Raw genomic sequence first — 58927 nt, forward strand, 5'->3', positions numbered from 1 at the left:
ATTTTTGCTCTTCTTTTTCCCTCTGTATGCTTCAATCTAAATATTTTCATCAGTCTTCTAGTTCACTAATTCTCTCTTTTGTTGTATCTAATTTTCTATTAAATTTCTGTTATCATATTACTTACTTCTATAATTCCTATTGGCATCTTTCTATAGATTTAATTCTTTGATGGTTTTCTTCATCTTGTCATTTATTTTCTTCCTCTTTTTCTCTATTTTCTTTTTTTTAAGATTTTATTTATTTGACAGAGAGAGACACAGCGAGAGAGGGAACACAAGCAGGGGGAGTGGAAGAGGGAGAAGCAGGCCTCCTGCGGAGCAGGGAGCCCGATGCGGGGCTCGATCCCAGGACCCTGAGATCATGACCTGAGCCAAAGGCAGATGCTTAATGACTGAGCCACCCAGGTGCCCTTCTTTTTCTCTATTTTCTTAAGCATATAAGTAATAGCTTTTTTTTCCAGCCCTTGGTGATAGTTCCAATATTTGGATTACCTTTGGTCTATTTATATTGTATTTTCTTTCCTCTTGGTCTTTGGTCATGTGCCCTGTATTTTGGCATGCCAGGTAATTTTCAATTAAATGCCAGATGCTGTGTATGAAAAAACTAACGGATCTAGATGATACTGTCTTCTCAAAAGAATTCACACCTTTTTTGCAGGGTGGATATAATAGCAGCTGATTATCTTAATCCAGTTAGAGACTTAGCTGACCCAAGGATAGGTTTGACACGTTGAGCTATCCAATTTGACTTTGCCAATCTCTGATTTGTTTAAAGCAAAGCAAAGCTGGTTGCCTCAGCTTTCTAATGCCTTGTATATTATAACTGTCTCGTCTAGCTGTTCTCAGTGAAAATGTTAGCTTGCCACAAGTGAAGCTGTATACCTCTTTTTCTTTTACCTCTTTAGTAAAAATTTTCAAAAAAATTAATTTTAGTAGTGATAACCAACACACTCATTTGATTACATTTTAGTAGAAAAGAGTATAATTTTTATCATAGCTCAAAATATTTTTATTGTGTACAGTACTTGCTAGCCATCTTAATGTACCATAGGTACCCAAAAAGTACCCAACTGAACTATTTTTCTTCCTCTCTTCCATGTTTAAGGAGACTAGAGATGTAAAAAATTAAATTCAAATAATGATTCTAAACTGGATTTTTGTTATAAAGGACATTACTGGGACAATCAACATAATTTTAATGGCATCTAATGATTAGATGGTAATCATGTATAAATATTAATGTCCTGATTTTGATGGTTGTATTTTGATTATTTAGGACAATGTCCTTTTTGGTAGGTAAAACATTCTCAAGTATTATAGGATGATGGGCATGATATTGGCAACTTACTATACTTGCAACTTTTCTGTAAATTGGAGATTATTTCAAAGTAAGAATTAGTAATAAAACTCAATTCAAGTGCCACCTTATTTAGGAATAAATCCAATCCTCACTGACTTCAAAAGTACCTCTTCTTGGTGTTTCCATATGGCCCATGCATTTGTTTCCTCATTTCACTTCATAGAATCATAATTATATTTTTGTCTCTTATTATGCCAGTAGATTATGATCTCTTTAAAACCAGGAACTGTGTGGGCGCCTGGGTGGCTCAGTCAGTTAAGCGACTGCCTTCAGCTCAGGTCATGATCCCAGGGTCCTGGGATCAAGTCCCACATCAGGCTCCCTGCTCTGCGGGGAGCCTGCTTCTCCCTCTCCCACTCACCCTGCTTGTGTTCCCTCTCTCGCTGTGTCTCTCTCTGTCAAATAAATAAATAAAATCTTTTTAAAAAATAAAATAAAAAAATAAAACCAGTAACTGTGTTATATTTATGTTACCAGCATCAAGCCCAAGAACTGGTATAGGATAAGCCCTCTAATATTAATTGAATTATTATATATAATGATGATTGTCACCTTGTTTGAGGATTTTCTAATTTTTCCACTTTTCCACTTCTTCCCTTTCAGATACCCCCACTCCCAAGCCAATGCCTTCAATTCCAGCTAAGTGTCAATGATTTCAGCCAGATTGAGCTTTCTATTGCATCCTCCTTCATTGAACATCCTTAGTATACACTCCCAAACTTGCTCCCCAGGCTCTGCCAACATACACTGATGAGGTGCTGGAACTTTGTGTTCAGGCTGTCTCCTCCTAGAATAGGCCTTCACTTCTGCATCTGGACTACTTGGGATCTAGCTTACCATGAGATGGGTTGGTTCTGAGGAAAATCATCATCAGATTGTGAGGCAGCTAGCCTAACTGCAGTTGTTTAGCTCTAGAAAGCCTTTTTGTTTGGGAAGTCTCGTTCCCTTAGTCATAGTGTGGCCAACCTGTCAAAAGATATTTGGGCATCCAATGTTCTCACTCAGCATCTGCCCAAATGTCCTTATTCCATATCTCAAGGTCTCACTTCTTCCACACAGTGCCCTTCCCATAGTGTAAGGGACGTGGTGTGGTTGCAGATTTAATTGGCACTGAACACTCAGGCCCTTGGCTTGGTGCTGAGCCATAGCTGCCCAGCAACTCCAGAGGATGAGGAACTCTTCCCAAACTGTGAAGGCTTTGGGGTTTTCTGTGGATCTTTTCAGCTGGATAGTTTTTCTCTCAATGTCAATTTTTTCACTGTGTATACTTCCTGGAGCCATCAGAAAAAGCCAGCTTACTCTTCAATTTTTATAATTATTATTTTTTAAAGATTTTTATTTATTTATTTGTCAGAGAGAGAGAGAGCACAAGCAGGGGGAGCGGCATGCAGAGCCGGCAGAGGGAGAAGCAGGCCCCCCACTGAACAAGGAGCCTGATGTGGGACTCGATCCCAGGCAAGACCTGAGCTGAAGGCAGACACTTAACCAACTGAGCCACCCCACCATCCCTATAATTATTATTGTTACCAGAGAAATGAAATGCCACAGTCACATGATTTCCCAAAGCCCTGCTCTCCACCTTCACTTTGTGCTTTGCCACTCCTGAGGGTAATGATGCTGCCATGTGCATATGTAAAACTATTAACTGATAGCTTGAAAGGGCACCCACCCAAATCATGATGATTTTTGCTGCCAGGTAAAGGGGAGAGAAATTGCATGGGAAAGAGAAGAAAGGGGAATTCAAATTTTGCTAAGGCATTTTCTTTCTTTTATTTTAAAAGGAAGCTAGAAGCAAATATGAAAAAAAGTGTTAGTACTTACAAATCCTAGTTGGCAAAGTTTTATAATATTATTTTTAAACTTTTTGTATTTTTCAAAATTTATCCCTCCCCACTCCCCATACAAAACTAAGAAAGTAAGTCATAAAACTGTTACATCAAAAGTACACATACACACACACGGCAAAAATCACATCAGTAAATACTCGAAATCATTACATTATATAAAATCCAAAAGTCACAAAAAGCAAAAGCTGTCTTTTACTCATCTGTGTTCCCCTGATGCTCACTTGTCCTTCCCTAGAGCCAAACACTATTACCAATTTTTTAGTATGCTTCAAAAGATATTTAATGCATTTAAAAGCACATACCTATATCAATTCTATAAGCAAAAGATAGGCATTTTTGCACATGTTGCTTTGTTCTATATACAATGTAGAAATGGTCTCCCATCAATACATATAGAGATCTCTTGTTCTGTATGGCTTCATAGTGTTGCAATGTGTTGATATGCCCTAAGTTAATCAGTGGATATCTACTATTTTGCAGTCTTCTGCTATTAGAAATAAAGTGAACTTCAATTAACTGTACAGAAGTAATTTCATACATGTTTGAGCATTTACATAGAATAAATTCCTAAAAGAGGAATTGCTCGGTAAAGGGATATGTGCATTTATTTATTTTTTAAAAAAATATCTATTTATTTGAGAGGGAGAGTGAGAGAGCAAGAGCTGGGGGAGGGGCAGAGGGAGAGGGAGAGGGAGAACGAGGGAGAGGGAGAGAAGCAAACTCCCCACCGAGTGTGGAGCCCAATGCAGGGGCTTGATCCTGTGACCCCGATGCCATAGCCTGAGCCGAAATCAAGAGTCCAACACGGAACTGATTGAGCCACCCAGGTGCCTCAGGGAAATGTGCATTTAAAATTTTCACAGTTGGGATGCCTGGGTGGCTCAGTCAGTTAAGTGTCTGCCTTTGGCTCAGGTCCTGATCCCAGGGTCCTGGGATGGAGTCCCACATCAGGCTCCTTGCTCAGCGGGGAGCCTGCTTCTCCCTCTCCCTCTGCTGCTCCCTCCACTTGTGCTCTCTCTGTCAATTAAGTAAATAAAATCTTTAAAAAAAATTTTGTTCACAGCTTCTGCCAGATTGTTCTTGACAGAACTTTATGGCAATGTATGATAGTGTTTTCCCCCTGCCAAACAGTAAAACCATTAGGTTTGAAATTAATGATTTTTTTTCAGTCTAATAACTGAAAAAGACTAATGTCTTATATTTTTTAACTGATACTTCTATATCATGACTAAAGTTTCTGTATGTTCAGGAAATATTTTAAATTCCTTTACTATGTTCTTCCACATTTGGGTCTTTTGCCAATTTTCTTTTTAGGAGCTTAGAATTTTTCTCTTTGATTTGTAGAAACTTTTTTTTAAAAATAAGGAGCTAACTATTTGTCTTTGAATTTTGTTGCAAATATTTCCCCAGTGTGTTGTTTCTTGAACTTGTTGTGGTGTTTTTGCTACAAAGATAATTTTGTTTAAAATAGTCAATATTTTCAGGGTGCCTCAGTCACTCAGTCAGTTAAGCATCTGACTCTTGGATTCGGCTCAGGTCATGATCTCACAGTTGTGGGATTGAGCCCCACATTGGGTTCTGTGCTCAGTGCAGAGTCTGCTTCAGATTCTCTCTCTGCTCTCTCCCACTCACTCTCTCAAATAAATAAATAAATAAATGAATAAAATCTTTAAAAAAATAATAATAAAATAGTCAATATTAAAAAAATAGTTTTCTTTCATGCTTTCTGATTGAGAGCTCTATTTAGGCCTTCCCTATACTAAGATTATAAAAATAAATGTCCCACTTTTTCTTCATGTACTTCTGTGGTTTCCTTATTTTTACACATAAGTATTAGGTCCATCTGGAATTTATTTGGTGTCAAGTGTGATGCATGACACAAGCTTAAATATTTTCAGATAGGTCCCCGAGTCATTTAACATCATTTATTGAATAATCCACTTTTCTCCAACTAATCTGAACACAAGCTTTAAAATATGCTACATTCACACACATAGTTGGATTTATTTTTGGACATTCTAGTCTGTTCCATTGACCTGCCACACAGCAGAACCACATCGTTTTAATCAATACCTTTAAAATACAGTTTAATATTTGGTAATGTTAATTACCCTCAGATTTCTTCCTTTTTAGATTTTTCCTGGATATTCTTGCTTTTTATCTTTCAATGACTAAACTCATTTCGATGCTTCAAGGAAAGATCTGTTGGTATTTTTATTGGAATAACATTAAATTTATAGATTACTTAGTGAAAATGTGTAATTTATGATTTGGGGTCTTCTTATCCAAAAACAGTCTGCTTGGGGCACGTGGGTGGCTCAGTTTCTAAGCGTCTGCCTTCAGCTCAGGTTGTGATCCCAGGGTCCTGGGATAGAGCCCCACATTGGGCTCCCTACTCTATAGGAGGCCTGCTTCTCCCTCTCCCATTCCCCCTGCTTGTGTTCCCTCTCTTGCTGTGTCTCTCTCTGTCAAACAAATAAATAAAATCTTAAACAACAACAACAACAACAACAACAACAACAGTCTGCTTTTTATCGGTTCCAATTCTCTTTGGGTTCTTCAGTTTCATTTCATAGCTTTATTCACACAGAGTGTGTACATTTCTTCTTACAGTTATTCTTAATTTATCTTTTTTTAAAATTACTACAGGACTTTTTTCTTTCATGATAAATTCTAAGTGGATGCAGTTTGCATATATGAAGGCTATTGAATAGAAAATAATATACATAGATTAACTTTACGTTTTACTGATTTATTTGTTCACCCTTCTTTCTTAAAACTACAACTTCCTTCTCAGTTCATTTTTCTCATGCTGGGTACATTATTCAGTGAGTCTTTCAGATATAGGTCATGACTCAAAAAAAAATCCCAAGGTGTTGCAAGCCTGAAGATGTATTTATTTTGCTGTCAATTTTGAATGATAGTTTGGGGAGAGAAGTCTAGGTTCAAAGTTGTTTTTCCACAACAGTTTGAACCTACTGCCCATATTCTTGCATCCAGTCTTGCTAATGAAATAGTTACTGTCAAATCCATTCTTCTTTTTGTAAATTATCTAAACTTTTTTCTCTTTAGGATTAAAAATATCTTTAATGTTCTGAATCTTGATGGTAGTATGGTACATGTTGGACTCGTCTATTCTGCCCATTATTCTGGAACCTATTTTAGTCTAGGGAGATATGGCAGTGGTGCTTTTGCCCCCTGAGGGACACTTGGCAATATCTAGAGGCATTTTTGTTTGTTGTAGCTGGGAGTAGGGGGTTGCTGCTAAACATCTTATAATACCCCAGAAAGCCCCCCACCCCCAACAAAGATTTATCCAGCTCAATCTGCCAATAGTGCCAACAGTAAGAAAGCCTGAGGTATGGGTATTTTAGTTTGAGGCCTAGATGTGGCCACAAGGAGGTCAAATGGAATTGGCCTCAGTCTCACATTAAGTTTCTGGCTGTGAATCCTGACTTTGCAGTAGAGTTGTTGTCCTGGGCTTGTGGTGGGGCCAACCTCTGTCTATTACTATAGTTTACCCACTCTTCCCTCCTTCTGCAAATGCCTCATAGTTTTTGGTCCACAGAGAAGTGCTTTTGTTATTTTAGAGCATGACTATATAATAATGCTTTAAGATATCTTTTCCATTATTTCTATGAATTCTGTTTTGAGAGAGAGAGAGATTTCAACATGTGACCTTTGAGGTCTTTATACAAAGGTACAAAGTCAATAAAATTAATTCTAGCAATACTGAAAGAAAAAAAGAAGCAACACATCACCCATAATCCCAGCAATCAGAAACATTCAAGGTTAAAAATATACCAGAAAGCAGGTTTTTTTAATATATCACATAATCTATAAGAACAGCTAGACAAAAGTAATTATATTAAGTGGAAAGATATTATACATACTATTTAAAAATTATTTTCACATTTTACTTGAAATGAATGGAAGAAAAGGCAACTAATAAAATTGAAGAGCTGAACTACATAATATATTTCTTAACCTAAGAACTTTTAGCTACTAAAAGATCCAACATTAAAACAATTAAATTGAAAAAAGCAATTAAAATGCTTGGAATCATTTTTAAAGTTACATTAAAATCTGTATTAGTATTAATCAATTCCTTGCCATGAAAGATGACGTTAGCATTTAGAATTCTTCACTCTCCTTCCTGACTCCCTAACTTTTGTTGATTACCATAATGGGCATCTGTTGTTTCAACCTACAGAACATCCTCTCACCCTATACTAGTAACCAATATTCTTTCCATGTTACATCGACTTTTGGAGATTTTCAACCAAGGGGTCTTTGCTATGGTAGCTAAGAGTGGAGTGGAGTATCCACACTAGGCAAATACAAGTCTTTCACTGTAATTTGATCTTCATAAGCCAAAGTAAAGAAAATGACTGGAGCCAATTCCTACCAGCCATCTAGATCCTTGGATCTTCCCAGGTACTAATCTTCTCTAAGGCCTATTTGGTCAGCTTGTCTTTGATTCTGTGAGTGGTCCTCCCTCATGATTCCAATAAATTCTTTTTGTTTTTGTTTAAATTGTCCAGAGCCTGCTTTTGTTCACTGAAACAAAAAAAAAATCTATGTGATATAAAAATGTTTTTACTTTGTCAAGGTTTATAACAGTATTTTCTGTAATCATAATTCCTATTTATCTTAGTTATACACAGGTGAATGGACTTAAAGTCCAATTACCATTATCCTTTATTTTCACATATTGCCTGATTTAGCTAGATTTCCTCACTGAGTAATTTTTACTCAAGAATACTTAATGACAAACAATGAATCATGGAACACTACATCAAAAACTAATGATGTACTGTATGGTGACTAACATAACATAAAAAAAAGCACGATTAATGAGTTATGTATTTATAGAATTCTTTCCTATACAAAAATATCCATGAACTTCCTTTGAATTAGAATGATATTTTAGCTAGATTTAATATTTTTAGGTCAAAAATTTTCCCCCAAGAACTTTATACATATTGCTTCATTGTCTTAGTGGAGTAACAGGGATCATATTTATCCTCACTTTGCAACTGCAAAATCAGACAAAACATATGAAATGACAGGGTTCAGTGAAGAACTGATCCCTGAGATATGGGAAATTAATGAGGTGATCTCTATTACTGCCTCTGTTTACTGCCTATAGAGTTTCTAGGCTGCAGTTCAGAAAGGGGAAAATTTAGGTACAGTTTGGCAATCTCTGTGAAGTGAATAGACAGAGTTGGGACTTTAGGGAGGCCAAGGAAACTAGACTTTGTAGGGCAGAATACCAATGAAGACAGAGCTTCACAAAGAGAAAATTCTAAAACCTGCAAAGCATCCCCTTTGAGTATTCAGCTGAGTACTTATCAACTTGTGTCTGTGAGGAAATGTTTGAGGATGAAGAAAGACCCACCCAAAAGTATTAGAGGGAACAATCCTTGGAGCTCACATAGATCAGAAATAGTCCCTATTCCCACCAACCAGAGTGAAAAACATCAAAATTCACAAGGCATTAGGTAAGAGAGTACTCAGAAGAGTTTTGCCTCAGTAGGTGTAAAAAGTTAACCCTAGATTAAATGTTGCTCTGGTTCTGTAAAACAAAGCTTAAAAACAGGATCCAAAAAGATCAAACTAATTCCAAGTAACTTAACCATATCTCAGACCAAAGCTCAAAAGTACTTGTAAGAATACAAAAACATTCAGCATCCAATAAGGTAAAACTCACAATGTCTGGCATTGAATAAAAAATTACCATGTATGCAAAGAAGCTAGAAAATACCAACCATAGAGAGGAAAAAAATCCATTTGAAACTAACTCAGAATTAACACAGCCAATATAATTAATAGACTATAAGGTTGAAATAGACATTATAATTGTATTCCATATGTTCAAGAAATGGAAGAAAGATTGAACATATTAAGTAGAAACAAGAAAAATATTAAAAAAGGATCTGAATTAAGCTTCTAGAAAAGGATTAGAAGATGAAACAATGTCTAAGATGAAAAATACACTGAACGGTATTCATGGCATATTAAACATTGTACAAAGAAGAAAAAAATAGTGAACTTGAAGACAGCAACAGAAACCAGCTGATATAAAACACAGAGAAAAAATTTAAGGCACAGAGCATCAGTGAGTTGTGGAACATAGTCAAGTGGCCTGATATACATATAATTGAAGTATCTGAGGAGAAGAAGGGGTATAGAAAATATATTGCAGGAAATAATTGATGATGGATCTTTTTAAATAAAATAAGTTCACCCCAATAAAAGATAAATCATGTAAAAAGAGAGAGAGAAAGAACTGAGAGAAGAACTGAAAAATTTTCAGTTAGTGAAAACTGTCAACCCACAGACCCAAGGAGTTTTCAACAAATCTCAAGCACAAGAAATTTTTTTAATTACCTAAGGTCATTATAATTAAATCACCTAAACCAATAATAAAATCTTAAAAGCAGTCAGAAAATGATACATTGTGTACAGAGCAATAAAGATGAGGATGACAGCAGATTTATTGTTGGAAATTATGCAAGATAAAAGACAATGAAGGAATATATTTAAATAACTGAAAAACAAAACTATCAATCTAGGCCTCTACCCAACAAAGCTATCTTTCAAAAACAGAGGTGAAATGCTTTTTTCTGTACATACAAAATCTGAACGAATTCATCAGCAGCAGATCTACACTATAAAAAATGAAGAAATTTCTTTGAGTAGGAGAATGATGCAAGATAGAAATCTGGATTCACACAAAGGAAGGATAACCATCAGAAATGGTAAGTATAAAGAATTTTTTTTCCCTAAGTGCTCAACATCGCTCAGCATCAGGGAAATCCAAATCAAAACCTCAATGAGATACCACCTCACACCCGTCAGAATGGCTAAAATTAACAAGTCAGGAAACGACAGATGTTGGCGGGGATGTGGAGAAAGGGGAACCCTCCTACACTGTTGGTGGGAATGCAAGCTGGTGCAACCCCTCTGGAAAACAGTATGGAGGTCCCTCAAACAGTTGAAAATAGAGCTACCATATGACCCAGCAATTGCACTACTGGGTATTTACCCCAAAGATACAAATGTAGGGATCCAAAGGGGTACGTGCACCCCGATGTTTATAGCACCAATGTCCACAATAGCCAAACTGAGGAAAGAGCCAAGATGTCCATCGACAGATGAATGGATAAAGAAGAAGTGGTATATATACACAATGGAATATTATGCAGCCATCAAAAGGAATGAGATCTTGCCATTTGCAACGACGTGGATGGAACTGGAGGGTGTTATGCTGAGTGAAATAAGTCAATCAGAGAAAGACATGTATCATAGGACCTCACTGATATGAGGAATTCTTAATCTCAGGAAACAAACTGAGGGTTGCTGGAGTGGTGGGGGGTGGGAGGGATGGCGTGGCTGGGTGATAGACATTGGGGAGGGTATGTGCTATGGTGAGCACTGTGAATTGTGCAAGCCTGTTGAATCACAGATCTGTACCTCTGAAACAAATAATGCAACATATGTTAAGAAAAAAGAAAAAGAAGAAGATAGCAGGAGGGGAAGAATGAAGGGGAGTAAGTCGGAGGGGGAGACGAACCATGAGAGAGGATGGACTCTGAAAAACAAACTGAGGGTTCTAGAGGGGAGGAGGGTGGGGGGATGGGTTAGCCTGGTGATGGGTATTAAAGAGGGCACGTTCTGCGTGGAGCACTGGGTGTTATGCACAAACAATGAATCATGGAACACTACATCAAAAACTAATGATGTAATATATGGTGATTAACATAACAATAAAAAATTAAAAAAAAAGAATTTTTTTCCCTATTATTTAAAACTCTTTAAAATACAAGTGGCTGTTTAAAGCAAAAATAATATCAACGTGTTGTGGTATGTATAACATATATAGAAGTACAGTGTGTGGCAATAAAGCACAAAGCCTGGGAAGGAGAAATGGAAGTAGAGTGTTATAAAGTTCATGAAATGGTATAATATCACTTGAAGGAAGACTGTGATGAGTTAAAGATATATACTGTAAACCCTTAACGTGCCACTAAAATAACAAAACAAAGAGTTATAATTAATAAGCCAATAAAGGAGACAAGATGTAATTGTTTAAAAATACACAATTAAGCAGGAAAGACTATCCAGTGGGAAAAAGAGTCTCTTTGACACATGCTGTTGAGAAAACTGTCAGCTACATGGAAAAGAACAAAACTGGACCACTTTTTTTACACCATACACAAAAATAAACTCAAAATGGAATCAAAGACCTAAATGTCAGACCTGAAACCATAAAAATCCTAGAAAAGAGCAAAGGTAGTAATGTCTCTGATATCAGCTATACCAATATTTTTCTAGATAGGTCTCCTGAGGCAAGAGAAATAAAAGCAAAAATACACTATTGGGACTACATCAAAATAAAAAGCTTCTGCATGGCAAAGGAAACAATCAACAAGACTAAAAGCCTTCCTACTAAACAGGACAAGATATTTGCAAATGACATATCTGATAAAGGGTTAGTATCCAAAATATATAAAGAACTTATACAATTCAACACCTAAAAAACAAATAATCCAATTTTATTTTTTAAAATATTTTATGTATTTATTTGACAGAGAGAGAGAGAGAGAGTGAGCACACAAGCAGGGGGAGCAGCAGAGGGAGAGGGAGAAACAAACTCTCTGCTGAGGGATGGGGACTTGATCCCAGAACCCTAGGATCATGACCTGAGCTGAAGGCAGACATTTAACCAACTAAGCCACCCAGGCGCCCCTAAATAATCCAATTTAAAGACAGTGATCAAAATTACTAACATCATTAAAAGAATAAAATGAAAAAGAATAATGTAATATGGTTTATAAGAAATTACAGTTTGTACCTTCTGATCTTACATTTTGAACTATTGTACAACCGTTTCTGGCCCATAAAAGGGCAGACACATGACCCCCCTCCGCCCTTCCTACTCTCCCAGTGCCTCTTACTCAGGCATGTCTGTGCATTGCTGTATTAAAAATAGTGAAAATATCTGAGTCCACCTGGCACACATGGCTCAAAGATCTTCTCATGACGTCTTCCCTCACTAAGCACTTCCCCAACCATGTTGAATAACCAGCTTCTCCCTCTATCTACTTACCTACCTATGTGTAAACACACACACACACACACAGAGTCTCTGCAGCTCAGGCACCTCTAATCACTACTCTGATGTCCCTCATAACTAACCGAAATTCTTGTACTTGTATTTGTGTACTTAGGTATGATTTACCTCTGCCCCAAAGAAGGAATCTTGTCTATCTTATTTTCTACCCTATCATTAACCCATTCCCCCACCCCAGCACCTAGAAGAATATACGCCTCAGAGTGAGTGCTCGTTAAATATTTGATGATTAAATGTTTAGGTCACCTGGTTTCATGGTTAACTAGAGATGAGAGCTACCTAATTGTTTCTTAGACTGGGATCTTCCTGTCAAATGGAAACCTTCAGAATATAGAGATGTTTCTTCGCCCTGGAAGCCAGACAGAGCAGAAGATTGTGGAAAACAGCTGGCTCGGCTGCTGTTGGATTGAACCCAAAAACGATGTTTCTTTCCAGGCCTGAAAATCGTCGGACACTGTCCAACACAATGTGATTGGCCATGATATCTGATGCATCCTTGATCTGTACTAACAGGTCAGATTCCTCACTGAGCTGAGATATTTTTCTTTTCCTCATTGCTCTTAGGAGCTTATCTCTATATTTTTCCACTTCACTTGCTTTGCTGAAAAGCACAGCAATGTCCTTGGGAGAATAACCATTCCTAAAGAGAGACTGACATTTCTCTGCTACTTGGACAACCATCTCTTCCAAGTCCAAGTACTCCATAATCTCAAAGTTGCCTGGAATACCCTGAGCCCATTTAGCTTTACGAACCATATCCAGGGACCCCAGGGGGATGTTAGGTGGAGGATTTTCTTTGACCTCCTGCATTACTTCTTGCAGGTAGTTAGCTATTGGATCTGCATTGCGGACCACTCTGGTGAGCTCTTCTCTTGGATACTGGGCTTCGAGAGCAGGGAGGCCACTGTGGCTCAAGTGGCTGGTCTGAAAGTAGTCCAGAAAGATCCAGAGAATTCCTGGGCAATCGTTTTCTCTCTCAGTGATGTTTTTTGCCTTCTCATACCAGTCCCCGTCTTCAATACGGAAATTCTGAGCTTCATCAATAATGATGTGCTGAATCTTTTGAAAGTCATTTTTCATGAAGGTTTTCCGGGTCACTGCCTGGCAGATGTTTTTCTTGCTGAAAATGTAAGAAACATAGTCAGGTTTCCCCACTCAAACAAAGGAAGCCAATTCTACCCCCCCCCTTTTTAAAGAGGGGTAAGGGGCAGAGAGAGAGTGAGAATCTTAAGCAGGCTCCACACCCAGTGCAGAAGCCAATGTAGGGCTCGATCTCACAACCCTGAGATCATAACCTGTGCCAAAATCAAGAGTCAGAGGCTTAACCAACTGAGCCACCCAGGCACCCATCAATTCTACTCTTAAACTCTTCTAGACATAGTAAATACAATATGAATTTTAGCAAGTGAATTTAAAGCCAAACCAGTCAAAGTTACTCCAAAAAAAGAAAATGGATATAGTTAGGCTGCATACCTCACAAACTTCCTCAGGGGCTGATTTTCACAGATGTAAAGAATGTCACTTGGTTGACAGTGAAAAACATTCCTGATCTTCTCCATTATCCTAAGAGCCAGGATGGTCTTCCCTGATCCAGGTAAGCCATGAATAAACAGTTCTCTGGTCATGCGAATGTTCTTTGACAGCAACTCATACTGTTTATCTGTGAGTATGTTCAAAACCTCAGAGCCCAGCTCTTCACTTAAGAAAGATCGGAATCCAAGCAAGACTATCACAAGGGACTGTAACAGAGCTTCCACGTGCTGGGTGGTTCTAAGGTTATAGGACTCGGGGTAAATTGGCAAATCTGAACAATGAAGAGTCTCTGCTGTTCTATCAGGATTCAGCAGGAAGACCAAGGGAGTGATGCACAATTTCCCAGTGTAGCCACCTGTGTTCACCAGCTTCTGCTTTAAGGTACGGGCGACTGTCATAGAATAGCCCATCCTGCTTGCATTGCACTCACTGAGGATGGTGTAGAGGAGTGGGATGTTGTTCTGGGAAAGCAGAAGAGCATCACAGATTACTCCCTGCTTCTCTGGCAGACCCAAGTCCACAGCCCAGCTTCGAGAAAAAATCAGTATTCCTTGAGAGAAACGGCTCATTTCCTTATTTATTAAGTCTCTGAGTCCTTTATGTTTTGAGAACAGTTCCTTGTAGAGGTTTTCTGGAGTATACACCACTCTGTCTGATAATACTAAACAGGGAAAGAATTGGAATAAATTAGAGAATCCCAAGACAAGCTAGTAATCATCATTATATGTAATAGATTCACTCCATATTTGGGCCCAACCATGTATCAGTACTAGCATGCATTAATAATGAAAAGATCAAGCAATTCCCAGTCTGCTGGAGCTGATAATTGACTGGCATAACAGAGAGAAACAATAATTATACAAAGTGGTAAATACAATGGGAAAGAAATGCACAGAGCATTATGCAATTACAAACGAGAGGTACACCTTGAGAAAAAAAAAATATGAAAGTCTTTATGAAAAAGGAGACACCTGAGCTGCTTCTTAAGGGATGGCTGTGAGTTAGCTTTCCGAAGGATGGGAGAATAGAGAAACAGGCAAAAGGGGACTCATGAGTAAAGCACAGAGACAAGAAACAGCAAGGTCCATGCAAGAACCTCCAAGAAGTTTGTGTTGTGAAAAGCACAAAGGAGGAAATGAGGATGGGGAACAAGGCATTATAGTGCCATCTTAACACCTGGCAACACTGACTAGTGTTAACAATACTGTGTTATAGGTGGGAGGAGCAAGATGGTGGAGGAGCTGGTCTCAGGAATTCAGCTGGATAGGGATCAAACCATTCTGAACACCTACAAACTCAACAGACTGAAGAAAAGAATAACAGCAACTCTATGAACAGAAAAGCGACCACTTTCTGGAAGGTAGGACGTGCAGAGAAGTGAATCCGAGGCGATATTCGGGAGGATAGACGGCGGGGGAGGGGGCCTCCGTCGGCCGCTTCTGGCAAGTGCTAGAGCCGCGGAGCACAAAATCGGAACTTTTAGAAGTCGGCTCCGCTGAGGGACGTCGCTCCAGTGGCTAAGCGGGGGGTGGAACCCTCGCAGGACAGTGTGGTCTCAGGCCCCTCGGGGTCACAGAAAGACCGGGGGTGCCTGAGTGCGGCAGAGCTCCCAGGTATCGGAGTGGGAAAGCCGGCTGCAGAGACCGAGCCGAGGTGCGGGCTCTCAGCTCGGGGTTGCCATAAACCGTGATCCGCGGCCCAGTCGCGCCACTGCTCCTCCAGGAGGGACCCAACAAGCGGCAGAGCTGGGGAGACTCCCCTCTCGCCCTGGGAGGAGCGGCGCGGGAGAGCACCGCAGGGATCTGCTGGGTTTGGAGACTCCACACGGGGTCGGGAGCCAGAGATAGAAACGCTCGGTCACAGGCCGGGTGAGCACGGAGTGCGGCCGGAGACCAGGGAGACGGGAGTGACTGCTTTTCTCTGGGGGCACACCGAGGAGCGGGGCCCCGAGTTCTCAGCTCCTCTGGGCGGAGACTGGGAGGCCACCATTTTCACCCTGGTCCTCCAAAGCCGTCCGGAGAGCTTGCAGGGAACAAAAGCTCCTGAGAGCAAAGCCGAGCAGATTACTTAGCCTGGACCAGCAAGGGCGGGGCAATTCCGCCTCCAGCAAAGACATTTGGGAACCACGGCAACAGGACCCTCCCCCAGAAGATCAGCATGAACAGTCAGCCAAGACCAAGTTTACCAATCAATGAGAACGGCAGAACTCCAGCGCTAGGGGAATATTGCACATAGAATGCATGGCTTTTTTTTTTTTTACCATGAGTCATTAGTCTTCTTTCTTTTCTTTCTTTCTTTCTTTCTTCCTGTCTTTCTTCTTTCCTTCCTTCCCTCCTTCCTTCCTTCTTTCTCTCTCTCTCTCTTTTTTTTTTTTTAAGATTTCTTTATTTATTTGACAGAGAGAGACAGCGACAGAGGGAATACAAGAAGAGGGGAGTGGGAGAGGGAGAAGCAGGCTTCCCACCGAGCAGGGAGACCAATGCAGGGCTCGATCCCAGGGCCCTGGGATCATGACCTGAGCCGAAGGCAGCCTCCCAACCAAGTGAGCCACCCAGGTGCCCCTCTTTAGTCTTTCAAAGTTAATTTTTTAATTTCTCTTTCTTTTTTTCTTTTTCTATTTTTTTAGTTGAATTTTTCTTCTTTCCTTTTTCAGCCAACATCTTATCAATTCCTTTTTAAAAATCTTTTTTAATTTTCATTTTTAGTCATATTCTATCCCTTCATTGTATTTAACCTTATTTTTTGAAAATATATAAGTTTTTCATTCTTTAAAATTTTAGGAGGTAATTTATTCCAACAGACCAAAATACATCCAAAATCTAGTCTGTGGCTCTGTTCTATTCACCAGCTTGATCATATTCTCTTTTTTTTTTTCCCTTTCTTTCCCCCCCAGTTACAGGTCCCTTTTGATTTGTTTAGTGTATATTTTTCTGGGGTTGTTGTTAACGTTTTAGCATTTTGATCTCTCATTCATCTATTCTCATCTGGACAAAATGACAAGATGGAAAAACTCACCTCAAAAAAAGAACAAGAGGTGGTACGGACTGCCAGGGACCTAATTAATACAGACATTAGTAAGATGTCAGAACTAGAGTTCAGAATGACGATTATAAAGATACTAGCTGGGTTTGAAAAAAGCATAGGAGATACTAGAGAACCCCTTTCTGGAGAAATAAAAGAACTAAAATCTTACCAAGTCGAAATCAAAAAGGGTATTAATGAGGTGCAGTAAAAAATGGAGGCTCTAACTGCTAGGTTAAATGACACAGAAGAGAGAATTAGTGATATAGAAGACCAAATGATGGAGAATAAAGAAGCTGAGAAAAAGAGAGATAAACAACTGCTAGATCACGAGGGGAGAATTTGAGATAAGTGATACCATAAGCGAAACAACGTTAGAATACTGGGATCCCAGAAGAAGAAGAAAGAGAGAGAGGGGCAGAAGGTATATTGGAACAAATTATAGCAGAGAACTTCCCTAATTTGGGGAAGGAAACAGGAATCAAAATCCAGGAGGCACAGAGAACTCCCCTCAAAATCAGTAAATATAGGTCAACAACCTGACATCTAATAGTAAAACTTACGACTCTCAGAGACAAAGAGAAAATCCTGAAAGCAGCTCGGGAGAAGAGATATGTAACCTATAATGGTAGAAACATTAGATTGGCAGCAGACCTATCCACAGAGACCTGGCAGGCCAGAAAGGACTGGCATGATATATTCAGAGCACTAAACGAGAAAAATATGCAGCCAAGAATACTATATCCAGCTAGACTGTCACTGAAAATAGAAGGAGAGATAAAAAGCTTCCAGGACAAACAAAAACTTAAAGAATTTGCAAACACCAAACCAACCTTACAAGAAATATTGAAAGGGGTCCTCTAAGCAAGGAGAGAGCCTAAAAGTAACACAGACCAGAAAGGAACACAGACAATATAGAGTAACAGTCACCTTACAGGCAATACAATGGCACTAAATTCATATCTTTCAATAGTTATCCTAAGTGTAAATGGGCTAAATGCCCCAATCTAAAGACACAGGGTATCAGATTGGATAAAAAAACAAGACCCATCAATATGCTGTCTGCAAGAGACTCATTTTAGACCCAAAGACCCCTCCAGATTTAAAGTGAGGGAGTGGAAAACCATTTCCCATGCTAATGGACACCAAAAGAAAGCTGGAGTGCAATCCTTAGACAAATTAGATGTTAAACCAAAGACTGTAATAAGAGAGGAGGAAGGACACCAAATCACCCTTAAAGGGTCTATCCAACAAGAAGATCTAACAATTTTAAATATCTATTCCCCCTAACATGGGAGCAGCCAGTTCTATAAGCCAATTAATAACAAAATCAAAGAAACACATCAACAATAATACAATAATAGTAGGGGACTTTAACACCACCCTCACTGAAATGGACAGATCATCTAAGCAAAAGATGAACAAAGAAATAAGAGATTTGAATGACACACTGAACCAGATGGACTTCACAGATATATTCAGAATATTCCATCCCAAAGCAACAGAATAGACATTCTTCTCTAGTGCACATGGAATAGTCTCCAGAATACATCACATCCTAGGTCACAAATCAGGTCTCAACTGGTACCAAAAGATTGGGATCATTCCCTGCATATTTTTGGACCAAAATGCTTTGAAACTAGAACTCAATCACAAGAGGAAAGTCAGAAAGAACTCAAATACATGGAGGCTAAAAAGCATCCTACAAAAGAATGAATGGGTCAACCAGGAAATGAAAGAAGAATTTTTAAAAATTCTTGGAAAGAAATGAAAATGAAAATACAACTGTTCAAAATCTTTGGGATGCAGCAAAGGCAGTCCTGAGAGGAAAGTATACAGCAATACAAGCCTTTCTCAAGAAACAAGGAAGTTCTCAAATACACAACCTAACTCTACACCTAAAGGAGCTGGAGAAAGAACAGCAAATAAAGCCTAAACCCAGCAAGAGAAGAAAAATAATAAAGATCAGAGCAGAAATCAATGAAATAGAAACCAAAAGAACAGTAAATCAGATCAACAAAACTAGGAGCTGGTTCTTTGAAAGAATTAGTAAGATTGATAAACCCCTGGCCAGACTTATCAAAAAGAAAAGAGAAAGGACCCAAATAAGTAAAATCATGAATGAAAGAGGAGAGCTCAAAACCAACACCAAAGAAATGCAAACAACAATAAGAACATATTATGAGCAACTCCATGTCAGCAAATTAGATAACCTGGAAGAAATGAATGCATTCCTAGAGATGTATAAACTACCAAAACTGAACCAGGAAGAAATAGAAAACCTGAAAAGACCCATAACCAGTTAGGAAATTAAAGCAGTAATCAAAAATCTCCCAAGAAACAAGAGCCCAGGGCCAGACGGCTTCCCAGGGGAATTCTACCAAACATTTAAAGAAGAATTAATACCTGTTCTTCTGAAACTGTTCCAAAAATGGAAATGGAAGGAAAACTTCCAAACTCGTTTTATGACTCCACCATTACCTTGATCCCCAAACCAGACAAAGACCCCATCAAAAAGGAGAATTACAGACCAATATCCCTGATGAACATGGATGCAATAATTCTCACCAAAATACTAGCCAATAGGATCCAGCAGTACATTAAAAGGATTATTCACCACAATCAAATGGGATTTATTCCTGGGTTGCAAGGTTGGTTCAACATCTGCAAATCAATCAATGTGATACAATACATTAATAAAAGAAAGAACAAGAACCATACGATCCTCTCAATAGATGCAGAAAAAGCACTTGACAAAGTACAGCATCCTTTCTTGGTTAAAACTTTTCACAGTGTAGGGATAGAGGGTACATACCTCAATATCATAAAAGCCATGTATGAAAAACCCACAGCGAGTATCATACTCAATGGGGGAAAACAGATTTTTTTCCCCCTAAGATCAGGAACATGGCAGGGATGTCCACTATCACCACTGCTATTCAACATAGTACTAGAAGTCCTAGCCTCAGCAATCAGACAACAAAAAGAAATCAAAGGCATCCAAATAGGCAAAGAGGTAAAACTCTCACTTTTTGCAGATGATATGATACTTTATGTGGAAAACCCAAAAGACTCCACCCCAAAACTGCTAGAAATCATACAGGAATTCAGTAAAGGGGCAGGATATAAAATCAATGCACAGAAATCAGTTGCATTTCTATACACCAAAAAGAAGACAGAAGAAAGAGAAATTAAGGAGTCGATCCCATTTACAATTGCACCCAAAACCATAAGACACCTAGAATAAATCTAACCAAAGAGGCAAAGAATCTGTACTCAGAAAATTATAGAATACTCATGAAAGAAATTGAGGAAGACACAAAGAAATGGAAAAATGTTCCATGCTCATTGATCAGAAGAACAAATATTGTGAAAATGTCTATTCTACCCAGGACGATCTACACATTCAATTGCAATCCCTATCAAAATACCATCCACTTTTTTCAAAGAAATGGAACAAGTAATCCTAAAATTTGTATGGAACCAGAAAAGACCCCGAATAGCTAGAGGAATGTTGAAAAAGAAAAGCAAGGCTGGTGGCATCAGAATTCCGGACTTCAAGCACTATTACAAAGCTGTCATCATCAAGACAGTATGGTACTGGCACAAAAACAGACACATAGATCAATGGAACAGAATAGAGAGCCCAGAAATGGACCCTCAACTCTATGGTCAATTAATCTTTGACAAAGCAGGAAAGAATGTCCAATGGAAAAGACAGTCTCTTCAACAAATGGTGTTGGGAAAATTGGACAGCCACGTGCAGAATGAAACTGGACCATTTCCTTACACCACACACAAAAATAGACTCAAAATGGATGAAAGACCTAAATGTGAGACGAGAGTCCATCGAAATCCTTGAGGAGAACACAGGCAGCAACCTCTTCGACCTCAGCCGCAGCAACTTCTTCCTAGAAGCATCGCCAAAGGCAAGGGAAGCCAGGGCAAAAATGAACTACTGGGACTTCATCAAGATAAAAAGCTTTTTCACAGCAAAGGAACAGTCAACAAAACCAAAAGACAACTGACAAAAAGGGAGAAGATATTTGCAAATGACATATCAGATAAGGGCTAGTATCCAAAATCTATGAAGAACTTATCAAACTCAACACCCAAAGAACAAATAATCCAATCAAGAAATAGGCAGAAGACACGAACAGACATATCTGCAAAGAAGACATCCAAATGGCCAAAAGACACATGAAAAAATGTTCCACATCATTCAGCATCAGGGAAATCCAAATCAAAACCTCAATGAGATACCACCTCCCACCAGTCAGAATGGCTAAAACTAAGAAGTCAGGAAACGACAGGATGCAGAGAAAGGGGAACCCTCCTACGCTGTTGGTGGGAATGCAAGCTGGTGCAACCCCTCTGGAAAACAGTATGGAGGTTCCTCAAAAAGTTAAAAATAGAGCTACCCTATGACCCAGCAATTACACTACTGGGTATTTACCACAAAGTTACAAATGTAGTGATCTGAAGGGGTACGTGCACCCCGATGTTTATAGCAGCAATGTCCACAATAGCCAAACTATGGAAAGAGCCAAGATGTTCATCGACAGATGAATGGATAAAGAAGATGTGGTATATATATAATGGAATATTATGCAGCCATTAAAAAAATGAAATCTTGCCATTTGCAACGATGTGGATGGAACTAGAGGGTATTATGCTAAGCGAAATAAGTCAAACAGAGAACACAAGTATCATATGATCTCAACGATATGAGGAATTTGAGAAACAAGACAGAGGACCGACCATAGGGGAAGGGAGGAAAAAAATGAAACAAGATGAAACCAGAGAGACACATAAACCATAATAGACTCTTAATCTCAGGAAACAAACAGGGTTGTTGGAGTGGTGGGGGTGGGAGGGATGGGGTGGCTGGGTGATGGACATTGGGGAGGGTATGTACAATGGTGAGCGCTGTGATTTGTGTAAGACTGATGAATCACAGACCTGTACCCTGAAACAAATAATACATTATAGGTTAATAAAAAAAATAATAAAAAAATACTGTGTTATATATCCGTAGGTTGCTAAGAGAGAACGTAAATGTTCTCACCACACACACACACATACTCGGTAATTATGTGAAGTGATGTTTATGTTAATTAACCTAATTGTGGTCGTCATTTTGCAATATATACATGTATGAAAAAAATCATGCTGGGGGTGCCTGGCTGGCTCAATTGGTGGAGCACGCAATTCTTGATTTTGTGGTTATGAGTTTGAAACCCCCACTGGTTGTAGAGATTACTTAGAAAAATAAAACCTTTTTAACCAACTGAGCCACCCAGGCGCCCCGAAAAATAAAACCTTTTTAAAAAAATAAAACATCATGCTGTACACCTTATACATGATGTTAAATGTCAATTATATCTCCATAAATCTGGGAAAAAAGCCTAGCAAAGGTTATAAACTATATGATGTGTCCTACACGACATTGTGTGAAAGGCAAAATGATAAGGATGGAAAATAGATCAATGGCTGCTGAGGGCTAGGGATTGGAGAGTTTGACCACAGAGTGGCAGTGTGAAGGGGTCTTTTTTGGGTGATGGAATTATTCTGTATCTTAACTCTGGTGGTGGTTACATGAATCTATATATTTCAAGACCCTTAGAACTGTATAAGAAAAAAGTCCCTTTTATACATGTAAATTTTAAAATTAATTTTTAAAAGTGTTCTTTAAAAAAAAGTTTTGGCTTTTTTATATGTAGAAAAAAGTTTCTTAAACTTTTTCACATCACAATCCCAAATTTGGAATCTAAGCAGATCTATGAACCTTTGCCCCAGAAAAAAAAAAATCAAATAAACACAAAATTTGAGTTTTGAATCCAGGGTAGGGGGAAGAGACAAGGATGAACACAGATTTCTGTGCTTGGCTGGATGCAGGATGGACTCTCCGATTCATAGAGATAATGTGGAAGAAATGGCAGAAAAAGAATACTTAATACAGAATAATATGCAGAATATACAGGAGAAATAGAAGATTGTCAGAGTGGAAGATTGATTTTGGAAATGCTCAGTTTGGGATACCTGTGGTACATTGAGTATTTAGCAAGTAATTGGGCATACCAGTACAGTTTGTCTGGGATCAGACAAATACTAAAGTTTTTTTTTTTTATTAAAGTGGAATAAACTGGGAGTGCCTGGGTGGCTCAGTTGGTTAAGCATCTGACTCTTGATCTCAGCTCAGGTCTTGATCTCAGGATCATGAGTTCAAGTCCCACATTGGGCTCCATGCTGGGTGTGGAGCCTACTTAAAAAAAAAGTGAACTAAACTAAGGGCTTCTCCTCTTACTATTTTAATTTAACATCATTTTGGAATTGTTGGCCAGTGAATTAAACCAAGTAAAGAAATAACATGTATAAATATAGGAAAAGTTATTTCAAAATTATCTTTATTTTTGCATTAACAAGATTATTAAGTAAAATGTCTGGAAATGGTAAACTGTATATTTTTAAACTAAGAGCTTTCTCACATGCCAGCAATTCACAATCAGAAATTATTATCATACAAAGATCTGTCTAGTAATCAATTAAAAAATTTTTAATTCTAGTGTAGTTAACACACAGTGTTATATTTGTTTCAGGTGTACAATATAGTGATTCAACAATTCTCTATTAGGTGCTCATTATGATAAATGTACTCTTTTTTTTTTTTAAAGATTTTATTTATTTATTTGACAGACAGAGACACAGGAAGAGAGGGAACACAAGCAGAGGGAATGGGAGAGGGAGAAGCAGGCTTCCCGCTGAACAGGGAGCCCGATGCGGGGCTCGATCCCAGGACCCCGGGACCAAGACCCGAGCCGAAGGCAGCTGCCCAACTGACTGAGCCACCCAGACGCCCCATGATAAATGTACTCTTAATCCCCATCACCTATTTCAACCATTTCCCCCCCACCTCCCCTCTGGTAACCACCAGTTTGTTCTCTATCGTTAAGAGTCTGTTTTTTGGTTTGTCTCTTTTTTTTCTTCGTTTTGTTTCTTAAGTTCCACATAGGAGTGACATAGGTATTTGTCTTTTTATGACTGACTTATCATTCTAGGAATAAAATTTAACATATATAGTAACAATACAGATAAAACTTTGAAACAATTGAGAGATGTATCATATTTTGCTGATTATAAATGTACTTTAACATCTCTGAAATCAAGATACATCTTCTAATTTAATTGGTTAATATTTTCTCTTTTAGTGGTAAATAAAATAATAGTGCAATATTGTTTTCTTAAGTTTGATGAAATATAGTAAAAGAAGACTTTAATTCAAGTGGCCAAACATCCCATGTTCAACTATAAGAAAATTCACTGTTGTAAAATGACAATTCTTCCCCCAAATCATTTATCAATTTCATGTAGATACCATCAAAATAACTTCAACCTGTCCTTCTCTTTTTGGTGGAACAAAATGATTCTAAGCTTCTTCTAGAAGAGAAGTGCCATGGTAATACAATTTGGGGAAAGCATATTCTTGTATATGTTTTGAATTACAATTTGGCAATGCTCACCTAAATTTACAAGCGATTGTTACTACTTGGAATTTATCTTTAAGGAATACCTCAAGGCATTTTTAGAAAAATGTATATTGTAGCATTGTTTAAAATAGAAAAAATTAGATATATAAAATTCTATAAAAGAAAGGACTGGTTAAAGAAGTTGTAGCAGGGGTGTTTGCAAAGTTCTATATATATATTTTTTTTACCTAGGTGGTGGTTACACAGGATTCACTGCATAATAACTGTTTTTTAAAAGTGTTATTTATTTAAGTAATCTCTACATCCACTGTGAGGCTCAAACTCACAACCCTGAGATCAAGAGTCACACACTCCCCCAACTGAGCCAACCAGGTGCTCCTCACTGCCTAGTTATTTATTAAGTTATATCTTTGTTCTATGTACTTTCTGTATGTATAATGTATTTCACAATAAAAGTAGCTAAAATTAATAACATCCATGTTTAGGAATACTATGAAACACTATACAATCAATAAAAGAATTGGGTAAATCTATGAGTAAGGTACTTACATATCACTCAGATTCAGCCTTGTGCTTGCATATATTTGTAGTACATTCATTTTCACCACTGAATAATATTCCACTATGTGAATATACTACAATATATTTATCCATTGTTATGACAATAGATAATTTGGTTGTTTCCTGTTTGGGGCTATTACAAATAGTAATCTATGAGAAGTCACAGGGATCTCTCCAATTATATACATCTGATGCACACGTACACATTTTGCACTAGAAACTAGAAAGAATTACTACCTGGTAAAGTATGCAAATGACCAACTATACAAGGTAATGTCAAATTTGTTTTCCAAAGGGATTAAGCCCACTGAATTCATAGCAGCAATGTACAGCAGATTCTGATACTCACAACCTCTCCAACATCTGGTATTTCAATTAAATGGTGTAAGATGGTATCTACTTGTGGTTTTGTGCATTTCGTTCATTGCTGATGGCTTGAACATCTCTTCATAAGTTCATTGGACATATGCATTTCCTTTTCTGAGAAATATATCTTTATCACTATTGTTCATCTGTCTACTGGATGGTTTGTCCTCTTAAAAAATTGTGTAAGTTCGTTATATATTCTTGATACCAATCTTTTGTCAGCTACGTGGATTTGCAATCTTCTCCTAGTTGAATCTTTTCACTCTCTTTAAGATATCTTTTGAGGAACAGAAGTTCTTAACTTTAATGTAGTGAAACTTATCAATCTTTTCGTTTAAGGTTAATACTTTTACATCTAGTTTAGGAAATCCTTTCCTATCTCAATGACACAAAATTACTCATGGATATCTCTTCCTCTCTTTCTAAAAGTTCAAAAGGCTTGTTCCTGACATTTAAGTCCTTAAACCTTCTGGAATTGATTTATATAAATAGCATATATATATATAATATAAATAGAAGTCTAGTTTTATTCTCTTTTGCATATGAAGGAACAACCAACACATTCCAAAGCAACCAGAGATTAATTACCTGGAAAGTAACGTTTTTGCTGTTCTTTCAGACATTCAAAATTCTTATGAGTGCACACAGTCCTGCTACGTGGTGTGCTGGATGACAAACTCAGTGCAAGGACCATCTCAGAAAATCTGGAAAGATCTTAGGAAACAAGAAGCAAGAGTTCAATATGCAAAAAGGCAGACGCCAACTTATAGCTGAGCTGTGTTGCAAAGCCTTTCACTTCATCTTGGAACTCAAAGCTTTGGCCTGCAGATCCTTGTGTCTACATCCTAAGTCAGCTTAGGAAAGCCTACTTATATCTTGGGGGAGTGGGGGGATGTACCAGTATGGAGCACTAGTTTTCATTTTTCATTTTAATTGTATTCTATTGAAACAAACTTTATATTTTTAGAATGTTTATGTTTTTAAATGTAGTTTTAGAAGGTAGAAAGGTCAATAGATACAGATTTCTGAGAAGACTCTGAAATGGACTTTGTTTTTCTGGACTTCTGGAGAAGTTATCACTAATTTATTTTGTCCAATTTCATCCTGGGCTTTCATTTTCCAAGGGGGATGCACATCACCAACACTTGCTTTGGTTTATCAGTCATGGTTAGCATCACATGTGCTCTGAAAAGGAAAGGTCAGAAAGGAAGGGGCCAGCCATGGATAGGTCGTATTTGAGTTCAGAATGGAAGTGGGGCAATGAGAAAGGGAGAATGTTTAATTCAGGCAGGGGAAAAGTGGCAGTATACTCAGGCAAATGGAAAGGCAGGGAAAAGTGGCAGTAAGTTAAAGAGGACACATATGTATGTGTGGAAGAGAATTTCCTAAATAATTAAATGAATTCATATTCAGAAAGGAAAAGAAGAGACCTGAATAAGAACACAAGAAAGGGTATGAAAATAAAAATTACTAGGTCAGACAGCCCCCTGCACCAACCTCTAGTAGGTCTACTAGCCCAAGGCAACATCTTTTTGTTGAATGCTGGGTATTCAAAATGGGCAGAGGGAATGAAGTGCAGTGACCTACCAACTGTAGCAATTGGAAAGAATAAATCAAGCATCTGCAATTCAGAGAGTACCTCTCTTTCCCTAGATTCTAAAATAATATCCCCCTTCCTCCCTCCCCACCTCTCCCCCTTGCCCCCAGCGAACATTGCAATCATTGTGGATTCTTCTCCCTGACCTGGATCAGCCTCCATCATCCAAGCTATCCATTCCTTTGTGACCAGCTGTTTCACACGATTGTCCTTCACCTGCCAGGAACTTGGCACTTTGGCAAACACTGCACAGCAAAATCGTTCCACCTTGATTGCACAGACATATCCATGGAGGGCCCCTTTATTGTGCACTTCAAGGAATTTGACAGCATATTTTATCTCATGCCTCTGTGTACAGAAATGATGGACAGGTAGTTTCCTAATACAGCAATCAATAAAATGAGGCAAGGCGACAAGATCTACTTTCTCCTTTTCACATCCAATGACTTGCTTGGTCTCATCACACACACCAAAAAATATATACCCTCCTTCGGTGTTTGCAAATGCAGACACACAACTGGGGAGACTCTCGTTAAAGCACTGGGACACCTCTGTTGAGAACATTTTAAATTCAACGTGGAGGGACGTAGTAAAGTTGAGCTCTTCTAGGAACTGAAGGTGAGTTCTAGCAAATAAAGCAGCAGCTGAGGCCCTTATGTTACCATCATCTTGTACACCAGCTCGAACTTTCTGGGGACTTAACGAACTGGAATCATTAGTATTCACAAGAGTCTGAGTTCTCCCTTTGAGGAACGCCAGTGCTTCCTGAGAATTCATGACATCAGTCGATGCTCTGTATCTGTGGTACAGATTGGAGGACAAGGTTGCCAGTCGTACACCAGAGGCCTCGGCATTCCATGACTTCACAAAAATAAAAAAGAGGTCCCCCTGCTGCATCTCATCTAAATAGCCTTTAAAAATTGAAGGCATTTTCAGTCCTACGCCATGGATTTTGTAATTGTAGTCTTTGTTCTCAATCTCAGCCTTGACCACTCCGCCACCAGAATTCAGCAGAGCACAGATTGCATTCACGATGATTTTACTCTGTTTCTTCTGCAGTTGAGGCTTCATGTCGTTCCTTTGTTTATTCCCAAGGATGACCTTTCCTACATTTAAGACACATTCGGCAAAGTTTGTTTCCAAATCCACCTTGACACTCATCTTCTCGGCACTTGTCCCGTTCCTATCCTGAAAGGTTCTCCTAAAAAAACAGGAAGACAGAACATTAGAATAGGACAAGACGAGGGAAAGTGAGAAAACCGACAGTTTGAGGCCACTTTTCTGAAGCTGGTCACTTCCTTTCTGCCCACAGAGTTTGAAGCCAGGCTCATACATGAAGTAAGTGTGGAGGACAGGGGGAGGAGCTAAGTCTGCCGGAAGCCCACTACCACCAGAGAAATGATCAAGAGGCTATTTTTATGCTATGATTTTAGTAACTGTTTGTACCAAGATCTCTGAGGGCAGTGTCTCCCAGTTCACCTGCAGAAAACAAGAAATTGTAGATACATGAGGACTGAAGCTGGAATGCAAATGGAAGGCTTTCACTGTCAGAGGTGTCTCTGGGGTGTCTTGATGTTTATTGCTTTTCTTGGTGCTCTTTCTCCTCCCATTGAGACCTGGGCAATTCTTAGATTATTTTATAGCCCAATCTGAAGAAGGAGCAAATCTGATTGAGTTGGTAATTTGTCATTGTTGCTATGGAACAGACCCTTTAGGTTTCCCTGGTCCAAGCAGTTCTCATCTCATGCAAAAATATATGTAAATTAAATATAAGTATATATACAATTTGTTTGAAACTAACAGACAAATTATTGACTGTTTGGATCAACCAAGCTGGCGGGTACAGGTGGGCTTTTGACATTTCCTAAACTGAGTGACAGTGTGCAGACACACCATCTTTGCCAACCACACCTCAGGACAGAAGAGCAAGTGTGAGTGATGCACATCCCCACAGCTGCCAATATTTGATTCATCCGTGGCAACTGAGGAAAGAGAAGGAGCAACTAGACCAACTCACACATCATTACACAATCCTCTATCAAGGGTACTTTGCTGTGAACGAAGCTGTCATGCTATCTGACACCGCCCCCCCCCCAACTTCCTTCCTCAAAAGCTCGATGCAGGGAACAAAAGATCCAACCCAAGAGAGAAGCAAACACAATCCCCTGGACAAGTGTGAAGGGAGACCCCAGAGTGACAGCTGTGGGGCAGGCCTAGAAGATCACCAGCCAGAATGGGAGCAAGATGGCAGCAGACTTCAGTAGGTGGCACGTGAGACTGTACAGCTGATGGACTGCTTAATGAGTTAGTCAGCTGAAGAGGTAGAGAGTTTGGGGGTGGATGAGTAATAGGAACTTAGGAAAATATGTAAACACAAAGATAAGACAATAACTCTAAGTTTAAAATGAAAAATAGTATAAAGGAGAAAACATAGCCATAAGCCATGATATGGCATAGCTGTGAACAAAATGACAATCATAATGTTATCAACTCTCAATATTGTTCTGATCAGAAATGGTATCATCATACTGGCAGGATGTGGGGAGAGAAAGGGTAGTGAAGTGTGAAAGGGTAGTGAAGTGGGAGGGAGCGAGATCAGCTCTGGAAAAAGACAGTATCTAAAAGGGGACAGGGGAGATGTGTGAGCATGAGCATGTTGTTTAGAAATATACTTAACATTGCTTGAAAGAAAAAGCCAAAGAGGCAAGAGGTTGCCTAGAGAGCAGAAGAAGGAGGCAGAATAAAGGGCCACTGATTTTCTCACTATGTCTTATGAAACTTTGACTTTCAAAACTAAATATAAGAGACTTCCACTCCCAGACAGAACAGAATACCAGGGACCAGATTACTTTCCTGTCTGAAACAACAAAAATACTTTTAAACAAATAATGGCTGGAAATTTTCCAAATTTGATGTAACGTGCAAAAAATTAAGATCAAGATCCAAGATATTCAACAAGCTCCAAGTACTAGAAACACGAAAACTACACCAAAGTGCATCAAAATTTAGTTGATTAAAGCCAAAGATAAAGAGAAAATCTTCAAAGCAACCAGAGGAAAAAGATACATTACACAAAGAACAGAGAATGACGTTAGAAGTTTTTGTCAGAAACAAAGCAAAAAGATAATGGATCAACATCTTTAAACCAATGAAAGAAGAAAAGAGAATTATGAACCTAGAGTTCTATACCCAGGGAGAATACCTTTCAAAAATTCCGTTAATAACAAGAAGACCATCAATTTTTTAAATGGACAAAGGACTTGAACAGATGTTTTTCCAAAGAAGAGGAACAAAGACCATTAAGCATGTGAAAAGGTGCTCAATACTATTAGTCATTAGGGAAATGCAAACCACAACCACAATGAGATACCACCTCACACCTATTAGAATGGTGATGGTGATGATGATGATGGTGGTGGTGAGAAAATGAAAATAAGAGTCAGTGAGGATTTAGAGAAATTGGGATCAGCATACACCGCTGGTAAGAATGCAAAATGATGCAACCATTGTGGAAAGTAGTTTGGAGATTCTTCAAAAAGTTAAACAAAGAATTACCATAAGACCCAGCAATTCTACTCTAAAGTACATACCAAACAGAATTAAAAACAGTTACTCAGGGAGGCGGCACAAAATGGTGGAGGAATAGGAGACCTGGATTTCGTCTGGTCTCAGGAATTCAGCTGGATAGGGATCAAACCATTCTGAACGCCTACGAACTCAACAGGAGATCAAAGAAAAGAATAGCAACAACTCTCTGAACAGAAAAGCAACCACTTTCTGGAAGGTAGGACGTGCGGAGAAGTGAATCCGAGGCGATATTCGGGAGGATAGACGGCGGGGGAGGGGGCCTCCGTTGGCCACTTCTGGCAAGTGCTAGAGCCGCGGAGCACAAAATCGGAACTTTTAGAAGTTGGCTCCGCGGAGGGACGTCGCTCCAGTGGCTAAGCGGGGGGTGGAACCCTTGCGGGACAGTGTGGTCTCAGGACTTTCGGGGTCACAGAAAGACCGGGGGTGCCTGAGTGCGGCAGAGCTCCCGGGTATTGGAGCGGGGAAGCCGGCTGCAGAGACGGAGCCGAGGCGCGGGCTCGCAGCTCGGGGTGGCCATAAACTGTGATCCGCGGCCCAGTCGGGCCACTGCTCCTCCAGCAGGGACCCAACAAGCGGCAGATCCAGGGAGACTCCCCTTCCTTCCCGGGGAGGAGCGGCGCGGGAACGCACCGCAGGGATCTGCTGGGTTTGGAGACTGCACACGGGGTCGGGAGCCAGAGATAGAAACGCTCGGTCACAGGCCGGGTGAGCACGGAGTGCGGCTGGAGACCAGGGAGACAGGAGTGACTGCTTTTCTTTGGGGGCACACCGAGGAGCGGAGCCCCGAGTTCTTGCTTCCTCTGGGGCGAGATTGGGAGGCAGCCATTTTCACTCTCATCCTCTAAAGCTGTACTGAGAGCTTGCAGGGAACAAAAGCTCCTGAGAGCAAACCCGAGCAGCTTGCTTAGCCCGGACCGACAAGAGCGGGGCACTTCAGCCTCCGGCAAAGACATTTGGAAACCACGGCAACAGGCCCCTCCCCCAGAAGATCAGCACGAACAGCCAGCAAGCCAAGACCAAGTTTACCGATCCAGGAGAACGGGAGAACTCCAGCGCTAGGGGAATACTGCACATAGAATTCATGGCTTTCTTACCATAATTCATTAGTTTTTCAAAGTTAATTTTTTAACTGTTTTTTTTTTAATTTTTCTTTTTCCCTTTTTCAACCAACATCTTATTAATCCCTTTTTTAAAAAAAAATTATTTTTCATTTTTAGAGTCATATCCTATCCCTTCATAGTAGTTACCCTTATTTTTGGCATATATATATATATATAAGTTATTCTCTCTTTAAAATTTTGAGATACAGTTTCTTCTAACAGATCAAAATATACCCTAAATCTCTAGTGTATGGCTTTGTTTTAGTCTCCTGCCTGATCATATTCTCTCCCACTTTTTTCTTTCTTTCTTTTTCTTTCTTTCTTTCTTTCTTTCTTTCTTTCTCTTTCTTTCTTTCTCTTTCTTTCTTTCTTAAATCCTCTTCTTTCTTTTTTCAAACAACTTCTTATCAATTCCTTTTATGAAAATTTTATAATTTTCATCTTTAGAGTCATATTCCATCCCTTCATTGTAAGAACCGTTATTTTATACATATGTAAGTCTTTCTTTCTTTAAAATTTGGGAGGCACATTCTTCTAACAGACCAAAATACACCCAAAATCTAGTGTGTGGCACTGACCTATTCACCAGCCTGATCATATTTGATCATATTCTGTTTTTTATTGTTTTCTTCTGCTTTTGTTTGTTTTTATCTTTTTCTTTTTTTTTCTCTTTCTTTCCCTTTCTTTCCCCCTGGTTTCAGGTCTTTTCTGATTTGTCTAGAGTATATTTTCTGAGGACGTTGTTACCCTGTTAGCGTTTTGTTCTGTCATTCATCTATTCTCCTCTGGATAAAATGAAAAGACAAAAAAAATCACCTCAAGAAAAAGAACAAGAGGTAGTACCGTCTGCCAGGGACCTACTCAATATGGACATTAGTACGATGTCAGACCTAGAGTTCAGAATCATGATTTTAAAGATTCTATTAGCTGGGCCTGAAAAAAGCATGGAAGTTATTAGAGAAACCCTTTCTGGAGAAATAAAAAACTAAAATCTAACCAAATCGAAATCAAAAAGGCTATTAAGGAGGTGCAATAAAAAATGGGGGCACTAACTGCTAGGATAAATGAGGCAGAAGAGAGAATCAGCGATATAGAAGACCAAATGATGGAAAATAAAGAAGTTGAGAAAAAGAGAGATAAACAACTACTGGATCACGAGGGCAGAATTCAAGAGATAAGCGATACCATAAGACGAAACAACATTAGAATAATTGGGATCCCAGAAGAAGAAAGAGAGAGAGGGGCAGAAGGTATATTGGAGCAAATTATAACAGAGAACTTCCCTAATGTGGGGAAGGAAACAGGCATCAAAATCCAGGAGGCACAGAGAACCCCTCTCAAAATCAATAAAAATAGGTCAACACCCCGACATCTAAAAGTAAAACTTACGAGTCTCAGAGACAAAGAGGAAATCCGGAAAGCAGCTCAGGAGAAGAGATATGTAACCTATAGTGGTAGAAATATTAGATTGGCAACAGACCTATCCACAGAGACCTGGCAGGCCAGAAAGGACTGGCATGATATCTTCAGAGCACTAAACGAGAAAAATATGCAGCCAAGAATACTATATCCAGCTAGGCTGTCATTGAAAATAGAAGGAGAGATAAAAAGCTTCCAGGACAAACCAAAACTAAAGGAATTTGCAAACACAAAACCAGCCCTCCAAGAAATACTGAAAGGGATCCTCTAAGCAAAGAGAGAGCCTAAAAGCAGCATAGATCAGAAAGGAACACAGACAATATACAGTAACAGTCACCTACAGACAATACAGTGGCACTATTTTCATACCTTTCATTAGTTACCCTGGATGTAAATGGGCTAAATCAAAAGACACAGGCTATCAGATTGGATTAAAAACCAAGACCCATCAATATGCTGTCTGCAGGAGACTCATTTTAGACCCAAAGACACCCCCACATTGAAAGTGAGGGGGTGGAAAACCATTTACCGTGCTAATGGACACCAAAAGAAAGCTGGGGTGGCAATCCTTATATCAGACAAATTAGATTTTAAAACAAAGACTGTAATAAGAGATGAAGAAGGACACTATATCCTACCTAAAGGGTCTATCCAACAAGAAGATCTAACAATTGTAAATCTATGCCCCTAACATGGGAGCAGCGAATTTTATAAGGCAATTAATAACAAAAGTGAAGAAACACATTGACAACAATACAATAATAGTGGGGGACGTTAACACCCCCCTGACTGAAATGGACAGATCATCTAAGCAAAAGATCAACAAGGAAATAAAGACTTTAAATGACACACTGGACCAAATGGACTTCACAGACATATTCAGAACATTCCATCCGAAAGCAATGGAATACACATTCTTCTCTAGTGCCCATGGAACATTCTGCAGAATTGATCACATCCTAGGTCACAAATCAGGTCTCAACCAGTACCAAAAGATGGGGATTATTCCCTGCATATTTTCAGACCACAGTGCTTTGAAACTAGAACTCAATCACAAGAGGAAAGTCAGAAAGAACTCAAATACATGGAGGCTAAAGAGCATCCTAGTAAAGAATGAATGGGTCAACCAGGAAATTAAAGAAGAATTTAAAAAATTCATGGAAACCAATGAAAATGAAAACACAACTGTTCAAAATCTTTGGGATACAGCAAAGGCAGTCCTGAGAGGAAAGTATATAGCAATACAAGCCTTTCTCAAGAAACAAGAAAGGTCTCAAATACACAACCTAACCCTACACCTAAAGGAGCTGGAGAAAGAACAGCAAATAAAGCCTAAACCCAGCAAGAGAAGAAAAATAATAAAGATCAGAGCAGAAATCAATGAACTAGAAACCAAAAGAATAGTAGAACAGATCAATGAAACTAGGAGATGGTTCTTTGAAAGAATTAGCAAGATTGATAAACCCCTGGCCAGACCTATCAAAAAGAAAAGAGAAATGACCCAAATTAACAAAATCATGAATGAAAGAGGAGCGATCACAACCAACACCAAAGAAATACAAACAATTATAAGAACATATTATGAGCAACTCTATGCCAGCAAATTAGATAACCTGGCAGAAATGGGTGCATTCCTAGAGATGTATCAACTACCAAAATTGAACCAGGAAGAAATAGAAAACCTGAACAGACCTATAACCACTAAGGAAATTGAAGCAGTCATCAAAAATCTCCCAACAAACAAAAGCCCAGGACCAGATGGCTTCCCAGGGGAATTCTATCAGACATTTAAAGAAGAATTAATACCTATTCTTCTGAAACTGTTTCAAAAAATAGAAATGGAAGGAAAACTTCCAAACTCATTTTATGAGGCCACCATTACCTTGATCCCCAAACCAGACAAAGACCCCATCAAAAAGGAGAATTACAGACCAATATCCTTGATGAACATGGATGCAAAAATTCTCACCAAAATACTAGCCAAGAGGATCCAACAGTACATTAAAAGGATTATTCACCATGACCAAGTGGGATTTATCCCTGGGTTGCAAGGTTGGTTCAAGATCCACAAATCAATCAACGTGAATACAATACATTAACAAAAGAAAGAACAAGAATCATATGATCCTCTCAATAGATGCAGAAAAAGCATGTGAAAAAGTACAGCATCCTTTCTTGATCAAAACTCTTCAGAGTATAGGGATAGAGGTTATATACCTCAAGATCATAAAACCCATCTATGAAAAACCTACAGCGAATATCATTCTCAATGGGGAAAAACTGAGAGCTTTCCCCCTAAGGTCAGGAACGCGGAAGGGATGTCCACTATCACCACTGCTATTCAACTTAGTAGTAGAAGTCCTAGCCTCAGCAATCAGACAACAAAAAGAAATCAAAGGCATCCAAATCAGCAAAGAGGAAGTCAAACTCTCACTCTTTGCAGATGATATGATACTTTATGTGGAAAAGCCAAAAGACTCCACCCCAAAACTGCTAGAACTCATACAGGAATTCAGTCAAGTGGTAGACAGAAATCAGTGGCATTCCTATACACCAACAACAAGACAGAAGAGAGACAAATCAAGGAGTCGATCCCATTTACAATTGCACCCAAAACCATAAGATACCTAGGAATAAATGTAACCAAAGAGGCAAAGGATCTGTACTCAGAAAACTATAAAATATTCATGAAAGAAATTGAGGAAGACACAAAGAAATGGAAACACGTTCCATGCTCATGGATTGGAAGAACAAACATTGTGAAGATGTCAATGCTACCTAGAGCAATCTACACATTCAATGCAATCCCCATCAAAATACCATCCACTTTTCTCAAAGAAATGGAACAAATAATCCTAAAATTTGTATGGAACCAGAAGAGACCCTGAATAGCTAGAGGAATGTTGAAAAAGAAAAGCAAAGCTGGCAGCATCACAATTCCGGACTTTAAGCTCTATTACAAAGCTGTCATCCTCAAGACAGTATGGTACTGGCACAAAAACAGACACATAGATCAATGGAACAGAATAGAGAGCCCAGAAAATGGACCCTCAACTCTATGGTTAACTACTCTTCGACAAAGCAGGAAAGAATGTCCAATGGAAAAAAGACAGTCTCTTCAACAAATGGTGTTGGAAAAATTGGACAGCCATGTGCAGAAGAATGAAACTGGACCATTTCTTTACACCACACACAAAAATAGACTCAAAATGGTTGAAAGCCTAAACGTGAGACCAGAGTCCATCAAAATCCGAAAGGAGAACACAGGCAGTAACCTCTTCGACCTCAGCCGCAGCAACTTCTTCCCAGAAACATTGCCAAAGACAAGAGAGGCAAGGGCAAAAATGAACTATTGGGATTTCAGGAAGATAAAAAGCTTTTGCACAGCAAAAGGAACAGTTAACAAAACCAAAAGACAGCCGACAGAATGGGAGAAGATATTTGCAAATGACATATCAGATAAAGGGCTAGTATCCAAAATCTATAAAGAACTTATCAAACTCAACACCCAAAGAACAAATAATCCGATCAAGAAATGGGCAGAAGACATGAACAGACTTTTTTCCAAAGAAAACATCCAAACGGCGAACAGACACATGAAAAAGTGCTGAACATCACTCGGCATCAGGGAAATCCAAATCAAAACCTCAATGAGATACCACCTCACACCCGTCAGAATGGCTAAAACTAACAAGTCAGGAAAAGACAGATGTTGGCAGGGATGCGGAGAAAGGGGAACCCTCCTACACTGTTGGTGGGAATGCAAGCTGGTGCAACCCCTCTGGAAAACAGTATGGAGGTTCCTCAAAAAGTTGAAAATAGAGCTACCATACGATCCAGCAATTGCACTACTGGGTATTTACCCCAAAGTTACAAATGTAGTGATCCAAAGGGTATGTGCACCCCGATGTTTATAGCAGCAATGTCCACAATAGCCAAACTGTGGAAAGAGCCAAGATGTCCATTGACAGATGAATGGATAAAGAAGAAGTGGTATATATATACAATGGAATATTATGCAGCTGTCAAAAGGAATGAGATCTTGCCATTTGCAACGACGTGGATAGAACTGGAGGGTGTTATGCTCAGTGAAGTAGTCAATCAGAGAAAGACATGTATCATATCACCTCACCAATATGAGGAATTTTTTTTATTTTTTATTGTTATGTTAATCACCATACATTACATCATTAGTTTTTGATGTAATGTTCCATTATTCATTGTTTGTGCATAACACCCAGTGCTCCACGCAGCACGTGCCCTCTTTAATACCCATCACCAGGCTAACCCATCCCCCACCCCTCTCCCCCTTTAGAACCCTCAGTTTGTTTTTCAGAGTCCATCATCTCTCATGGTTTGTCTCCCCCTCCAATTTCCCCATCTTCATTCTTCCCTCCTGCTATCTTCTTCTTCTTCTTCTTCTTTTTAACATATATTGTATTATTTGTTTCAGAGGTACAGATCTGTGATTCAACAGTCTTGCACAATTCACAGAGCTCACTATAGCACATACCCTCCCCAGTGGATGGGGTGGCTGGGTGATAGGTACTGGGGAGGGTATGTGTTATGGTGAGCGCTGTGAATTGTGCAAGACTGTTGACTCACAGATCTGTACTTCTGAAACAAATAATGCAATATATGGTAAGAAAAAAAAAGAAGAAGAAGATAGCAGGAGGGGAAGAATGAAGGGGAGGAAATCGGAGGGGGAGACGAACCATGAGAGACGATGGACTCTGAGAAACAAACTGAGGGTTCTAAAGGGGGAGGGGGTGGGGGATGGGTTAGCCTGGTGATGGGTATTAAAGAGGGCACGTTCTGCATGGAGCACTGGGTGTTATGCACAAACAATGAATCATGGAATACTACATCAAAAACTAATGATGTAATGTATGGTGATTAACATAACAATAAAAAATTTAAAGAAAAGAAAACAGGTACTCAAATCTGCCAGATTCAAATAGGTCATGAATGTTCATAGCAGAACTATTCACAATAGCCAACAGGTGGAAATAACTCAAATGTCTATCAGCAGATGAACGGATAAACAAAATATTCTACAATCCATTCAATAGAATATTTTTCTGCCATAAAAAGGAACGAGGCTGAGTGAAATAAGTCAGTCAGAGAAAGACATGTATCATATGATCTCAGTGATAATGAAGAATTCTTAATCTCAGGAAACAAACTGAGGGTTGCTGGAGTGGTGGGGGGTGGGAGGGATGGGGCGGCTGGGTGATGGACATTGGGGAGGGTATGTGCTATGGTGAGTGCTGTGAATTGTGCAAGACTGCTGAACCACAGACAGACCTGTACCTCTGAAACAAATAATACATTATATGTTAAAAAAAAAAAAAAGATAGCAGGAGGAGAAGAATGAAGGGGGGGAATCAGAGGGGGAGACGAACCATGAGAGACTATGGACTCTGAATAACAAACTGAGGGTTCTAGAGGGGAGGGGGGTGGGTGGATGGGTCAGCCTGGTGATGGGGATTAAAGAGGGCACATTCTGCATGGAGCACTGGGTGTTATAAGCAAACAATGAATCATGGAACACTACATCAAAAACTAACGATAATCGTGATTAACATAACATAAAAAAAAGGAATGAGTTACTGATACATGCTTCAACACGGATGAACCTTGAAAACATTATGCTAAGTGAAAGAAGCCAGACACAAAGATCACTGTTATGGACTGTATATTAATGTCCCCCTAGAATTCATATGTTGAAACCCTAACCCCGGGGCGCCTGGGTGGCTCAGTCATTAAACATCTGCCTTCGGCTCAGGTCATGATCCCAGGGTCCTGGGATCGAGCCCCTCATGGGTCTCCCTGCTCCACGAGAGGCCTGCTTCTCCCTCTCCCACTCCCCCTGCTTGTGTTCCCTCTCTTGCTGTGTCTCTCTCTGTCAAATAAATTAAAAATCTTAAAAAAAAAAAAAAAAAGAAAAGAAAAGAAACCCTAACCCCTATTGAGATGGATTAGCAGGTGGGTAACTAGAGGTAATTAGAGTGGCTCCCTCATGATGAGATTAGTGTCATTGTAAGAAGAGACCGAAGAGAGCTTGCTTCCTCTCTCTCTGCTCTTTCCACCATGGCAGCTGTCTGCAAACCAGGAAGAGTTTCCTCACCAGATACCACATCTGCCAGCACCTTGATCTTGGACTTCCTAGCCTCCAGAACTGTGATAAATAAACGTTTGTTGTGTAAATCTCCCAGTCTATGGTATTTTTGTCATAGCAGCCTGAACTAAGACAGTTAAATATTATAAAATTTCATTTATGAGAAATATTCAGAATGGATAATATCATTGAAACAAAGAAGATGGTTGATTGCCAAAGACTAGGAGAACAGGGGAATGGTAAGTAGCTGCTAAGTTGGGTTTTATCCGGGTGTGATGAAAATGTTTTGAAGCTTGATGGAGGTGGTGGTTGTACAATATTGTGGATGTACTAAATGCGGCTGATTTGTTCACTTTAAAATGGTTAATTTTTGTTATGTGAGTTTCATCTCAATTTTAAAAATTAATCAAAAAAAGGGAAATAAAAACTTTCTCAGACATATAAAAGCTGAAAGAATTTATTAAGAATGCAGTGTAAGGGGCGCCTGGGTGACTCAGTAGTTAAGCGTCTGCCTTCGGCTTGGGCTCCCTGCATCGCGGGAAGCTTGCATCTCCCTCTCCCACTCCCCCTGCTTCTGTTCCCTCTCTCGCTGTCTCTCTCTCTGTCAAAAAATAAATAAAATCTTTAAAAAAAAAAAGAATGCAATGTAAGAAATGGTGAAGAAAGTCTTCAGTCAAGTGGAAAATGATACTAGTTGGAAAATGAATATACACAAGGCAAGGAAGACCACTGGAAATGGTAACTACAAGGGTAAATAGATAAGATATTTTAAAGATTTAACGCTCTCAAAGAATAAAACTGGAATACTAACATCAACTGATTTCAATTAATTAGCTTATTATACAGTTACAGTAACCAAGATAGTGTAGAACCAGTATAAAGACAAATAAATAGATTCATGGAATAAAGAGTCTGGAAATAGACCCACATACATACGGATAGGAAGTGTTAATTTTTTTCAACAAATAGGATTGACACAATTGGATATCCACATAGGGAAAGAAATGAATTCATATTTGACACCATTTACAAAAATGTATTTAAAATGTGTTACAGACCTAAATGTAAAACCTAAGACTATGTGGAACTAAGTGAATACTGCCCAAATACAATAATGAGAGGCTATTTATGGAGAGCTCACTGTAACAAGGGAGTCAGCCACCATCACTTGTGATGGCAGAGACTCAAAAGCAGGCAGAGGAATGGGAAAGCTTTATAGTGAGAGAGACAGAGAGAGAGGGACAGAGAGAGAGAGGAGGTTCAGAGATGCTCTGATCTGAGATTGGTCTTCTAGGGAAACTGGAAGTGAGCTTACTAGAAGTGGTACATCTTCTGTGACGGTTTGGGAGCCTGTTTAGCTTTCTTTGTTTTGTTTTGAGTTGGAAGTGGAGACAAATATCAGAAAAGCTGGAATTTATTAACTAAGTCCTAGGGCGCCTGGGTGGTACAGTCAGTTAAGCTACCCACTCTTGGTTTCAGCTCAGGTCATGATAGGGTCCTGAGTTGGAGCCCCTCGTCAGCTCTGTGCTCAGTGCGGGGTCTGCTTGAGTTTCTCTCTCCCTCGGCTCCACCTCCAACCTTGTGCGCGCTCTCTCTCTCAAATAAATAAATCAATCTTAAAATTAAAAAGAAAAAAAATCAAGTCCTGACCACTTTTGCTGCGAGGGTTGTAGTTTTGCTTCCAGAGGTGGTTGCTGCCATGTTGTGGGTCAAGAGTTCTGTGTTTAGGGGCTCCTGGGTGGTTCAGTAAAGTGACCAACTCTTGATTTCAGCTCAGGTCACTATCTCAGGGTTGTGAGATCCAGCCCCTTGTGGGGCTCTGTGCTGGGGGCGGAGCCTGCTTAAGATTCTCTCTCTCCCCACCCCTTCACATGCCCTCTCTCTCCTTAAAAAAAAAAGAGTTCTGTGCTTACATATGGTTTGGCCAGTGTCCATTTATATATTCAGCCTCTCAACCTCAAAACTTCTAGAGGCAAACATAGGAGAAAATATTTTTACCTTGGGTTTGGCAAACATTTTTTTAGAGATGTTACTAAATGTACACTACATAAAAGAAAAAAAATAATATACAATGGATTTTAAGAACATCTTTTTGAAAGACACCCGTTAAAAGAATTCATTCTTTTGTATTTTCAAATACAAGTCGTGACCAGAAGAAAATATTTGCAAATGATATATCTGATAAGTAATTTGTATCTAGATTAGATATAGGACCCTTGGAAGGGGAGAATAAGAAAACAGAAAACCCAATTTAAAAATGGATAAAAGATTTGGACAGATATTTCACCAAAGAAGACATATGGAGAGCAAGTAAGTACATGAAATATTATTCACCATCATAAGTCATTAGGGAAATGCCAATTAAAACGACAATGAGATAGCACTACACACTTATTTTAATGGCTAATGTGGCTAACTATACCAGCTATTGGTGAGGATACGGAGAAAAGGGAACTCTCATAGGCTCCTGGCAGAAACATAAATACAACCATTTTAGAAAAGAGTTTGGTAGTTTCAAACACTTACCATATGACTCAGCCATTTCACACCTAAGTATTTCCCCATGAAAAATGAAAACATAAGTCCCTACAAAGACCTATACCTTAATGTGATTGGTAGAAGCCACAAATTAGAAAGAACCCAAATGCCCACTAACAGAAACAAATTTGGGTTGTCCATATAATGGAAGCCTACTCAGCAAGGAAAAGGAGAGAACTATGGGTACCCACAACATGAATGAATCTCAAAATAATTATTCTGAGTGGAAAAAGCCAGACAAAAAGACAGTACATATCATAGCTACTTGTATAAGGGGAGCACATCCATTTGTATAAATTTCTAGAAAATGCAAACTAATCTATAGTGACAGAAAACCGTGGCTCAGGGTGGTGGGAAGGACAGGAGAGTGGGAGGTGGGGGTTATAAAAGGGCACTTTGGGGCTGATAAGCTATGTTCACTATCTCAACTGCAGTGCTGGCTTCAGCTTGTACACTTTAAATATATGCAGTTTAGGGGTGCCTGGCTGGCTCAGTTGGTAGCGCATGTGACTCTTGTTCTTGGGGTCTGAGTTCAAGCCCGATGTTGGGCATAGAGCTTACTTAAAGAAATATATGTGCAGTTTATTTTATGTCATTAATAACCCAATAAAGCTATTAAAAATTACATGAATGATGGTGAAAAGATAAGTAAAATGTATTTTTATAATATATATAATTAGCTCAAAAACCAGTGGGAGATCGATGTGCCTTCTATTACTGAAATTCTTCCATAGATACTATATCTTTGATAGAATTATTTATCAGCATCCCAAATTGTGCTACACTCCAGATGGACACCTTGGTATGTCCCATGCTCAGTTGCTAGTAACAACCATCCCACCCTGTCTTTTCCCTTGCAAATTGTGGATTTGACTTACCAGGCCTGCCAAGTCCCCTCTCAGTGGCAATCAGCAGGGCCTCCTAACTGCCAGTGAAAATGACCTCAGCAAAACGAGAGAAAATGCTCTCCCTTCCAATACAGGTGCATAAAAGCAGGAAGTACTGAATTTCATAAAGTTGCCCTTGTAGATTTTTTTTTTTTTTTTTTTTGTCCTAGCAGGGGAATCCTCTAAAGAACCTGGTCTTCAGAGACTGTTGCTCTGGCGTATGGTCATGTCCATTAGCCTGAAGAGATACTATAACTATGAATGGTTATATACTTAATGTCTTGTCGCTATGATAATAATACTGAAATTGATTTCTGTTTTCTGATAGGCATAAACACTTGTGCATTTTCATAATCAGGCCAGGAACCGACCATCACATTTCACTCTTCTTTGATTTGCAAGTAGGTACTAAAACTTGTGATTGTTAGTTTTCTTATTTAAACAAAAGAGTTGAAAAGTTTTGTGACATTTTAAGGAACACGTCGGACGCGGGACGCTCAGGCTTAGCTGCTCCTGTGGCTACAGGAACTTCCTTCCGCTTCTGCCCCGCGCAGACTGAAGAGGAATCAGTTTCTCTTTCCTTGTAAGGCAGGCATAGCCTCGCCAACATTAGCCAGGGCCCCCACCTCCTTGTAGAAGCTTCGCTCTGAGATCTGCCATCAGTGAGGGGCCACCGTGTCCGGGCATCCCCTCCCACCATCACTCGTTCTCAAGGATTCCCTTCTGGGTCCTACCACAGTCGTGTGCAAAAGGGGGAATGGAGTCACTCACAGCAGCCTAGCCTCTGTAGACAGAATCCACGGGGGTCCTACTGGCCACTTAATGGGGGATACAGGGCTTCCCCAACCGTTGCGGGAGTCTTCCCACACTGCCCGATGCTGTTCTTTCAAGACTGACGTTGCAAGCCAGGGCCTCACAGGCATCCTCGGAACACAGTCTCTCGTAATAAAATGGACACTGACCCTATTTATCCGCAGGCTACAGCCTCACTGGCTTCACCTTCAGGGGCCCCGGAAACTGATTTGGTTCTTTCCTCGAAAGTTCTTCGCGCTCTTAAACAATGGGGAAATATTACCGAGCTCGGTTTGGAAAGATCTAGGCTGTGAGGCCGCGCGCCTCACCCTCCTCCCCTGCGCACCTGGCCTTCGCAGCCTCCTAGCTTGCGGATCCCCCACTGCTCCCCTGTCGTTGGAAGTTTCTACCGACAGCAGACCAAACGTCCGGAGCGGAAAGGAGCTCAGGTGAGCTCATGGAACCCGCGCAGACCTAAGAAGGGAAAGAAGCCGAGCTTTTAGAGGATCTGTGCAAACGAGCGCGGGGGAACTCCTTACCCGCCGAGGTTTCTACTATGCAGACCTCCTCACTTCGGAAGTAGGCGACGGAGCCTCCCAAGTCCACAACCGAGACCTTGACTGCGGTGCCCCGGGCCTTATATCCGCTGAACTGAGCGATACCTCACAGGGCGGGGCACCGCGCGGGAAACAGTGGGACAGCCCACCAGTATGGTTTCTGCAGACCCGGAAACCCAGTTCTGCAAGGACAACAGCTTTGGTTACATTTGGTGGATAGAGGTGGGGTTTTTTTGGAGGGGGGGGGATCTTTTTTTAAGATTTTATTTATTTATTTGAGAGAGAGAGACAGAGAGACAGAGATAGCGAGAGAGATAGAGAGCATGAACTGGAAGGAGAGGGAGAAGCAGGCTCCCCCCCTGAGCAGGGAGCCCAACGCGGGGCTCGATCCCAGGATCCTGGGATTATAACCGGAGCCGAAGGCAGCCGCTTAACCGACTCAGCCACCCCGGCGCCCCAAGGGGGATCTTATTTATCGTTTCTCTGTTCGATTAATTTTTTGAAGCTTACAGTTCTCACCCCGCCCACACACACACACTCTCCCTACGGCTTTCAGTCCTCCCCAGCGGGACTCCAAGCCCTTCCCCGGCGGCCCAGCCTCCCCCCGCGCGCTCCGCAGTTGTCTCCTCCCAACACCTCCCGCCCCTGAATTCCCGCTCGACTTGCGGCATCCGCGGCCGGGGATCTGCTTCCGGGAAGTGCGGGGGTGGGAGCGTTGGGTCGAGCGGTGGGCAGAAAATTAAGCCTCCGCTTTCTCGCGTCCCGCTTCCCCACCTCAATTCGAGAAGTTTGATTCCGCCTCCTCTTGCGGATGCTTTACTTCGTAAAGGGGTGATGACCGGACCCCGAGAACGGCCGCGGGTGCCGCCGCTTGGGGGAGACCCAAGCAGCCTCCGACGATAGTATTTTGGTGAAAGAAATAAGAAATTGTCCTTTCGATTCGTCTGTCCCTGCAGACAAGACCCAGGTCTTGTGCAACACCGTCAGTTTTCAGTTCATTCGTCCTAATTTTATTCCCGAACATGTTCTGGGAGCTCTCGAAAGGTCTGGCTTCGCGCGGGACTCTCTGGACCCCAGGGTGCGCACTGCGGCGCGGGGCACCCAAGGAAGCGCGCAGCCGGCCCAGGGGGGCGAGGAGTCGGATGCGGGAGACTGATCCGAGCCCGCGCCCCCAGGGGCCGAAGTAGCACTTGGAGGCCCCTGAAGCATTCAGCCCCGTCCTGACTCCAGCTGCCCTTCTCCGGGAGGGACCTCCTTCTGTATTCCTCCGCCCTCTTAAAATTCTGGCAAATGTTTGTTTCTCCATCTCTTCACTCCCAACTCCCGAATCCAGCCTGAAGGACCGCATGAACCCTCCCAGCAAACACTCTCCCACCTTCTCGCCAGGAGCTAGAGGTCTCTTGGGCTGCCTATGATGCCTGGGTCAGGCGGGGACCTGGGCTACCACAGTCTGGCCCCCGGGGCGCTTGCTGTTTCGCTCACTTCTCAAGACCGGGTTAGGGATCAGGCCCATCCAGACCCTTTGGGCATGGGGAGAGTCCGAAGCTTTGAGATAAGGGGCTGGAGGAAAGTCATTGTAGGACTTGAGTCTACCTTGCTGCCCAAGAGCATTCAAATCTATGCCCAGAAAGGATTCGGTCACTCTCAGCAGGGTACTCTGTAGACCCAGGACAAGCCAAGGAGACAAGGAGGCTGGCCAGTTACCAGAAAATCAAAGAGGAGGGACCAGTCTGGAGGACACAATCTGTGGTCATCTCTGGGGTCCTGCTTTTTTTTTTCTTTAAGATTTTATTTACTTATTTGCAAGATAGAGAGAGAGAGAGATTGAGAGCAGGGGGAAAGGCAGAGGGAGAGGGAGAAGCAGACTCCCCACTGAGCAGATCTGTGGCTTGATCCCAGGACCCGGGGATCATGACCTGAGCGGAAGGCAGACACTTAACCGATTGAGCCACCCAAGCAACCCCTAATTTTTAAATGTATTGTCAAATATCTGAGGTGTATGGAAAGTACGAAAATAATGATTCATTGAACTCCCATGTATTCACCACCCAGCTAAATGATAAAACATTAGCCATACTTTTGTGTACCTCCCACTGGTCTCATTCCCTCACCCCACCTGTGCCCTCCTCACCTGATAACCAATACAATTTTCTAAATTCTAAGTTACAATCCTCATAGAATTCTGTATACTTTTATGACATATGTAGATGTCACTCATACATGAGTCTCACACATTTCCGTACACTTGAGCCATATGTAAACAGTATCGTATTGTATGTAGTTGGCAGAACTTGCTTCCAACTCCTTAACGTTTTGTTTTAAAGACTTACCTAGATCTTTCTAAATTTTACCCATGCATCTAGACCTTTCATTTCACTGCTGTATGAACCGGATCTTTCCTTCTCACCTTTCTATCCACCCCCTTTGGTGCCCAAGTTATCCAGGTCTCCTCAACTTTTTCTAGAAAAGACTTCAGCTTCCACGCACTTTGGAGTCATAATTACCACAGCACTACATCTTCATTTCTGGTTCCAGCCCTACTCTCCCATTCCCCCTTCCTGATCTTGAGATTCTGGAAGGCCTGGAAAAGGGGAGTAATGCTTTGGTGATATGTTGTCCCTCTACTAAGTTTTCATCTTTATCCCTTTGTTTGTCTAGGGTAGGAGGTAAGTAAGGGCAGAAAGTGATTTATTCTTCATATTTACTCAAGATTAAAAGTAAAACTCTTGGGTTTGCTCTGTCCAAGAGTAGGAAATGCCAAGAGCCACTATTGGTCACACACACACACACACACACACACACACACACACACACACACACACACGGTTAATGCAATCTTTACATCTTTTTTCCTTCAACAAGCTAAGCAGGGAGCAAGCTAAAGAGAAGGAACATATCACCTTAGAAGAGATTAAAGAGACATATCACAAGGCACCTGGGTGGCTCAGTTGGTTAAGTGTCTGCCTTCGGCTCAGGTCATGATCCCAGGGTCCTGGGACCCAGCCCCGCATCCGGCTCCCTGCTCAGCTGGGAGCCTGCTTCTCCCTCTCCTTCTGCTGCTCCCCCTGCTTGTGCTCTCTCGTGCACTCTCCCTCTCTCTCTCTCAAATAAATAAATAAAAACTTTTTAAAAAGTAAGTAAGTAAGTAAGTAAGTAAATAAATAAATAAATAAAGGGATGTGACACCTTGGAAGGTTCAGGCAGTGTCTCATGGAAAGAGAAATGCTGTATTAAAGAGAATCACTTCCATGTGTGGGTGACAACTGCCAGCACATGAGGCTGAAGTCACAGTCAGGTTGGAGGCTGCATGCCATGGTCTGTAGATCGTAGTCCATAGAAAACCCAATTCATCTCCCCATGAGAGATCCGGGGAGACTGACGCTGGGCTCCATGCTCAGTGACATTGTGGCTGGTCAGACTTTTCCTAGGCAACTGAGAGCTATAGTTTTAGCATAGAGCCTTATCAGTGCTGCCACAGTCTTTCTTTCAAACCTGAGTAACTTGTTTATAATATTCACTTTTCAGGCAAAAACCCATTTCCATCTTCTTCTTTTTTACTTTTTGCAATAACAACAGATTCTTTAAAAAACTTTTAAGATTTATTTATTTATTTTAGGAGGGAGGGGCAGAAGGAGAGAATCTTTTTTTTAAGATTTTATTTATTTATTTGAGAGAGAGCATGAGTGGGGGGAGGGGCAGATGGAGAAGCAGACTCCCAGCTGAGCAGGGAGCCCGATGCGGGGCTCCATCCCAGGACCCTGGGATCATGACCTGAGCTGAAGGCAGTGAAGGCAGACGCTTAACTGACAGCCACCCAGGCGCCGAGAGAGAGAGAGAGAGAGAGAGAGAGAGAGAGAGAGAGAGAGAGAGTCCGTCTTAAAGAGACTCTGTCCGAGTTGAGTCCCAAGCCCAATGCAGGGCTCTATCTCATGACCCTGAAATCATGACCTGAGGTAAAAATCAAGAGTCAGCTGTCAGCTGCTTAACTGACTGTGCCACCCAGGTGCCCCTCAATAAAAACATATTTAAAAAATAAATCTTACATAAATATTCTTATGATTTTTTAAGAACAATGTTTGCCATTTGACAAAGTGGGGTGAAACCTCACCACAACAACTTTATTCAGAGGAGGGATGAGGCATCCTTAACAAGTGTTTATACAAATCACACACATGAGAGAAGATGGTGGGGAGAATCTCAGTTCTCTGGCCCTCAGCACCAACACTGAGATCCAAGAGCATCCTGAGGTTGTCCCAGTGGGTGATTATACTCTCCCTGAAGGAGCCCAGTTGGTATGTGTCCAATGCTCTACTTGCTTTTGCAGGTATAGGAAAGTGGCTCAGAATATTCTCTCTGTACCCTCCCTCAGATCTTTAGATCACTGAGAATGAGTGTGGGAGGCAGAATAATGGCCTCCCAAAGATGCCCACACCCTAATCCCCAGAACCTGTGAGAGATGTTGTTACAAGCCATGGGGAATTAAGATTACAGAGATAATTAAGGATGCTAATCAACTGACCTTAAAATAAAGAGATTATCCTGGATCATCTGAGTCTGTAATCACAAGGGGCCTTCCGTGTGGAAGAAGGAAACAGAAGGGTCATTGTCAGAGTGGTGTGCAAGGTGAGAGAGACTTGACCAGCCACTGCTGGTTTTGAAGATGTAAGGGGGTCATGAGTCAGGGAATGCTGGCAGACTCTCGGAGCTGAAAAAGCCAGAAAACAGATTCTGCCCTAGACCTCCAGAAAGGAAGGCAGTCCTCTTTACACGTTGATTTTGGCCCAGTGAGACCCAACCTGCTCACCAATCTAAATGTTATAATCAGACATTATGTACAGTAGCAAATATGCAACACCACCTGAGGTATTCTAGCAAATCACCTCTTCCTGCCAACACACACACACACACACACACACACACACACACACACACGTCATTGAACCGAAATGTTCAATCCCCTAATAGCCATTTTTTAAATCTTTTTATTGTTATGTTAATCACCATACATTACATCATTCGTTTTTGATGTAGTGTTCCATGATTCATTGTTTGTGCAATAACGCCCAGTGCTCCATGCAGAACGTGCCCTCTTTAATACCCATCACCAGGCTAACCCATCCCCCCACCCCCCTCCCCTCTAGAACCCTCAGTTTGTTTTTCAGAGTCCATCCTCTCTCATGGTTCATCTCCCCCTCCGATTTACTCCCCTTCATTCTTCCCCTCCTGCTATCTTCTTCTTTTTTTTTCCTTAACATATATTGCATTATTTGTTTCAGAAGTACAGATCTGTGATTCAACAGGCTTGCACAATTCACAGCGCTCACCATAGCACATACCCTCCCCAATGTCTATCACCCAGCCACCCCATCCTTCCCACCCCCACCACTTCAGCAACACTCAGTTTGTTTCCTGAGATTAAGAATTCCTCATATCAGTGAGGTCCTATGATACATGTCTTTCTCTGATTGACTTATTTCACTCAGCATAACACCCTCCAGTTCCACCCACGTCGTTGCAAATGGCAAGATCTCATTCCTTTTGATGGTTGCATAATATTCCATTGTGTATATATACCACTTCTTCTTTATCCATTCATCTGTCGATGGACATCTTGGCTCTTTCCACATTTTGGCTATTGTGGACATTGATGCTATAAACATCGGGGTGCACGTACCCCTTCGGATCCCTACATTTGTATCTTTGGGGTAAATACCCAGTAGTGCAATTGCTGGATCATATGGTAGCTCTATTTTCAACTGTTTGAGGAACCTCCATACTGTTTTCCAAAGGGGTTGCACCAGTTTCCATTCCCACCAACAGTGTAGGAGGGTTCCCCTTTCTCCACATCCCTGCCAACATCTGTCGTTTCCTGACTTGTTAGTTTTAGCCATTCTGACTGGTGTGAGGTGGTATCTCATTGAAGTTTTGATTTGGATTTCCCTGATGCCGAGTGATGTTGAGCATGTTTTCATGTGTCTGTTGGCCATTTGGATGTCTTCTTTGGAAAAATGTCTGTTCATGTCTTCTGCCCATTTCTTAATTGGATTATTTGTTCTTTGGGTGTTGAGTTTGATAAGTTCTTTATAGATTTTGGATACTAGCCCTTTATCTGATATGTCATTTGCAAATATCTTCTCCCATTCTGTCGGCTGTCTTTTGGTTTTGTTAACTGTTCCTGTTGCTGTGCAAAAGCTTTTTATCTTCCTGAAATCCCAATAGTTCATTTTTGCCCTTGCCTCCCTTGTCTTTGGCAATATTTCTGGGAAGAAGTTGCTGCGGCTGAGGTCGAAGAGGTTGCTGCCTGTATTCTCCTTTAGGGTTTTGATGGACTCTGGTCTCACGTTTAGGCTTTCAACCATTTTGAGTCTATTTTTGTGTGTGGTGTAAGGAAATGGTCCAGTTTCATTCTTCTGCGCATGGCTGTCCAATTTTCCCAACACCATTTGTTGAAGAGACTGTCTTTTTTCCATTGGACATTCTTTCCTGCTTCGTCGAAGAGTAGTTAACCATAGAGTTCAGGGTCCATTTCTGGGCTCTCGATTCTGTTCCATTGATCTATGTGTCTGTTTTTGTCCCCGTACCATACTGTCTTGATGATGACAGCTTTGTAATAGAGCTGGAAGTCCGGAATTGTAATGCCGCCAGCTTTGCTTTTCTTTTTCAACATTCCTCTAGCTATTCGGGGTCTCTTCTGGTTCCATAAAAATTTTAGGATTATTTGTTCCATTTCTTTGAAAAAAGTGGATGGTATTTTGATGGGGATTGCATTGAATGTGTAGATTGCTCTAGATGGCATTGACATCTTCACAATGTTTGTTCTTCCAATCCATGAGCATGGAACGTTTTTCCATTTCTTTGTGTCTTCCTCAATTTCTTTCATGAATATTTTATAGTTTTCTGAGTACAGATCCTTTGCCTTTTTGGTTAGATTTATTCCTAGGTATCTTATGGATTTGGGTGCAATTGTAAATGGGATTGACTCCTTCATTTGTCTCTCTTCTGTCTTGTTGTTGGTGTATAGGAATGCCACTGATTTCTGTGCATTGATTTTATATCCTGCCACTTGACTGAATTCCTGTATGAGTTCTAGCAGTTTTGGGGTGGAGTCTTTTGGCTTTTCCACATAAAGTATCATATCATCTGCAAAGAGTGAGAGTTTGACTTCCTCTTTGCCGATTTGGATGCCTTTGATTTCTTTTTGTTGTCTGATTGCTGTGGCTAGGACTTCTAATACTATGTTGAATAGCAGTGGTGATAGTGGACATCCCTTCCGCATTCCTGACCTTAGGGGGAAAGCTCTGAGCTTTTCCCCATTGAGAATGATATTCGCTGTAGGTTTTTCATAGATGGCTTTTATGATACTGAGGTACGTAGCCTCTATCCCTATACTCTGAAAAGTTTTGAGCAAGAAAGGATGCTGTTCTTTGTCACATGCTTTTTCTGCATCTCTTGAGAGGATCATATGATTCTTGTTCTTTCTTTTGTTAATGTATTGTATCACGTTGATTGATTTGCGGATGTTGAACCAAACTTGCAGCCCAGGAATAAATCCCACTTCGTTGTAGTGAATAATCCTTTTAATGTACTGTTGGATCCTCTTGGCTAGTATTTTGGTGAGAATTTTTGCATCCATGTACACATCAAGGATATTGGTCTGTAATTCTCCTTTTTGATGGGGTCTTTGTCTGGTTTGGGGATCAAGGTAATGGTGGCCTCATAAAACGAGTTTGGAAGTTTTCCTTCCATTTCTATTTTTTGGAACAGTTTCAGAAGAATAGGTATTAATTCTTCTTGAAATGTCTGATAGAATTCCCCTGGGAAGCCATCTGGCCCTGGGCTTTTGTTTGTTGGGAGATTTTTGATGACTGCTTCAATTTCCTTAGTGGTTATAGGTCTTTTGAGGTTTTCTATTTCTTCCTGGTTCAGTTTTGGCAGTTGATACATCTCTAGGAATGCATCCGTTTCTTCCAGGTTATCTAATTTGCTGGCATAGAGTTGCTCATAATATGTTCTTATAATTGTTTGTATTTCTTTGGTGCTGGTTGTGATCTCCCCTCTTTCATTCATGATTTTGTTAATTTGGGTCATTTCTCTTTTCTTTTGATAAGTCTGGCCAGGGGTTTATCAATCTTGTTAATTCTTTCAAAGAACCAGCTCCTAGCTTCATTGATCTGTTCTACTGTTCTTTTGGTTTCTATTTCATTGATTTCTGTTCTGATCTTTATTATTTCTCTTCTCCTGCTGGGTTTAGGCTTCATTTGCTCTTTTTTCTCTAGCTCCTTTAGGTGTAGGGTTAGGTTGTGTATTTGAGACCTTTCTTGTTCCTTGAGAAAGGCTTGTATTGCTATATACTTTCCTCTTAGGACTGCCTTTTCTGCATCCCAAAGATTTTGAACAGTTGTGTTTTCATTTTCATTGGTTTCCCTGAATTTTTTAAAATTCTTCTTTAATTTCCTGGTTGACCCTTTCTTTCTTTCTTTCTTTCTTTCTTTCTTTCTTTCTTTCTTTCTTTCTTTCTTTCTTTCTTTCTTAAGATTTTATTTATTTGAGAGAGAGAATGAGAGAGAGAGAAAGCACATGAGATTGGGGGAGGGTCCGAGGGAGAAGCAGACTCTCCGCCAAGCAGGTAGCCCGATGCAGGACTTGGTCCAGGGACTCCAGGATCATGACCTGAGCCGAAGGCAGTCGCTTAACCAACTGAGCCACCCAGGCACCCAACCCATTCATTCTTTGGTAGGATGCTCTTTAGCCTCCATGTATTTGAGTTCTTTCTGACTTTCCTCTTGTGATTGAGTTCTAGTTTCAAAGCATTGTGGTCTGAAAATATGCAGGGAATAATCCCAATCTTTTGGTACCAGTGGAGACCTGATTTGTGACCTAGGATGTGATCTATTCTGCAGAATGTTCCATGGGCACTAGAGAAGAATGTGTATTCCATTGCTTTCGGATGGAATGTTCTGAATATGTCTGTGAAGTCCATTTGGTCCAGTGTGTCATTTAAAGTCTTTATTTCCTTGTTGATCTTTTGCTTAGATGATCTGTCCATTTCAGTCAGGGGGGTGTTAACGTCCCCCACTATTATTGTATTGTTGTCAATGTGTTTCTTTGCTTTTGTTATTAATTGCCTTATATAATTGGCTGCTCCCATGTTAGGGGCATAGATATTTACAATTGTTAGATCTTCTTGTTGGATAGACCCTTTAGGTAGGATATAGTGTCCTTCCTCATCTCTTATTACAGTCTTTGGTATAAAATCTAATTTGTCTGATATAAGGATTGCCACCCCAGCTTTCTTTTGGTGTCCATTAGCACGGTAAATGGTTTTCCACCCCCTCACTTTCAATGTGGGGGTGTCTTTGGGTCTAAAATGGGTCTCTTGCAGATAGTATATCGATGCGTCTTGGTTTTTAATCCAATCTGATAGCCTGTGTCTTTTGATTTAGCCCATTTACATTCAGGGTAACTATTGAAAGGTAGGAATTTAGTGCCATTGTATTGCCTGTAAGGTGACTGTTACTCTATATTGTCTGTGTTCCTTTCTGGTCTATGCTGCTTTTAGGCTCTCTCTTTGCTTAGAGGACCCCTTTCAATATTTCTTGGAGGGCTGGTTTTGTGTTTGCAAATTCCTTTAGTTTTTGTTTGTCCTGGAAGCTTTTTATCTCTCCTTCTATTTTCAATGACAGCCTAGCTGGATATAGTATTCTTGGCTGCATATTTTTCTCGTTTAGTGCTCTGAAGATATCTTGCCAGTCCTTTCTGGCCTGCCAGGTCTCTGTGGATAGGTCTGTTGCCAGCCTAATGTTTCTACCATTGTAGGTTACATTTCTCTTCTCCCGAGCTGCTTTCAGGATTTCCTCTTTGTCTCTGAGACTCGTAAGTTTTACTATTAGATGTCGGGGTGTTGACCTATTTTTATTGATTTTGAGAGGGGTTCTCTGTGCCTCCTGGATTTTGATGCCTGTTTTCTTCCCCACATTAGGGGAGTTCTCTGCTATAATTTGTTCCAATATACCTTCTGCCCCTCTCTCTTTCTTCTTCTTCTGGGATCCCAATTATTCTAATGTTGTTTCATCTTATCATATGGCTTATCTCTCGAATTCTGCCCTCGTGATCCTGTAGTTGTTTATCTCTTTTTCTCAGCTTCTTTATTTTCCACCATTTGGTCTTCTATATCGCTGATTCTCTCTTCTGCCTCATTTATCCTAGCAGTTAGTGCCCCCATTTTTTATTGCACCTCCTTAATAGCCTTTTTTATTTCGATTTGGTTAGATTTTAGTTCTTTTATTTCTCCAGAAAGGGTGTCTCTAATAATTTCCATGCTTTTTTCAAGCCCAGCTAGTATCTTTAAAATCATGATTCTGAACTCTAGGTCCGACATCACACTAATGTCCGGATTGAGTGGGTCCCTGGCAGATGGTACAATCTCTTGTTCTTTTTGTTGAGGTGATTTTTTCGTGTTGTCATTTTGTCCAGAGGAGAATAGATGAATGAGAGAACAAAATGGTAACAGGTTAACAACGTCCCCAGCAAATATACTCTAAACAAATCAGAAAAGACCTGAAACCAGGGGAAAAGAAAGGGAAAGAAAGAAAAAAGAAAGAGAGAGAGAAAAAAAGAAAAAGAAAAAGATAAAAACAAACAAAAACAGAACAAAACAAAAAAACAGAACATGATCAAATATGATCAGGCTACTGCATAGATCAGTGCCACACACTAGATTTTGGGTGTATTTTGGCCTGTTAGAAGACAGTGCTTCCTAAAATTTTAAAGAAAGAAAGACTTATATATGTCTAAAATAAGGGTTGATACAATGAAGGGATGGAATATGACTGTAAAGATGAAAATTATAAAAGAATTTATAAAAGGAATTGGTAAGATAAGAAGTTGTTTGAGAAAAGAAAGATGATTTTAAAAAAAAGAAAAAGAAAAAAAAAGGGAGAGACTGTGATCAGGCAGGAGACTAGAACAAACCCATACACTAGTGATTTAGGGTATATTTTGATCTGTTAGAAGAATCTGTATCTCAAAAGTTTAAAGAGAGAACAAGTTATATATATATATATGCCAAAAATAAGGGTAACTACTCTGAAGGGATAGAATATGACTCTAAAAATGAAAAAAAAATTTTTTTAAAAAGGGATTGTTAAGATGTTGGTTGAAAAAGGGAAAAAGAAAAATTCAAAAAAAAAACAGTTAAATAAAATTAACTTTGAAAAACTAATGAATCATGGTAAAAAAAAAAAAAAAAAAAGGCCATGAATTCTATGTGCAGTATTCCCCTAGCGCTGGAGTTCTGCCGTTCTCCTTGATCAGTAAACTTGGTCTTGGCTGGCCGTTTGTGCTGATCTTCTGGGGGATGGGGGCCTTTTGCTCTGGTTCCCAAATGTCTTTGCCGGAGGCCGAATTGCCCCGCCCTTGTTGGTCCAGGCTAAGCAATCTGCTCGGGTTTGCTCTCGGGAGCTTTTGTTCCCTGCAAGTTTTCCGTACAGCTTTGGAGGATGAGAGTGAAAATGGTGGCCTCCCAATCTCCGCCCGGAGGAGCTGAGAACTCAGGGCCCCACTCCTCAGTGCGCCCCCAGAGAAAAGCAGTCACTCCCGTCTCCCCGGTCTCCGGCTGCACTCCGTGCTCAGCTGGCCTGTGACCGAGCATTTCTATCTCTGGCACCTGACCCCGTGTGGAGTCTCCAAACCCAGCAGATCCCTGCGGTGCGCTTCCGCGCCGCTCCTCCTGGGGGAGGAAGGGGAGTCTCCCCAGCTCTGCTGCTTGTTGGGTCCCTGCTGGAGGAGCAGTGGCCCCACTGGGCCGCGGATCACAGTTTATGGCAACCCCGAGCTGAGAGCCCATGCCTTGGCTCTGTCTCTGCAGCCGGCTTCCCCGCTCCGATACCCGGGAGCTCTGCCGCACTCAGGCACCCCCGGTCTTTCTGTGACCCTGAGGGTCCTGAGACCACAGTGTCCTGCGAGGGTTCCACCCCCCGCTTAGCCACTGGAGCGACGTCCCTCAGCGGAGCCGGCTTCTAAAAGTTGTGATTTTGTGCACCGCGGCTCTATCACTTGCCAGAAGCGGCCGACGGAGGCCCCCTCCCCCGCCGTCTATCCTCCCGAATATCGCCTCAGATTCACTTCTCTGCACAACCTACCTTCCAGAAAGTGGTCGTTTTTCTGTTCATAGAATTGTTGCTATTCTTTTCTTCGATCTCCTGTTGAGTTTGTAGGTGTTCAGAATGGTTTGATCCCTATCCAGCTGAATTCCTGAGACCACATGAAATCCAGGTCTCCTACTCCTCTGCCATCCTTCTAATTGCCATTTTAGACATAACACGGCATAGGGGGAAAAATCAAATGGCACCACAAAGAGGCAATCAACTGAACCATGAATGTGAGAAGTTCAATGGGATAAATGAACTGGATTTTTTAACAAATAACTGGGGAGGAAAGAGACGGCTCATGCTATAGATTAAGACAGACTTAAGTTACCTATCAACTAAATGCAAGGTGTGGGGACGCCTGGGTGTCTCCGTCAGTTAAGTGTCTGCCTTTGGCTCAGGTCATGATCCCAGGGACCTGGGATCAAGTCCCGCATCAGTCTGCCTGCTCAGCAGGGAGTCTGCTTCTCCCTCTCCCTCTGTCGCTCCCCTGCTTGTGCTCTCTGTCTCTCTCTCTCTCTCTCTGACAAATTAAATAAATAAATAAATAAATAAATAAATGCAAGGTGTGGACCTTGTTTGGTCCCTGATTTCAACAACCACAACAACAAACTGTAAAAACCAAACATAAAAGTGTAAAAAACCAAAAAATCCAATGAAACAAAAACTTGTGACAATTAGGGAACTTGGACTGTGACTGACTGGGTATTAGATTATAATAAAAAATGATTAGCAATTTTGTTAAATGTGATAATGGCATGGTGCTTATACATTTTTAAAGGTCTTTCCCTGATAGAGATATATGCTGAAACATTTATAAGTAAAATGAAATGCTGACTAGGATTTGCTTTAAAATTATTTAGAAGGGGTGCCTAGGTGGCTCAACTGGTTAAGCGTCCAACTCTTGAATTCGGCTCAGGTCATGATCTCAGGGTCGTGGGATCCAGCCCCACATGGGGCTCTGAGCTCAGCATGGAGTCTGCTTGAGATTCTCTCTCTCTCTGCCTCTGCCCCTCCCACTGCTTGCTCTCTCTCTCAAAATAAATAAATAAGTAAATAAATAAAAACATTATTTTCTAGTCGTATGTTTCCATGAAGGTAGAGAGATGCTTCAAGTCAGGACTACATCAATTTTATTCCTTTTTTTAGTGGGGAAAAATATTGGTTACTGTTGTCTCAGAGAGTTGTGAAGTATATATTCCCTTGATTTTAAAGTATAAACTTGATGAATTTTGGTATTTGTGAGCTCATCCTCATGCTGAAATTTTAAAAGCAATTGAGCTGGAACTAGACTCAGCTACAGTGGAAACTGTAAATAAGTTTTAATGGTCTGTTGCAGCAGAGGTTTTAGTAGAAAATTGGTTCAGAATATTATTAGTCAACATAAACAATGTATATTAGTTTCCTGCTTGAGGCCTTGAGTTGTGTATTATTTTTATTCTCTTAAATCTACTTGTAACTAACCATTAGAGTTGTTCTGCCCTAAAATGGCTAGATAGCATTTGGGGCTGATAGGTTGTCTACCACAGCGTTCTCTCTGCAAAGGAAAGAAAGACATTATGGCAGTTAGTGTCTTCAGCCAATATGGTTTGCAGGTCTACCTGGGAGCTCTTTAAAATGGGATCTGTAAGCACTAAAGAGCTTGGGGCAGTGGAAAAACCAGGATCCCTGGAGTCAGACTGTTTCAGGCACTGAAGCCCTGGGGAAGTTATTTGACTTCTTTGAGTTTCACTCTGTTCAGTGTAAACAACACAGACCCACCTCTCAGAGCATATAATGAGCGTTTGTAGAAAATACATTATAAGGTGATTCCACTCGCACCATATCAAGTGTGAAGAAATTCACTCAGCAGGGAAGTCTTCATTTTTAAAATGATTTTTAAAAAGCCAAAGCAAATGAACTAGATTAGATCTAAGATCGGATTAAAGGTGTCTGGGGCTTTTAATTATGAATTGTTTCAAGGAGAAGAAACTAAGTCCAAGGTAGTATCAAATTTGAAACACCAGTGGGAGGAAGTCAACGAGCAAAGAGGACCAGGCTTATAGGGGGACACATGAAGTTGAGTCTGAAGTGGGTTCTCCCTTCCCTGGCCCTTTCTTTGCTCTGAACTCACATACTTCCTTTCATTCTGAGGTTTGTTGGTTTTTAAATATACATAAATTATTTTCCATTTAGTGTTTATTATTGTTATTTTTAGTAAGCTCTTTTTTTTTAAGTAGGCTTAGACTCATGACCCTGAGATCAAGAGTCACACACACCCTGCACTGAGCCAGCCAGGCACCCCTATTCTGAGGTTTTGAAACAAAACAAAACAAGGACAGTCCCTGCAACAGCTGGAGAAGCTTTTGAATTTTCTCTGAAATAGGAACTGACTTGACCAAAAGAATGACTTCCTGCATGTGCTGTACCCATTCAAGATAGAGAAACGACCCAGAAGATTCCTAGGGCAGTGAAACTACTTTGTATGATACCACAATGGTGGACACAGGTCATTATACATTTGTCCAGACCCATGCACGCTAGGACACCGAGAGAGAACCCTGATGCAAACTGTGGACTTTGGGTGGTAATGATGTGTATGTGTAGGTTCATCAGTTGTGACAAATGTGCACTGTGGCGTGGAATGCCCACAGTGGGAGAGGTTGTGTGTGCATGGTGATGGGAGGTATATGGGAACTCTGTATTTTCTGCTCAATCTTGCCATTAACTTAAAACTAGTCTAAAAATAAGGTATACTCATTTGAAAATAAATGTTTAAAAGGGAGGCACATACAAAAAACAATAGTAATAAGGTAACTGACTTTACTTAGCCAATACACTTCCTGGTTGCGCTGTACCCATTAAGGACTAAATTATCTTGGTGGTCTA

General features: G+C 40.5%; 1 protein-coding gene across 4 annotated transcripts; it reads right to left on the reverse strand.

Annotated features, from left to right (window-relative positions):
• Positions 1 to 3105: 3105 nt before the first annotated feature.
• On the reverse strand, positions 3106 to 44786 carry SLFN5 (schlafen family member 5). Of its 4 annotated transcripts, XM_028109243.2 has the most exons (6): positions 44576 to 44786; positions 43896 to 44095; positions 27058 to 28112; positions 25903 to 26028; positions 13820 to 14540; positions 3106 to 13466 (listed from the first exon to the last, which is right to left on the reverse strand). In XM_028109243.2, exons 3-6 carry the CDS (start codon positions 28070 to 28072, stop codon positions 12656 to 12658), a joined length of 2673 nt encoding a protein of 890 aa, XP_027965044.1. In that variant the 5' UTR covers positions 28073 to 28112; positions 43896 to 44095; positions 44576 to 44786; the 3' UTR covers positions 3106 to 12655. The 4 variants fall into 4 exon arrangements, with proteins under 4 accessions (XP_027965044.1, XP_027965042.1, XP_027965045.1 ...); XM_028109241.2 differs by having other exon boundaries at positions 43896 to 44786; XM_028109244.2 differs by lacking the exons at positions 43896 to 44095; positions 44576 to 44786 and adding an exon at positions 43703 to 43833.
• Positions 44787 to 58927: the final 14141 nt, after the last annotated feature.

The sequence above is a fragment of the Eumetopias jubatus genome, unplaced genomic scaffold, assembly GCF_037043125.1.
Source record: "Eumetopias jubatus isolate StellerSeaLion01/CBP00866 unplaced genomic scaffold, mEumJub1_p1.0 scaffold_10, whole genome shotgun sequence".
In the NCBI taxonomy this organism is placed as follows: domain Eukaryota; kingdom Metazoa; phylum Chordata; class Mammalia; order Carnivora; family Otariidae; genus Eumetopias; species Eumetopias jubatus.

Coding starts and splice junctions, on each gene's coding strand:
- SLFN5 (XM_028109243.2), bottom strand. CDS start 28,072: ATGAGTGTCAAGGTGGATTTGGAAACAAACTTTGCCGAATGTGTCTTA. Junction 14,541..25,902: donor GCAAAAACGTTACTTTCCAG/GTAATTAATCTC, acceptor TTCCCTGTTTAG/TATTATCAGACAGAGTGGTG. Junction 13,467..13,819: donor CCCCTGAGGAAGTTTGTGAG/GTATGCAGCCTA, acceptor TTACATTTTCAG/CAAGAAAAACATCTGCCAGG.